The sequence below is a fragment of the Capricornis sumatraensis genome, chromosome 13, assembly GCF_032405125.1.
Source record: "Capricornis sumatraensis isolate serow.1 chromosome 13, serow.2, whole genome shotgun sequence".
NCBI classification, from domain to species: Eukaryota; Metazoa; Chordata; class Mammalia; order Artiodactyla; family Bovidae; genus Capricornis; species Capricornis sumatraensis.
In genome coordinates, this window is record NC_091081.1 from 65971302 (window position 1) to 66043390 (window position 72089).

The following is a 72089-nucleotide window of genomic DNA, read 5'->3' on the forward strand; positions in this document are numbered from 1 at the left end:
TGGACTATATAGCCTACCAGGCTCCTCAGTCCATGAGATTTTCCAGGCAAGGGTCCTGGAGTGGGTTGCCATTTCCTTCTCCAGGGTATCTTCCCAACCCAGGTATTGAACCCGGGTCTCCCGCATTGTAGGCAGACGCTTTACCATCTGAGCTACCAGGGAAGCCCTATTTGGGAGAGAATGACAGTATTTTAATTATTTCCTAGAAGGAAGATTTTGTTTCAGAGTCTCTAAAACTGTGTGAATTTAGAAGACTGACTCACAGGAAATTAGAAAATTCTTTAATAATGTAATTTCTAATCATGAAGTAATTGCATTAAATTATATTATATTGTGCAAGTTTATTATGTATAGTATATAAAAAATGACCACAATGATCACTTTCAATATTGTTGGGGGAGTGTGCAATTTCCTTGGTTCTGTCTTGTCACAACAAAATTCGAAGTGACAGATGGACCAGTGTTACAGCTCTTGGATGGGCCAGTGTTACAGCTCCATGTTACAGCTCAGTTTTGTTTACAAAGTAAAGGAAAATACATCCTTGGGGTATGAGGGAATGCCGACGCAAAAGACGTGAAAAGAGAGCCCCTGGCTCAATTTTTGCTCCTCTTTTTGTGTTTTTTTCCTCCTCCTGGGCCTGCCTCATGTAAATTGGGCTAGCCCGGAGTGCTGTTTGTTTTACCTGAGGTCCTCACTCCAGTCCTCAGACCTTCCTATGTTCTATTTTGGCAGGCTTTTCCCTCCTTTGTCTTTTAGCCACCGCCATTTTGGACTCCTTTTTCATATTCTAACTACCTATCATCCCCCCTCAAGAGATGGGAGGCCCAATTCTTTGGGTATAGGGGTCGAAGTCTCTCTGGCTACTTCCTGCTGAACTGGGATGGTGAGGGGCATTGGGCCTCCCCCTCTTGCTAGTCTCAAGCTCAGAGTACTTAGAGTGGTGTTCATCTAAGGGTTAGTGATGCTTTCTGTGGTTGGCTGTAGTTTTATATATCCTTGCTGAACTGACACTGCATGTGGTAGCTTATTGACCTGGGCAGAGACAAAACAGTTTAGATAATTGATAATACATAGAACAATCATAAGAAGCATCAATATGGTGATGACAGGGAATAGTAGGGGCATTAACCAACACCAAATTTTCCATCACCAAGAGTATCCCCCAAAGAGAGACTGTAGCCATCCTATGAACTCTCCAGTTTGTTCTTTGAGATGCTGTAGGGTCTGAATGTTTTTCTTGAGGACTGTGAGACTTTCTTTAACTTAGCTGGAGGTATTTACCCAGAAGCAATACATCTCATTCAAGATGGCTCAAGTCCCTCCTTGTTCAGGGATCAGGAGATTTATCTCCTGTGTGTTCTGGAGTACAACCCCTACCAAGCTGTGTTGGCTCTTTAGTACTGTCATGAGAAATCTTATCCCCAGAAATTGAATTTTGGAGGTGTTCATTAGAATGGCACTCATTTGTAGTTCTGAATAGATATCTGAGATCTCCCAGGGCCTCATGGGTGTATTGAGTGTCCTCTTCTGTTTTCTTCCATAGCTTGTCTCATGACTAGTGAATCCAGGAGTCATGTCCTGATACCTTGACTGCTGTGGGGGTAGAAAGTATTACAGGGTAGGGGTCCTTCCATGTGGGCTGGAGTTGAGCCTTTGGGGGCCCACCTTTCCAGACTTTAATTAGGACTTGTGTCCCTGGAGCATGTCAGTTCAGTTCAGTTCAGTTCAGTCGCTCAGTCATGTCTGACTCTTTGCGGCCCCATGAATCGCAGCACGCCAGGCCTCCCTGTTCATCACCATCTCCCAGAGTTCACTCAGATTCACATCCATCGAGCATATAGTGGTGACTTTTTAGAATCTTTTGGGTCCTGGTTGACACCCTACAAGCGTATATCCTGTTGAAATTGCCCAATGGCCATGGTATAAGACTGGAGGGTCTGAGCCTCTGGATCTAGGACGAGGTAATTGACATAAACAAAAGATCTCCTATATAGCATCTCATAAAGACTAAGACCAACCTGTTCCTTAGGAGCAAATACAGGTGCAGAGGAGAGCTATTGGTAAAGCTTCCTTCCATCCCAGGTAGGTCTCCTGGGTTATCTTTTTTATCGCTGATTTTAAGAATTGTTTGGCTCTTTCTTCTTTTCCTAAAGGCTGAGGCCTCCAGGCACAATGGAGATAATAAGTAATGCTCAATTTAGAGACCCCTTGGGTGACCTTAGAAGAAAATGATGTCCAATTGTCACTTTGTAATGACCTGGGCAGACCAAATTTCAGAATGATTTCATGGACCAGTTTTTTTACTACCTCCTCAGCCTTCTCAATCCAGGTGGGAAAATTTTCAATCCATCCTGTGAATGTATCTATCATGACTATTAGGTATTTATACCCTTGAGAAATTGGCATATGGGTGAAATCCATCTGCCAGTCCTCTCCTGGGTAGGTCCCATGTTGTTGGACAAGGCTGGGTCAGCTGGGGTCTTCAAGCTCCTTGGGGGTTGTTTAATTGGCAAGTGGGACAAGAGGAGACCACTTGTTTTATAGTTGTTTGGAGGCCTGTTCCTCTGAAGGACCTTTCTAGTAATCTTTGGAGGGCCTTTTCCCCTAAATTAGTGATGGCATGTAAGAAGTTAGCCAACTTCCATTGGAGGTTCCCAGGCAAAAAAAGGAGTCCCTCCTTTTGGAACCACCCCATATGATCTTGAAATCTTTAAGAGTCTCAACCTCAGGATATGAAGGAGTTTCTGGCAAATTAGTCTGTGGAATTAAGGTGACAACCTCTGTTAGGTCATTTTTCTGTAATGCCACTCTCTTAGCTGCCTGAGCGGCTGTTTGGTTCCCTTGTGCCACTTCCATGCTCTCTTTTTGGTGGCCCTTACAGTGGGAGACTGAAACCTCAGTGGGCAGACAAAGAGCCTCCAAGAGCCTAAGGATTTGATCACCATATTTGATTGTGGACCCTTGGGTGGTCAAGTGGCCTCTTTCTTTCCAAATAGCAGCATGTGCTATTGTAGTACCAGAAAGGCATACTTGGAGTCAGTGTAAATGGCTTTTCCCAGCTCTAAAGCTTGAGTCAGGGCTATGAGCCAATTGGGCTGAAGTACCTGGTGGCAAAGGTTTAGCCTCTATGGTCTCAAAATTGGAGACTACTGCATATCCAGCTCTTCTTTTTCCATCCAAGACAAAGCTGCTTCCATCAGTGTACCAGACTTCCTCAGAATTTGTCAGAGAATCTTCCAACAATCCCTCTCAGGGTTTTGTCCAGTGGACCAAGGTTTCTAGGCAAGAGTGAAAGGAGAGAGAGCCCTTGGAGGTAGGCAGGAGAGTGACTGGGTTAAGAATCTCACAAGGGGATATAGTGAAGCCTGGATTTTCCTTCAGCACTACTTGATATCTGCAGATCCTTTGGTCAGACATCCATAAATGGCCTCTCCCATTCAGGAGTTGTTTCACTTGATGGCTGGCAAAAATAGCTAGTTTGCCCCCAAAAGAGAGTTTTAAAGTGTCTTCTATTAGGATTGCAATAGCAGCAAGATTTCAAAGGCAGAAAAGATCTCTTCCATTAACAGACACTCAGGGACCACCAGAAACTGGTGGGAAAATATCTGTCCATCCCAGAAACGAAGTGCTTGGGTGAATCTTTCTGTAATCATTGTTCTTGTCACATCCAAAATGTTACAGGTTTGGAAGAAGGCTCTGGAGTAGGAGGTCAGGACGGTAGAGGTAGCCCCTGTGTCAACCAAGAAATTCTTGGACTTACCTGCCACATACAGTTGTACCCTTGGCTCCAGCTCCATGATGGTTGTCTGTGACAGGAGGGCTGGCTGGAATGGGCCCGCTTCAGTCTTTTTGAACCATGAGGGAAGGTGTGGCACTTGACCTTGAGGCTCTTTGGTTCCAAGGGGAGAGTGCCTCCCAATGTCCCAACTGATAGCATTTGTGGCAAGCTGTTTTAGGAAACTTGTCATGGTTTGGACACTCTGTGGCCCAATGCCACGCCTGTCTACAGATTAGGCATTTGCCTCATGCCTTGTCCTTCAAGGGACTTCCCTCGTGGCTCAGAGGGTAAAGCATCTGCCTGCAATGTGGGAGACCAGGATTCAATTCATAGGTTAGGAAAATCCCCTGGAGAAGGCAATGGCAACCCACTCCAGTACCCTTGTGGGGAAAATCCCATGGACAGAGACGCCTGGTAGGCTGAAATCCATGGGGTCTCAAAGAGTCAGACACGACTGAGCGACTTCACTTTCACTTTGTCCTTCAAGGACTCAGGGTTTGCCATAGGGCTTCCCTGGAGGGCGGCCAAAATCTGGGCATGCCTTGTCTCTTTCCTTTTCTCCCTTTCCTGGGCCTTGGCTTCCTCCTCCTGTCCCCTTTTATAAAAGGTGTTGGTGGCTGTCTGGACCATCTCATCTAAAGAGGCAGCAGGGTCCTGTTGCTGTAGATGTTGTAAATTTATCCTGATGTCTGATGCACATTGGGAAAGGAATTTGTCATTTAAAATCACCTGTTCCTCGTAAGAGTCGAAGTCCATATTGGTAAACTTTTAGAGGGCTTCTTTTAGCCATTCCAGAAAAGCAATGGGGCTCTCATTGGGTTCTTGAGTTATTGCTGAGACTGGGCACAGTCCCACAAGTAATAGGCTTCCTTCTATTTCCATGGGTGGACTTCCTTAGGGATGAGTCTTTCTGAAGCTTATCCTATCCAGTACTGTTGCAACCTGAGAGCCAGGTGTCCCCAGGTCAGAGTGTAGATATCCAGGCAAGCTAAGGCATGACAGTCTCCTGGAGATCAAATCTCCGGGCAGGTCGAGACAGGTCAGCCTCCTGAGAATTGGGTATCTGGGCAGGTCGAGGCATGTTGACCTCCTGGGTGCCCCCAGACTGGAGGGCTCCTGCGCAAGTTGAGGTGTGACACCCTCCCAGGGACCAGATCCCTAGGCAGGTCAAGGCAGGTCGACCTCCTGGGACCCCCAAGCTGGAGTTGGGCATCCCCAAGGTCTCCAGTGTGAACAGTGCTGGGTAGGATTAAGGGAGGGGTTGTAATTTTAACTTACTGCCAGTTTGTTCACTGCAGATGGGAATAGATATCATGATGTAAAGGAATCCCAGCCTGTGCCCTGAGACTGGGAATCTGGTGAAGCAGCCGTAAGACTTATTCTCTTATTGATCTGAGAGAATGTAAGTCACTGATTTCCTCCCCTAGTCCTTCACAAGAGCAGTTTAGGGTGTTTCCAATGGTAAATATTATATTGTGATAGATCCACTTTAGGTAATAACAGAAGTAATGACAAAGGAGTGGGTTATCTATTCCTATTAGGGGCATTAAAGTATTTTAATAATAGGCTGGGTGGATCCATCAGGGGTCAGGGTCCTGTTTGGAGGAGTTAGTAAGTGGCTAAAGAACAAATTGATAAGAGGCAACAGACTGGATGTTCCATAAAAGTGGAGTGGAATTTGATCCGGGGGTATGTTTGTAACTTTAGGAGAAGGGTGGTAAGGGTTTGGGCCCAAACATCCTGCAAGGTTAACTCCCAAAGTGGCAAACATTATCCCTGGAAGCCCAACTGCCTTTGAAGGGATACCAACAGATGGACTTCTAGCATGCATTGTGTGTCTTTCTTCTGCCCTAGCAGGTTCACTGAGAGATGCTGATGTTGCACATGTTGTAGGAAATATGGAAGATGAAGGCCTGAATATCTAGAGAGATTGGATATTATACAGTATTTCCCTCCCAAGGGCCAGCCATTTTCTGATTGTTGCTCCAGGATACTGCAGAGGCAACATTGTGAGTCTGGTTGGGGCTCAGGAAAAGAGCATGACAGGAAGGAAGTGGGCAGGGCACAACTTTTGAAAGAATGACATAGCCCAAGGGCATAACATAAACTGATTAAAATCAAATGGATCCAAGATGGCAAGTCAAATTCAACTAAACCTTGAACACCAATCTGCAAGCTAAATGACACATCCAGAGGTGGCAGGACAGTTCCAAAGTGAGTGAAGTCGCTCAGTCATGTCCGACTCTTGGCGACCCCATGGACTGTAGACTACCAGGCTGCTCCCTCCATGGGATCCTCCAGGCAAGAGTACTGGAGTGGGTTGCCATTTCCTTCTCCAGGGGATCTTCCCGACCCAGGGATCGAAACCAGGACAGTTTCAAGGCACTATCAAATGACTGGGTGGTTTCCCAATGGTTGGGATGATCCTCCCACTCATTAGCATATGAATTCACCCAGCTTGAAAAAACTAGCCACACAACATTCCATGGCCAGTGAACTTACCTTCTGTGGTGGCCCTCACCCTGTGGAGTGTGCTTCTCTCTGAATCCGAACATACACCTCTTACCTATCACTGTGTCTCACACTGAATTTTTGCAATGAGACATCAGACCCTGAGATTCATTAGGTTCTGAAGCCAGGCACCATGGGTTTTGGCCAGGCTCAAGTCCCAGGAGAGAGGAGCTGAAGGACAGGAGGAAAGTTCAGTTCAGTTCAATCACTCAGTCGTGTCCGACTCTTTGCGACCCCATGAATTGCAGCACGCCAGGACTCCCTGTCCAACACCAACTACCGGAGTTCACTCAAACTCACGTCCATCGAGTCAGTGATGCCATCCAGCCATCTCATTCTCTGTCGTCCCCTTCTTCTCCGCATCCCCTTGCCCCCAGTACCTCCCAGCATCAGAGTCTTTTCCGATGAGTCAACTCTTCCCATGAGGTGGCCAAAGTATGGAGTTTCAGCTTTAGCATCAGTCCTTCTAAAGAACACCCAAGACTGATTTCCTTTAGAATGGACTGGTTGGATCTCCTTGCAGTCAAAGAGACTCTCAAGAGCCTTCTCCAACACCACAGTTCAAAAGCATCAATTCTTCAGCGCTCAGCTTTCTTCACAGTCCAACTCTCACATCCATACATGACCACAGGAAAAACCATAGCCTTGACTAGACGGACCTTAGTAGGCAAAGTAATGTCTCTGCTTTTCAATATGCTATCTAGGTTGGTCATAACTTTTCTTCCAAGGAGTAAGTGTCTTTTAATTTCATGGCTGCAATCACCATCTGAAGTGATTTTGGAGCCCCAAATAATAAAGTCTAACACTGTTTCTGCTGTTTCCCCATCTATTTCCCATGAAGGGATGGGACCAGATGCCATGATCTTTGTTTTCTGAATGTTGAGCTTTAAGCCAACTTTTTCACTCTCCACTTTCCCTTTCATCAAGAGGCTTTTTAGTGTCTCTTCACTTTCTGCCATAAGGGTGGTGTCATCTGCATATCTGAGGTTATTGATATTTCTCCCAGCAATCTTGATTCTAACTTGTGCTTCATCCAGCCCAGCATTTCTCATGATGTACTCTGCATAGAAGTTAAATAAGCAGAGTGACAATATACAGCCTTGACATACTCCTTTTCCTATTTGGAACCAGTCTGCTCTTCCATGTCCAGTTCTAACTGTTGCTTCCTGACCTGCATACAGATTTCTCAAGAGGCAGGTCAGGTGGCCTGGTATTCCCATCTCTTTCAGAATTTTCCACAGTTTATTGTGATCCACACAGACAAAGGCTTTGGCACAGTCAATAAAGCAGAAATAGATGTTTTTCTGGAACTCTCTTGCTTTTTCAATGATCCAGTGGATGTTGCCAATTTGATCTCTGGTTCCTCTGCCTTTTCCAAAACCAGCTTCAACATCTGGAAGTTCATGATTCATGTATTGCTGAAGCCTGACTTGGAGAATTTTGAGCGTTACTTTATTAGCATGGGAGATTAGTGCCATTGTGCGGTACTTTGAGCATTCTTTGGCATTGCCTTTCTTTGGGATTGGAATGAAAACTGACCTTTTCCAGTCCTGTGGCCACTACTGAGTTTTCCAAATTTGCTGGCATATTGAGTGCAGCACTTTCACAGCATCACCTTTCAGGATTTGAAATAGCTCAACTGGAATTCCATCACCTCCACTCATTTTGTTCGTAGTGATGCTTTCTAAAGCCCACTTGACTTCACATTCCAGGATGTCTGGCTCTAGGTGAGTGATCACACCATTGTGATTATCTGGGTCTTGAAGATCTTTTTTGTACAGTCTCCTGTGTATTCTTGCCACCTCTTCTTAATAGCTTCTGCTTCTGTTAGGTCCATACCATTTCTGTCCTTTATCGAGCCCATCTTTGCATGAAATGTTCTCTTGGTATCTCTAACTTTCTTGAAGAGATCTCTAGTCTTTCCCTTTCTGTTATTTTCCTCTATTTCTTTGCATTGATCACTGTGGAAAGTTTTCTTATCTCTTCTTGCTATTCTTTGGAACTCTGCATTCAGATGCTTATATCTTTCCTTTTCTCCGTTGCTTTTCCCTTCTCTTCTTTTTGCAACTGTTTGTAAGGCCTCCTCAGACATTCAATTTGCTTTTTTTTTTTTTCATTTCTTTTCCATGGGGATGGTCCTGATCCCTGACTCCTGTACAATGTTCACAAACCTCCATCCATAGTTCATCAGGTACTCTATCAGATCTAGTCCCTTAAATCTATTTCTCACTCCCAGTGTTTAATCATAAGGGATTTGATTTAGGTCATACCTGAATGGTCTAGTGGTTTTCCCTACTTTCTTCAATTTAAGTCTGAATTTGGCAAAAAAAGAGTTCTTGATCTGAGCCACAGTGAGCTCCCAGTTTTGTTTTTGTTGACTGTATAGTGCTTCTCCATCTTTGGCTGCAAAGAATATAATCAATCTGATTTTGGTGTGGAGCATCTGGTGATATCCATGTGTAGAATTTTCTCTTGTGTTGTTGGAAAAGGGTGTTTGCTATGACCAGTGTGTTCTCTAGGCAAAACTCTATTAGCCTTTGCTCTGCTTCATTCTGCATTCCAAGGCCAAATTTGCCTGTTACTCCAGGTGTTTCTTGACTTCCTACTTTTGCATTCCAGTCCCCTATAATGAAAAAGGTATCTTTTTTGGGTGTTAGTTCTAAAAGGTTTTGTAGGTCTTCATAGAACCGTTCAACTTCAGCTTCTTCAGTGTTACTGGTTGGTTCATAGGCTTGGATTACTGTGATATTGAATGGTTTGCCTTGAAAACGAGCAGAGATCATCCTCTCCTTTTTGAGACTGTATCCAAGTACTGCATTTCGGACTTTTTTGTTGACCATCATGGCTACTCCATTTCTTCTAAGAGATTCTTGTCCGCAGTAGTGGATATAATGGTCATCTGAGTTGAATTCGCCCGTTCCAGTCCATTTTAGTTCGCTGATTCCTAGAATGTCGATGTTCACTCTTGCCATCTCCTGTTTGACCACTTCCAATTTGCCTTGATTCATGGACCTAACATTCCATGTTCCTATGCAATATTGTTCTTTACAGCATCAGACCTTGCTTCTATCACCAGTCATATCCACAGCTGTGTATTGTTTGTGCTTTGGCTCCATCCCTTCATACTTTCTGGAGTTATTTCTCCATTGATCTCCAGTAGCATATTCGGCACCTACTGACCTGGGGAGTTCCTCTTTTGGTATCCTATCATTTTGCCTTTCCATACTGTTCATGGGGTTCTCAAAGCAAGAATATTGAAGTGGTTTGCCATTGCCTTCTCCAGCGGACCACATCCTGTCAGACCTCTCCACCATGACCCGCCTTTCTTGAGTGGCCCCACAGGGCATGGCTTAGTTTCATTGAGTTAGACAAGGCTTGGTCCATGTGATTAGATTGACTAGTTTTCTGTGATTATGGTTTCAGTGTGTCTGCTCTCTGATGCCCTCTCACAACACCTACCATCTTACTTGGGTTTCTCTTGCCTTGGACGTGGGGTATCTCTTACCTTGGATATGGGGTATCTCTTACCTTGGACGTGGGGTATCTCTTCACGGTTGCTCCAGCAAAGCACAGCCGCTGCTCCTTATCTTGGACTAGGGGTATGTCCTCACCACCGCCCCTCCCGACCTTGAACGTGAAATAGCTCCTCTCAGCCCTCCTGTGCCTGCACAGCCACCGCTCTTTGGACATGGGGTTGCTCCTCCCAGCTGCTGCCCCTGGCCTAGGGCGTGGAGTAGCTTCTCTCGGCTGCCACCCGTGACCTCGGATGTGGGTAGCTCCTCTAGGCCACGCTTCTGCAAGGTCTGTCGCAGCCGGTGCACTTCACAGCAATCTATTCTTCCCTTCTGTGATCTGACCCCTTGTGGTTTGAGGTTTGAGGTGACTGACACTTCAAGATGGATGCAAATGAGCCCAGTAAGAAGACCTCCACTCCCAAAGATGCCAGCCCAGCCCGGCACTTCAAGCTGGAAGGGATATATCTGCTGCCTCAACCACCAGCTCTGCGACCCTCGCTCGTAAGGAATCTGCTTCAGCCCCTGGAGGGAAAGGGCAAAGGACAGTGTGTTCCACCTCGCCCCTCTCCACTTGAGCCCTCAGAGGCCAATGCTAGAAGGAAAAAGCAGTGGGAAAAACGTGTCAAGGAATCCTCTATATAACCTGCCAGAAAATCTGCTAAATACCTGACCTGTGCTCAGTTTTCATTGGCCTGATCCTTGGCATAAAGAAGATTAAGGACAGAAGAACCCCCACCAGCTTGGGCAACAGCTACTGGGGCCCAGCAGATAGTGATGCCTTTGGGACAAACTGAGGAGTAGCCCCTGCCAAGGTCCCTCAATTGTACCCACTGCCGCTTGCCTGTTTGTGGGGGTTTTGAGGAAACAAGAAATGAGAGATTGCAAAGGAATTAAGATTTTGTTAGGCATATGTCCTTCCAGCCACAGAAGCAAGGACTTCCTACTTTAATCAGAGGTCTTCTGGAATCTGAGACTGAGCCGCATGAGCTTTCTGCTGAGTTTATTTTTCACTGTCCTGGTTTCCAGGATGCTGGGCTTCTTGTCACTTCCCCTGCACTGGGTTTTCTTTATGATCGGCTTCCACCATAGGAGCTTTCACCGAGTTGGGTTCCTGCTGTGCTTGGCCTCCTCCTCGCGGGGGCCATCCTGAGGCTATTTCAGCCAGGTTAAATCTGAGAAATGGCACCATAGATGTTGGGGGAGTGTGTAATTTCCTCGGTTCTGTCTCATGATAACAAAATTTTGAAATGATAGACGGATCTGTGCTACAGCCCTCAGATGGATCAGTGTTACAGCTCTGTGTTACAGCTGAGTTTTATTTAGAAAGTAAAGGAAAATACATCCTCAAGGCGTGAAGGAATGCCGACCCAAAAGACATGAAGAGAAGAAAGGCCCTGGCCTAATTTGGCTCCTCTTTTCATGTTTTTTCTCCTCCCCCTGGGCCTGCTCTATGTAAATTGGCATAGCCAGGAGTGCTGTTTATTTCACTTGAGGTCCTCACTCCAGTCCTGGGACCTTCCTTTGTTCTATTTTTGCAGGCTTTTCCCTTCTTTGTCTTTTAGCCACTGCCATTTTGGAGTCCTTTTTCCTATTCTAACTACCTAACAATGAAGATTATGGCAACTGGTCCTATCACTTCATGGGAAATAGATGGGGAAACAGTGGTAACAGTGTCAGACTTTATTTTTGGGGGCTCCAAAATCACTGCAGATGGTGATTGCAGCCATGAAATTAAAAGACGCTTACTCCTTGGAAGAAAAGTTAGATATCATATTGAAAAGCAGAGACATTACTTTGCCAACTAAGGTCCATCTAGTCAAGGCTATGGTTTTTCCTATGATCATGTATGGATGTGAGAGTTGGACTGTGAAGAAGGCTAAGTGCCGAAGAACTGATGCTTTTGAACTGTGGTGTTGGAGAAGATTCTTGAGAGTCCCTTGGACTGCAAGGAGATCCAGCCAGTCCATTCTGAAGGAGATCAGACCTGGGTGTTCTTTGGAAGGAATGATGCTAAAGCTGAAATTCCAGTACTTTGGCCACCTCATGGGAAGAGTTGACTCATTGGAAAAGACTCTGATGCTGGGAGAGATTGGGGGCAGGAGGAGAAGAGGATGACAGAGGATGAGATGGCTGGATGGCATCACTGACTTGATGGACGTGAGTCTGAGTGAACTCCGGTAGTTGGTGATGGACAGGAAGGCCTGGTATGCTGCAATTCATGGGGTTGCAAAGAGTTGGACACGACTGAGTGACTGAACTGACTGACCATCACCCTACTAAAATTCTTCATGAAAATTGCAGAGGAAGGTAAATGGCCAAACACATTTTATGAAGCCACCATCACCCTAATACCAAAACCAGACAAAGATGCCACAAAAAATATAACTACAGGCCAATATCACTGATAAACATAGATGCAAAAATCCTCAAAACAATTCTAGCCAACAGAATCCAACAACATATTAAAAAGATCATGCATCATGAGCAAGTGGCCTTTACCCCAGGGATGCAAGGATTCTTCAATATTCGCAAATCAATGAATGTGATACACTACGCTAACAAATTGAAAAGTGAAAACCATATGATTATCTCAGTAGATGCAGAAAAAGCCTTTGACAAAATTCAACACCAATTTATGATAAAAAGAAAAAACCCTCCAGAAAGCAGGCATTGAACAAACATACCTCAAGATAATAAAAGCCATATATGATAAACCCACAGCAAACATTATCCTCAATAGTGAAAAATTGAAAGTGTTTCCCCTAAAGTCAGGAGGAAGACAAGGGTGCCCATGCTCACCTCTACTATTCAACATAGTTTTGGAAGTTTTAGCCACAGCAATCAGAGAATAAAAAGAAATAAAAGGAATCCAGATTGGAAAAGTAAAACTCTATTTGTGGATGACATGATCCTCTGAATAAAAACCCTAAAGATACCACCAGAAAGTTACTAGAGCTAATCAATGAATATAGTAAAGTTGCTGCTAAGTCACTTCAGTCGTGTCTGACTCTGTGTGACCCCATAGATGGCAGCCCACCAGGCTCCCCTGTCTCTGGGATTCTCCAGGCAAGAACACTGGAGTGGGTTGCGATTTCCTTCCCCAATGCATGCAAGTGAAAAGTGAAAGTGAAGTCGCTTAGTTGTGTCCTACCCTCAACGGCCCCATGGACTGCAGCCTTCCAGGTTCCTCCATGGGATTTTCCAGGCAAGAGTACTGGAGTGGGGTGCCATTCCCTTCTCCATAGTAAAGTTACAGGGTATAAAATTAATACACAGAAATCCTTTGCATTCCTCTAAACTAACAATGAGAAAACTGAAAGAGAAATTAAGGAAACAATTCCATTCACCGTTGTGATGAAAATAATAAAATATTTAGGAATAAATCTACCTAAAGAAACAAAAGATCTATATATAGAAAACAATATTACCCATTTTTAATAGGACTGAAGTTCCCTCTATGCAGTCAGTAATTAATTAACCATATCTTAAAGATAAATATTAACAATAACCTTTAACTATTGTGAATATACATATTTAGGAAACCTAAAGTGGCGAGTTCAGTTCAGTTCAGTCGATCAGTCGTGTCCGACTCTTTGCGACTCCATGAACTGCAGCATGCCAGGCCTCCCTGTCCATCACCAACTCCGAGAGTTCACTCAGACTCACGTCCATCAAGTCAGTGATGCCAGCCATCTCATCCTCTGTCGTCCCCTTCTCCTCCTGCCCCCAATCCCTCCCAGCATCAGAGTCTTTTCCAATGAGTCACCTCTTCGCATGAGGTGGCCAAAGTACTGGAGTTTCAGCTTTAGCATCATTCCTTCCAAAGAAATCCCAGGGCTAATCTCCTTCAGAAATGACTGGTTGGATCTCCTTGCAGTCCAAGGGACTCTCAAGAGTCTTCTCCAACACCACAGTTCAAAAGCATCAATTCTTTGGTGTTCAGCCTTCTTCACAGTCCAACTCTCGCATCCATACATGACCACTGGAAAAACCATAGCCTTGACTGGACGGACCTTAGTCGGACCTTAGTCGGCAAAGTAATGTCTTGCTTTTGAATATGCTATCTAGGTTGGTCATAACTTTTCTTCCAAGGAGTAAGCGTCTTTTAATTTCATGGCTGCAGTCACCATCTGCAGTGATTTTGGAGCCCCCAAAAATAAAGTCTGACACTGTTTCCACTGTTTCCCCATCTGTTTCCCATGAAGTGATGGGACTGGATGCCATAGTCTTCATTTTCTGAATGTTAAGCTTTAAGCCAACTTTTTCACTCTCCTCTTTCACTTTCATCAACAGGCTTTTTAGTTCCTCTTCACTTTCTGCCATAAGGGTGGTGTCATTTGCATATCTCAGGTTATTGATATTTCTCCCAGCAATCTTGATTCCAGCTTGTGTTTCTTCCAGTCCAGAGTTTCTCATGATGTACACTGCATATAAGTTAAATAAGCAGGGTGATAATATACAGCCTTGACGTACTCCTTTTCCTATTAGGAACCAGTCTGCTGTTCCGTGTCCAGTTCTAACTGTTGCTTCCTGACCTGCATACAGATTTCTCAAGAGGCTGGTCAGGTGATCTGGTATTCCCATCTCTCTCAGAATTTTCCACAGTTTATTGTGATCCACATAGTCCAAGGCTTTGGCATAGTCAATAAAGAAGAAATAGATGTTTTTCTGGAACTCTCTTGCTTTTTCCATGATCCAATGGATGTTGGCAACTCGATCTCTGGTTCCTCTGCCTTTTCTAAAACCAGCTTGAACATCAGGAAGTTCACAGTTCACATATTGCTGAAGCCTGGCTTGGAGAATTTTGAGCATTACTTTGCTAGCATGTGAGATGAGTGCAATTGTGCAGTAGTTTGAGCATTCTTTGGCATTGCCTTTCTTTGGGATTGGAATGAAAACTGACCTTTTCCAGTCCTGTGGCCACTGCTGATTTTTCTAAATTTGCTGGCATATTGAATGCAGCACTTTCACAGCATCATCTTTCAGGATTTAAAATAGCTCAACTGGAATTCCATCACCTCCACTAGCTTTGTTCATAATGATGCTTTCTAAGGCCCACTTGACTTCACATTCCAGGATGTGTGGCTCTAGGTGAGTGATCACACCATCGTGATTATCTGGGTCATGAAGATATTTTTGTACAGTTCTTCTGTGTATTCTTGCCACCTCTTGTTAATATCTTCTGCTTCTGTTAGGTCCATACCATTTCTGTCCTTTATCGAGCCCATCTTTGCATGAAATGTTCCCTTGGTATCTCTAATTTTCCTGACAAGATCTCTAGTCTTTCCTATCATTTAAATGGAAGAAGAATAAACAATTCAAAACTCTGCTTATCTTTTTGAGTGCAGGGAATAAACGGTATCAAAAACATTTTTAAAACCCTTCTAGTTTTTGACATTTGACTGAAATTTATCTTAAATACTGTCATGGCTAAATCTAGCTAGATAATATACAGTGACATGAAGAAAGAAAAATAAACAAGTTTTGTGAATCTATTACTTAACTGATTGGTTAAAATAAGGGAAGAAAGAAATATTAGCAGACAATTTAAATAATTTCATTCAAAATACAAGCAGAATACAAAGCAGTATATATCATTATCAGCCTTAACAGAGTTGGGAAATAAACCCCAGAGGAAACAGGTGTTTTCTACAGCCTTCACCAAAATATGTAATTGTGTTTCTTTTTGTTCTTTGACCCGTTCCTTGTTAATACTGTTTGTGGTGCTTTTTAAGAAAATGACAGAAAGTCAGATTATATTTTCTTTTTTTTCTTGTTTTCTTTTTTTCTTTTTTTAAAATTTAAATTTATTTACTTTAATTGGAGGCTAATTACTTTAAAATATTGTATTGGTTTCGCTATACATAAACATGAATCCGCCACAGGGATACACGTGTTTCCCATCCTGTACCCCCGTCCCACCCTCCTCCCTGTACCATCCCTCTGGGTCATCCCAGTGCACCAGCCCCAAGTATCCTGTATCCTGCATTGAACCCGGACTGGCAATTCAATTCTTACATAATATTATACGTTTCAAAGTCATTCTCCCAAATCATCCCACTCTATCCCTCTCCCACTGAGTCCAAAAGACTGCTTTATACATCTGTGTCTCTTTTGCTGTCTCACATACAGGGTTATTATTACCATCTTTCTAAATTCCATATATATGTGTTAGTATACTGTATTGGTGTTTTTCTTTCTGGCTTACTTCACTCTGTATAATAGGCTCCAGTTTCATCCACCTCGTTAGAACTGATTCAAATTTATTCTCTTTAATGCCTGAGTAATACTCCATTGTGTATATGTACCACAGCTTTCTTATCCATTCATCTGCTGATGGACATCTAGGTTGTTTCCATGTCCTGGCTATTATAAACAGTGCTGCAATGAACATTAGGGTACATATGTCTCTTTCAATTCTGGTTTCCTTGGTGTGTATGCCCAGCAGTGAGATTGCTGGTACATAAAGCAGTTCTATTTCCAGTTTTTTAAGGAATCTCCACACTGTTCTCCATAGTGGCTGTACTAGTTTGCATTCCCATCAACAATGTAAGAGGGTTGCCTTTTCTCCACACCCTCTCCAGCATTTATTGCATGTGGACTTTTGGGTTGCAGGCTTTCTGACTGGTGTGAAATGGTACCTCATTGTGGTTTTGATTTGCATTTCTCTGGTAATGAGTGATGTTAGCCATCTGTATGTCTTCTTTGGAGAAATGTCTGTTTAGTTCTTTGGCCCATTTTTTAATTGGGTCATTTATTTTTCTGGGATTGAGCTGCAGGAGTTGCTTGTATATTTTTGAGATTACTTCTTTGTCAGTTGCTTCATTTGCTGTTATTTTCTCCCATTCTGAAGGCTGTCTTTTCACCTTGCTTATAGTTTCCTTTGTTGTGCAGAAGCTTTTAAGTTTAATTAGGTCCCATTTGTTTACTTTTGCTTTTATTTCCAATATTCTTGGAGGTGGGTCATAGAGGATCCTGCTGTGATGTATGTCAGAGAGTGTTTTGCCTATGTTCTCCTCTAGGAGTTTTATAGTTTCTGGTCTTACGTTTAGATCTTTAATCCATTTTGAGTTTATTTTTGTGTATGGTGTTAGAAAGTGTTCTAGTTTCATTCTTTTACAAGTGGTTGACCAGTTTTCCCAGTACCACTTGTTAAAGAGATTGGCTTTTCTCCATTGTATATTCTTGCCTCCTTTGTCAAAGATAAGGTGTCCACAGGTGTGTGGATTTATCTCTGGGCTTTCCATTGATCTATATTTCTGTCTTTGTGCCAGTACCATACTGTCTTGACGTAACACAGGCTAAATTCCATTGTAATATGCTTCAAAATAATGACCACACACTTTAATGGTATTTAAACTGTTTTCCTTCATTCCTCTCTCCCTTCTTTCCCTCTATCATTTATCGAATATTTAACACCAACTAATTCAAATCGAAAAAGGAAGAGAGTTCCAGAAAAACATCTATTTCTGCTTTATTGACTATGCCAAAGCCTTGGTCTATGTGGATCACAATAAACTGTGGAAAATTCTGAGAGAGATGGGAATACCAGACCACCTGACCTGCCTCTTGAAAAATCTGTATGCAGGTCAGGAAGCAATAGTTAGAACTGGACATGGAACAGCAGACTGGTTCTAAATAGGAAAAGGAGTACGTCAAGGCTGCATATTGTCATCCTGCTTATTTAACTTATATGCAGAGTACATCAGAAGAAACGCTGGACTGGAAGAAACACAAGCTGGAATCAAGATTGCTGGGAGAAATATCAATAACCTGATAAATGCAAATGACACCACCCTTATGGCAGAAAGTGAAGAGGAACTAAAAAGCCTGTTGATGAAAGTGAAAGAGGAGAGTGAAAAAGTTGGCTTAAAGCTTAACATTCAGAAAACGAAGACTATGGCATCCGGTCCCATCACTTCATGGGAAACAGATGGGGAAACAGTGGAAACAGTGTCAGACTTTATTTTTGGGGGCTCCAAAATCACTGCAGATGGTGACTGCAGCCATGAAATTAAAAGACGCTTACTCCTTGGAAGAAAAGTTATGACCAACCTAGATAGTATATTCAAAAGCAAGACATTACTTCCAACTAAGGTCCATCTAGTCAAGGCTATGGTTTTTCCTGTGGTCATGCACGGATGTGAGAGTTGGACTGTGAAGAAGGCTGAGCGCTGAAGAATTGATGCTTTTGAACTGTGGTGTTGGAGAAGACTCTTGAGAGTCCCTTGGACTGCAAGGAGATCCAACCAGTCCATTCTGAAGGAGGTTAGCCCTGGGATTTCTTTGGAAGGAATGATGCTAAAGCTGAAGCTTCAGTACTTTGGCCACCTCATGTGAAGAGGTGACTCATTGGAAAAGACTCTGATGCTGGGAGGGATTGGGGGCAGGAGGAGAAGAGGACGACAGAGGATGAGATGGCTGGATGGCATCACTGACTCGATAGGCGTGAGTCTGAGTGAACTCTGGGAGTTGGTGATGGACAGGGAGGCCTGGCATGCTGCGATTCATGGGGTCGCAAAGAGTTGGACACAACTGAGCAACTGAACTGAACTGAATTCAAATATAACTTCCCAGGTGACTCTGGGAATATGCCTGCCAACGCAGGAGACACGGGTTTAATCCCTGGGTTGGGAAGATACCCTGTAGAAGGAAATGGCAACCCACTCCAGTATTCTTGCCTGGGAAATTCCACGGACAGAGGAGCTTGGGGGGCTTTAGCCCGTGGGTTCTCAATGCAGTCCGACATGACTTAGTAACTAAACAACAACAATTCAAATATTGTGTTAAGCGTTGAAAAATATAGAACGTTTACCATGCTCATTATTCTTTATTATAAATATCAGTTTCTTACACACTTTCAAATCCAAGAGTCAACTTTTTGTAACATATTTTGGAAGGGAAAGTTTTATCAGCATCACAGTTTCTCTTTACTTTGGGTCTTAATTTGTCGAAGAGAGAAATAAATGGCATCACTTCCCCACCTGTAACTCTTATCCCTGTGTTATTCAGTTTAAAGTAACAGCAAAGCATAATCCAACATGTGCTCTGCCATTCCAGGTCCTGTCTCCTTCCAGTGTTTCCTGGTAGTTTGAGAAGATAAACATATTAATTACTGTTGTTGGCTAATAAGCAACACTTCCATCAAACACAACAACAACTACACACACACAACACACACTCTAAGGACAATGGCAAGTTAGACAACAGAGTCTAAACCTAGTTTTTAGATGAGAAATTGTGATCTAACTGCATCAAAATCAGCACTGCTGTCCTGGCAGGGGAGGGTGTGACATCACCATGCACAGGAGGAGCCAGTGATGGTAATCTTTTGTTTTTATTTTTTAAATTAGTTTTTGCTGGAGTATAGTTGATTTAAAATGTTGTGTTAGTTTCTGCTGTACAGCAAAGTGAATCAACTACACATATACATATATCCACAACTTTTTTTAGATTCTTTTCCCATATAGATCATTATAGAGTATTGAGTAGTGTTCCCTGTGCTATACTGTAGGTTTTTATTATTTATCTATTATTTATTTATATATGTGTGTGTGTGTATGTATATATTATATGCTTTGCTGGTGACTCAGTGGTAAAGAATCTGTCTGCCAATACTGGAGATGTGGGCTCAATCCTTGGGTCAGGAAGATGCCTTGGAGAAGGAAGTGGCACTTATGCTTGCCTGGGAAATCCCATGAACAGAGGAGCCTGGTGAGTTACAGTCCATGGGATTACAAAACAGTTGGACACACCATTGTGGCTCAGCTGGTAAGGAATCCACCTGCAATGTGGGAGACTTGGGTTAGATCACTGGGTTGGGAAGATCCCCTGGAGAAGGGAATGGCTATCCACCCCAGTATTCTGGCCTGGAGAATTCCATCAACTGTATAGTCCATTGGGTCACAAAGAGTTGGACATGCCTGAGCAGCATTCACTTTCACTAGTGATTAAACAACAACAACAACAAATTTTATATATAATAATGTGTATATGTCGATCTTAATCTCCCAATTTATCCCTACCCTTCTTTCCTCCTTGGTAAACTTGTGCTTCTTTCCTACATCTGTAATTCTATTTCATGAGCTTCCCTGGTGGCTCATATGTTGAAGAATCCACCTGCAATGCAGGAGACCTGGGTTTGATCCCTGGGTTGGGAAGAATCTCAGGAGGAGGGCATGGCAATCAACTCCTATATACTTGCCTGGAGAATCCCCATGGACAGAGGTGCTTGGTAGGCCAAGGGATCACAAAGAATCGCTCATGACTGAGCAACTAAACACACATACCATTTTTTTTAGATTCCACATATGAGCAATATATGATATTTGTCTTTCTCTGTCTGACTTACTTCACTCAGTGTGATAATCTCCAGGTCCACTCATGTCACTGAAATGTTATTTTGTTCTTTATGGCTGAGTCATAGATGACCTTTCAATGTTTTCACATTCTGTTCTTCTATTATGAACTCATAGAAAGTCCCACATACCTGGATGATTACTTTCTAACTTAGAGGCAAGAGAAGATTTAAAAGTAAAGCATCTTTATTTTTCATGCCAGATAGTTCATATATCCTAATCATATAGATAGATAAATAGATGGATAGGTAGATAGATATGAGTATATAAATTCATATACACTAATTATATATGCAGTGATGTAAAAGTAAAGACCATTGTTCTTTCCTTCCCAGAGGAGAGAATGATGTATTCTAAGCAAGACAGATTTTTCAGATATTACAAATAGACCTTGAAAGAAGAGTAGTATTTAGTATTTAAATGTTTTTAAAATAGGAGATAAGTGCATATGACAATGAAGAGAGAAGTATGAGATAGCATCTGTGGGGATAAGCAATGAGTCTGGAGTGGCTGGGATTTCAGTGCAGAGCCAAGGAGTAGTAACAGCAGTAAGAAAAGATGAAGTTGGAAAGATAGGGACAAACCTCTTTCAAGTGATGAGTTTTCTCTTTCAATCATTAGATTTAGCATTGCTTACTTCCTCAGTTACAGCTTTCAAATGCTAGTCATAGAGGGCTTGATATTTCTGCAAATGACTTGATGTAAAAATATAACTAAAATTTTCTTACATTTAAAAAATGACTCATCATTAACAATAGTTTCACTTTTATTTATGTATTATACCTTCATATGCTCTCACCTTTTCGAAATTCTCATTTCCAAAGAAATAGAAAAACAATTTACTGAGCTGAAGTTAAATTCCATAACAGACTACCTCAAAGGAATTTCTCTTATTACACAAAATTGCTTTGGGTAAAATGATGCAAAAATCTCATTCATTTCAATGAGCTTTTGCTTATTAAAAATAATAAGCATTTATAATATGAGCTTGTGGCTTTTTAACATGGGAACACTTTTAACTTTAAAAATTCCAGAAATCTTAACATTTACTCGCAAATTACATTTATTATTCTTAAACAATCTCCTCTTTAAAGTCAAATGTTATTGTGAATTTTGTTGACTATATTTGTTCTAGCAATAAGGTGTAATGAAGACGGTTGATAAACTATGTGGATATTATGTCACAGCTTTTTCAGAAACACATTGTCCTGATCAGTGTCAAATCAAGGGTATATGAACAGGACCAAGGGAACAGTTCCATCTTATCTGTAGGCAATAAGGGGATGTATTTTAGAAATAAAAATTTTTAAATGGTAATAGAACTTATTAAAAATCAGTCTGCTTTATATTAACACACTGAGCTGCCAATACTAATTATTATAAGTCATAGAAGTACTACTCTCAAAAAAAAAAAAACCACACATACTCTTTGCTTTAAGTTAATATATTTGTTGTGATTACTGTAAGTTTACACACGTGTACATGAATTTCAAGAATGGTAAGATAGGAAATATTTGGAGAAATAATTATTGAGGATTTATAAAAGCTGGAAAAATATATTCAGCATTAGGTTGTAAGTAAGGCCCTGTAAGATTCTAAACAGAAAAGGTTGGTGAGGAATTAACAGATTTAGACAGCACAGTGAAATTTAAGAACATCAAAGGCACATAGAAGTTTCTGACTCTCTAGAGAAACAAAAGCAGAATATCTTCAAAAATATCTGATAGAACAAAATTTGGATACTCAATTACAAAATATATTCAAGAAGACATTAACAAATTTATATATTTTACATTTCATGGAGTAAATTATAAATTTTATATCTAGAATAATACTTAAGTACAAAATGAAAATATTTTAGCTATATTATCATCCACTGACCCTTCTCTAAAAACTATCTGAATGATTAACTCCAGGAAAAATAGCATTAAAGAAGTGATATTTATCGTATGTGTCTGTGTGTGTGTGTGTGTATGTGTGTGTGCTTAGTCTCTCGGTTATGTCTGCCTCTTTGTGACCCCATGGACTGTAGTCCACCATCCTCCTGTGTCCATGGGATTCTCCAGGCAAGAATACCAGAGTGGATTGCCATGCTCTCTTCCAGGGGATCTTTCCAAGCGAGGGATCCAAGTGGGGTCTCCTGCATTGCAGATAGATTCTGACTGAGCCTCCAGGGAAGCCCAATAATACCAGAGTGGGTAGCCGATCCCTTATCCAGGTAAACTTCCTGACCCAGGAATCAAACTGTGGTCTCCTCCAAAGCAGGTGGATTCTTTACCATTTGAGCTCCTGGGAAGCCCAGTTTATCATTTAACTAAGAATAAATAAGACAGAAAAAAGGTTACCCATACTAATGATATTATTCATTGCTAATATTGAGTGTTTATTATGTTTAAGTCACAGGTAGCAATAATGAATATAACAATAAGTAATATTCAAATTTTACAAAACCCTTGTGAAATAAGTACAATTATTTTTCCCAATTCCAAAGCTCTTAATTTGGAACTGAAATTCCCACTTACATCAATACAAATTGAATTGAAGTGATGAGGAGGAATGAACCAAGATTTGGCATTTTACAAAAGTATGTGTTTGACAGTAGACTATAAACATTGTTCAATTTCAAATATCAATGAGAAAAATATGCATAAAATAGATTAAAAGTTTAAAAAAGAAGTACAAAAAAGAACAGAATTATAACTTTAAAAAAAATAGGAAAAATTTGATCTTTCACTGAAAGTTAGCAGAGCATAAATTCAAGATTGAAAAAACGACAGACAAATATTTGTAAGTTAGGAGAGAGATGTCTTGATAGAAAAGTGATTGTGATCATTTGATCATTTTAAATGAGTTATACACACTACACTAACTAGAAGGCTGAAATGTTCACATCAGCAACTTCTCTCTGAAAATAGCTCAGCTATATATTTTCTACAAGGTACACTTAGAAATAATGATGCAGAAATATTGAAAATGAAAGAGTAGAAAAAGTTATATAATGGATGGACACACTAACATATGCTAGACCAACAAACACAACATCAGAGAAAAGTATTTTAAAGTAAAAAAAATCAATAAGAATTATTTTCATACCGCCAGTTGAACAATAACTTGACTCATTATAATAGTAATAAAATATGGTCATCATAGAGACTTATAACTGGCAAAGAAATAAGAAATGATAAAAAGAAATAGATAAATCAATAATGGGAGTCATAAGTTTTAATAAATCATTCTTAAAAATGAATAGAGAAAATTTATAGACAATAAAAGTATAAAAGTATTCATAAACTTGAAGTATTTTACTTTACATGTCCCTGAGGACATTCTTTTTAAGCATACATGTGATACTTATTTAAAAATCACATCTTATTCTTTCTCCCAAGAGAATCATCAGTACATTTCAAAAAGTTCATTGCTTAAAGACTATGTTTTTTGACCAAATAACAGAAGTCAGAAATAACCAAAATGATGCTAAGATCCTCCTTTGTCCCCAAACTACAAAACGCACCAGTGAATACATAAGAAGTGGGTAGATGGAAAGGCTTTGCCCATGGGTGAGAGCTATGAGGCAGAATCTATCTTTGGAGAATAGGATGGGCAAATTATAAGCAGAGCATCAATCATAAATAATTGGGCTGGGGTGCAGGGTGAAAATGCTGTCCCTGGTGAAGGAAAGTAAGGGAACTGGTCAGGTCTGGTGGCCTTGGCACTGGGTAAACACATGCAGAGATGAGTGCTGTAGCCACAGTCACATGGCAACCTCAGTAGTCTAGAGCCTTCTCAAGAGGCTATATACTCTGGGTCTCATTAGCTGCAAAATCACTTATGGAGACATGCTAGAGAACAGGTCAGTCAACAGGTCTTGAATTTTGAAGAGTCAAAATCTGTCCCTCTCTGAATTGATCTGAGAATCATAGTACAGTCTGTGAAAATCCCTCACTGGTTTCACTTGAGATGAGTTGGGTATAGCAAAGTCCCAGGATGCAGCATTGATGCAGTATCTAACCAACAGCCACAAAAACAAAATTCCACATAAATAATAATGAATCAGTGATTACTAAGGCATATCAACTCTTCATTCCAAGCATTAGTAAAGAAAATAAAAAGGAAATACCAACTTCAACAAAAGTCTTTTCTATTATTTATTTGTTTTACAATCTCAGTGTGCTTTCAGGCTTCACAGTGATCAATGAAATGACTCCTTGATTCAGTAATATTATCAAACCAAAGGTGTAGCCCTCCTGTAACCTATATACAGATTCTCTTCTTAAATTCTGCACTTTTCAGACAAAAGGACTCTTTTTTACTTCAATCAAGGGCTCAAATATACAAGAGTAGAAGATACTAAGGAAAGTCTTAGTTGTGGTATCTACATAGGGTTGCTTCATGCCAGACAGAGAATAATGTACAGAGAAACTGTAGATTTCAAACCACTAAACTATCTACTACTCTGAAAATGTCCAATAGCCAAAGATGGTATTTGCTTTTAATGGGTAATTTTTGATACATTTTTAAACAGACATAAAACCAAGAGAAAGTTCTGATGAAAATATTTCATTAAAGAAAAACCACATACTAAAATTTGTTGTTTTCCTATTTAAATATCAAATTTAAACACTGTCAGAGAATTAGTCATGTAATTACCTGCTACGTGGATCCAGTTTAAAATAAATCTTGACCTTTACTTAAATGATCAATATACTGCCATTAAGGAATAAATTACCTAGTCAATGCTTAAAAACGACTCTTTCTATGAAAATGTCTAGGTATTTTATTTCATTCAACTCCTAGAGTAATTAAAATAGAAACAAAAATAAACAAATGGGACCTAATTGAACTAAAAAGCTTTTGTACAGCAAAGGAAAGCATGAACAAAACTGAAAGACAATATGCAGAATGGGAGGAAATATTTGCAAATGATGTGACTGACAAGGGATTAATCTCCAAAACATACAAACAGCTCATGCAGCTCAGTATTTTAAAAAAAAAAATTCAATCAAAAAATGGGCAGAAGATCTAAGATTCTCCAAAGTACATATACAGAGGCACAGGAAAAGATGCTCAACATCACTAATTATGAGAGAAATGAAAATCAAAACTGCAATGAAGTATCACCTCACACTAGTCAAAATGGCAATCATCAAAAAATCTACAAACAATAAATGCTAGAGAAGGGGTGGAGAAAACTACACTGTTAGTGGGAATGTAAATTGGCACACTCACTACAGAAAATACTATGGTGGCTCCTTGAAGAGACTAGAAATAGAGCTATCAGAGGATCCAACAATCCCACTCCAGGACAAATGAGGGCTTCCCTGGTAGCTCAGTTGGTAAAGAATCTGCCTGCAATGAGGGAGACCTGGGTTCGATCCCTGAATTGGGAAGATCCCCTGGAGGAAAGTATGGCAACCCACTCCAAGGATTCTTGCCTTCAGAATCCCCATGGACAGAGGAGCCTGTCCTATAAATCCACATGGGACATATATGGAGAAAACCATAGTTCCAAAGATACACCTACCCAAGTGTTCATTGCAGCACTATTTACAGTAGCCAGGACATGGAAGCAACCTAAATGTCCATCAACAGAGGAAAGGATAAAGAAACAGATACAGAAGATATATATGGAGATATATATAATACATACTTATATATATATGATATAGATATTGCAGTGGAATATTAATTAACCACAATAAGGAAATAAAATAATGCTAAATGCAACAACATGGATGGACCGAGGGATTGTCATACCGAGTGAAGGATGTCAGATGGAGAAAGACAAATATATATCACCTATATGTGGAAACTAATATGAATAAAGTACAGATGTAGAAAACAAAGTAATGGTTGCCAAAGGGAAGGGGGAAAGGGATAAACTGGAAGACTGGGTTTGACATATACACACTACTATGTGTAAAATAGACAACCAGTAAGAACCTACTGCATAGCTGGGAACCCTACCTGATAATCTGTAAAGTCCTACATGTGAATAGAATCTAAAAAAGACAGGATACGTATATACATATAGCTGATTCAGCTTGCTGTACAGTAGAAACTAATACAACACTGTATATCAATGGTGCAGTTCAATTCAGTCACTCAGGCGTGTCTGACTCATTGCGACCCCATGAACTGCAACACTCCAGGCCTCCCTGTCCAGCACCAACTCCTGGAGTCTACCCAAACTCATGTTTATTGAGTCGGTGATGCCATCCAACCATCTCATCCTCTGTCATCCCTTTCTTCTGCCCTCAGTCTTTCCCAGCATCAGAGTCTTTTCAAAAGAGTCCACACTTCGCATGAGGTGATCAAAGTATTAGAGTTTCAGCTTCAAAATCAGTCCTACCAATGAACACCCAGGACTGATCGTCCTTAGGATGGACTGGTTGGAACTCCTTGCAGTCCAAGGGACTCTCAAGAGTCTTCTCCAACATAACAATTCAAAAGTATCAATTCTTCGGACTCAGCTTTCTTTATAGTCCAACTCTCACATCAATACATGACTACTGGAAAAACCATAGCCTTAACTAGATGGACTTTTGTTGGCAAAGTAATGTCTCTGCTTTTGAACATGCTGTCTAGGTTGGTCATAACTTTCTTTCCAAGGAGTAAGCATCTTTTAAATTCATGGCTGCAATCACTATCTGCAGTGATTCTGGAGCCCCCAAAAATAAAGTCAGCCACTGTTTCCACTGTTTCCCCATGTATTTTCCATAAACTGATGGGACCAGATGCCATGAACTTAGTTTTCTTAATATTGGCTTTAAGCTAACTTTTTCACTCTCCTCTTTCACTTTCAAGAGGCTCTTTAGTTCTTTACTTTCTGCAATAAGGGTGATGTTATCTGCATATCTGAGGTTATTGATATTTCTCCCATTAATCTTGATTCCAGCTTGTGCTTCATCCAGCCCAGCGTTTCTCATGATGTACTCTGCATATGAGTTAAATAAGCAGGATGACAATATATAGCCTTGACGTACTCCTATTCCTATTTGAAACCTGTATGTTGTTGCATGTGCAGTTTTGACTGTTGCTTCCTGACCTGCATACATGTTTCTCGAGAGGCAGGTCAGTTGGTCTGGTATTCCCTTCTCTTCATAGTCAAAGGCTTTGGCATAGTCAATAAAGCAGAAATAGATGTTTTTCTGAAACTGTCTTGCTTTCTTGATGATCCAGTGGATGTTGGCAATTTGATCTCTGGTTCCTCTGTCTTTTCTAAAACAGGTTTGAACATCTGGAAGTTCGTGGTTCACGTTTTCTGAAGCCTGGGTTGGAGAATTTTGAGCATTACTTTACTAGCATGGGAGATTAGTGCAACTGCGCGGTAGTCTGAGCATTCTTTGGCATTGCCTTTCATTGGGATTAGAATGAAAACTGACCTTTTCCAGTCCTGTGGCCACTGCTGAGTTTTCCAAATTTGCTGGCATATTGACTGCAGCACTTTCACAACATCATATTTTAGGATTTGAAATAGCTCAACTGGAATTCCATCACCTCTGCTAGCTTTGTTCACAGTGATGCTTTCTAAGGTCCACTTGACTTCACATTCCAGGATGTCTGGCTCTTGGTGAGTGATCACATCATTGTGATTAATGGGTCATGAAGATCTTTTTTGTACAGTTCTTCTGTGTATTCTTGCAACCACTTCTTCATATCTTCTGCTTCAGTTAGGTCCCACCATTTCTGTCCTTTATTGAGCCCATCTTTGCATGAAATATTCCCTTGATATCTCTAATTTTCTTGAAGAGATCTCTCGTTTTTCCCATTCTGTTGTTTTCCTTTGTTTCTTTGCATTGATCGCTTAGGAAGGCTTTCTTATCTCTTCTTGTTATTCCTTGGAATTCTGCATTCAAATGGGTATATCTTGATTTTTCTCCTTGACTTTTTGTTTCTCTTCTTTTCACAGCTATTTGTAAGGCCTCCTTAGACAGCCATTTTGCCTTTTTTGCATTTCTTTTTCTTGGCGATGGTCTTGATCCCTGTCTTCTGTACAATGTCATGAACCTCTGTCCATAGTTCATCAGGCACTCTGTCTATCAGATATAGTCCCTTAAATCTATTTGCCACTTCCACTGTATAATTGTAAGGGATGTGATTAAGGTCATACCTGAATGGTCTAGTGGTTTTCCCCACTTTCTTCAATTTAAGTCTGAATTTGGCAATAAGGAGTTCATGATCTGAGCCACAGTCAGCTCCTGGTCTTGATTTGCTGACTGTATAGTGCTTCTCCATCTTTGGCTGCAAAGAATATAATCAGTCTGATTTTGGTGTTGACCATCTGGTGATGTCCATGTATAGAGTCTTCTCTCATGTTGTTGGAAGAGTATGTTTGCTATGACCAGTGCATTTTTTGACAAAATTCTATTAGCCTCTGCCCTGTTTCATTCCACATTCCAAGGTAAAATTTGCCTGTTACCCCAGGTGTTTCTTGACTTCCTACTTTTGCATTCCAGTCCCCTATAATAAGAAGGACATCTTCTCTAGGTGTTAGTTCTATACGGTCTTGTAATTCTTCATAGAACCTTTCAACTTCAGCTTCTTCAGCATTACTGGTCAGGGCAGACCTGGATTACCCTGATATTGTATGGTTTTCCTTGGAAATGAAGAGAGATCATTCTATCATTTTTGAGATTGCATCCAAGTACTGCATTTTGGAATCTTTTGTTGACTATGATGGCTACTCCATTTCTTCTAAGCTATTCTTGCCCACAGTAGTAGATATAATGGTCATCTGAGTTAAATTCACCCATTCCAGTCCATCTTAGTTTGGTGATTCCTGCAATGTTGACGTTCACTCTTGCCATCTCCTGTTTGATCAGTTTCAATTTGCCTTGATTCATGAACCTAACATTGCAGGTTCCTACGCAATATTGCTCTTTACAGCATCGAACCTTGTTTTTAATCACCAGACATATCCACAACTGGTTGTTGTTTCTGCTTTGGCTCCTTCAAGGTACTCTAACACAAATTAAAGAAGGAAAACATGTCTAAAATAGTAATAGGAATTATGAAAAGTTTTTCTCTGAAGTCAGCGAAAAACAATGGAAGAAAATATTATATTTGAGTTACTTTTTAAATGAGATATTTAGAATATCACTGACTAAATAATTGAGGGTGAATGTAAGAAATCTGTAGCTACTGCAAAAATCACTGAACATCTCCTACTCGTTGTGTTGCAAGTGGAAGTAACATGGCCTTAGTCTTTGTTCCTTCCTCTGTTCTTAAAAACCAATAAGAAAAAACACCATGTGATTGTTTTTCAGTTAAAAAAAAAGTCTACATTAGTCATTGTTTACAAACTGTATTAGAAATATTATTACAGATTCATATAATTAGATTGTATGTGCTGCACAGACTTATGTTTTTATGAAATGCTTTATGAACACATAGAACTTTCTTTTCATTCATAATTGCTTAAATTTGTTATTTGGAAACAAATTATTTCTGAAGTCATTACTGGCATTTTATAAAGCTCCAAAGGAGATTTCACATTTCTTTTAAAAACTTGATATTTCATGTGAGGTCAGTCTTTAAAGGGAAATATAAGGGATTCAAGCTTTACTATTTCTTGCTTATTTGTCTGAAGACTCCTAGTCATATAAGAAAATGAATAGGGTTATAAAACATATCTTTTCCTTAGTTCTCACCCCACCTTCCCTCTTCCAGTGAAAATGCTGCTTCTGCAAACAGAATATGGAATTCATTTGTGAATAGTGTTTTTGCTATGTGTAATACTAGTGATGGAAACATTTGGTTTGAAGCCAAAAGATACTATTTTCAGCTTGGTATAATTTTCCAGCTGTTGTTGGGGAAAGTATGTTACATTTCCCAACCCATTACACTGACATGCTCGTCTATACATTTATATTTTGCTGCTTTTTCCAATCAGTGATGCAGCTGCCACAGTAAGCCTCCTCCTTCTAGCAGGTGGTAAATTATTCTCTGCATAAAATGACATCATTCCCTATCTTGCAGATAACATGCCCTCTGAGTTGAAGAAAGGGCAGAACCACTATGGGAAACAAAATTTAGAGAAATTTGTCATACGGTACATCATATATTTTAGAGAAGTAACAACTAAAGCAACATAATCAAGTTATTAATAATGTTTGCAAAATAATCAGTAACAGAAATAATTAAATATTTCAATAATTAAAATTGTGGTCAGATTTTGCTTTCTTCGGAATGAATGCCAGAATTAATGTAGTGCTTGTTTGTGTTGCCCTACTCTTAGCCTACTTCTTCCTCAAAGGGAAAAAAAAAAAAAAAACATTTGTATTATATTGACACATAAGTTAATTCCTTAGAGCATGAGCACACATTTAAATAATTATTTGGTGATGTGTTTTATGAAGCAAAACCGTAATAAAAATTTCCATTATAGTTAGACTGGCTCAAAACATTTTTTCTTCTCAAACAGAAACCTTTTCAAGAGTAAATAAGAATGGCTTCAGGCTGAATTCAATTTTGAAATGATAAGAACCTTTTTTTAAAATATACTAAGATAGACTAGGAAATTATGTCACAAAATCAGAACTAATTGGACTATCCAGTAATTTGCTGTAGAGATATGAACTTATAAATAAGCATGGTGGTGTTGGAGAAGACTCTTGAGTGTCCCTTGGACTGCAAGGAGATCCAACCAGTCCATTCTGACGGAGATCAGCCCTGGGATTTCTTTGGAGGGAATGATGCTGAAACTGAAACTCCAGTACTTTGGCCACCTCATGGGAAGAGTTGACTCATTGGAAAAGACTCTGATGCTGGGAAGGATTGAGCGCAGGAGGAGAAGGGGTTGACAGAGGATGAGATGGCTGGATGGCATCACTGACTCGATGGACATGAGTCTGAGTGAACTATGGGAGTTGGTGATGGACAGGGAGGCCTGGCGTGCTGCGATTCATGGGGTCACAAAGAGTTGGACACGACTGAGTGACTGAACTGAGCTGAACTGAACTGAACTGAATATCATAATTCTTAACATTAATTAATAGTTCACCTGATTGTTGCTGTTGTTGTTTAGTCACTCTGTTGTGTCTGACTCGGTGACCCCATGGACTACAGCACACCAGACTCCTCTGTTCTTCACCAACTCCCAGAGCTTGCTAAAACTCATGTCAGTTGAGTCAGTGATGACATTCAACCATCTCATCCTCTCTGATCCCTTTCTCCTCCTGCCTTCAATCTTTCCCAGCATATTTTAAATGATCTGACATAGATCAATCAGCATACTTATGCATTTTATACATATTTATACCAAAATACCTATGAGTACATTTATGTTGATATATATTTATCAGTATTTTATTTTGTAAATATGTTCATCTCTCTTTGTAATCTTTAAGTGTCATAAAAAAAAAAAAAAAAGAGACCAATAGTTCTAGTCTCACAACACTTAAGTGGGTTTTAGGAGCTGGACTTTCAAGGGTAATGATGGTATGTATGCATTATGTTATGTAAAATAAAATTATATCTGTGATAGGAAGAAAATAATCTTTTCAGGGATGAAAGAGATCAATTTCAAATTAATACTAACTTTAGGACAAACCAAATTTCCCTGGTAATTATCAGCATTGGAAATGATTGTCAAGGCCACAAAAGCTATGAAATATATTTCTGTTGAAGTTCTGCTAATTACCAGAGTAGAAGGAAAAAAGAGTTGATGGTATAGTTTTATTGGAAAGCTGTTGACTTATTTATTATATTCTGTCTAAAATATGATATAACACATCATAAGGAAAATGTTTCTAATGTCTAATAGTTTTCTGTTCTAACAAAATGGGCCCAAGAAGATGAGAGATAATAAGCGGCAGTTATCTACTACTAGGAAAATCTCTCTCTAATTAGTCTTAGCACAAAGTTGTCCTGATGAATCTTTGCTGAATAGCTGGAAGAATGAAGTAGCTATGCACTACGTTTTTAGAAAAATTTGAAAGCAATGCCTCTCTCTGCTAAGCAAATTATTAGCAAATATAGCCAGTGTTGTCAATGCTTTAAAGTTTCCAGAAATTCTGAGTAAAGTTTAAAATCAGAGACAAAATATATTAGATATAAGATTGATAATACATGTTATTAGGAGTGGTGTTTATATTGTATATAGAAAAAAAATAGTACTATAGAATTTAAAAATAACATGTATATTCTAGCAGCAAATTTAAAACATTCACAAAAAAATAGGAGAATAAGACTTTTCCATGTGTCCAACAACCAGATACAAGCATCATTATCACAGCAGTGTGTATTTTTCCAATCATTTATATGTATGTAATTATAATCTACAATTACTGAAGTCATAACATTAAGTGGCATTATTTTTCCTAATGGTTGCAGCAATCATTTAAACCAACCCTCACCCTCTCCCCTACTTACATACAACACATTCATCACTAGCATCCTGCTCTGATTCCATAACTTTCAAGTACCATTAGCCACTTGGATAGTGTGTTTGGAAATTATTATCTAAAAATTGATCCAAAGTTTTGGTCCTTGTCCTTCAATAGTCAGATTAATGACTCTACTTCCTTCATGTGGAAGGGAAAGGTCATGGTCTTGTTTTGTTATGCTCTTTTATTTTTCCTCTTCTACTATTCCTGAGGCTTTATCATCTCTAAGTGATAAAGGAGTCAGATTCCAACAATTGTCAGTTCTTTGTTAGCTATGTGAATTTAGAGTGTGATCTGGTACTCAGTAACTTTCCAAACTCAGTTTTGTTGTTTAGACAAAGTTTTGGAATAACAGATACAATTTTACTTAGGCATACACACACACACACACACACACACACACACACATACACACACATCAACATCCTTAATTATTTTTAAAATGGGAATTACTATACAGATTGCTCTGTGATCTGTTTTTAACGTGCATGATAAACATTGTTTCATATTAAACTTTATCAAAAATGTATCTTTTTATATTACTAGGATAATACATGCTTCTTTAAATAAGTGAAACAATGCATTACAAAATATATAAAGGCAAAACTAATTATCTTCCTTTGCTTCTCTTTAACATTTCATTGAGATAGCCAGTGCTAATGCCCTCATATATATGTTTTCATTCCCTTTCTCTTGTCAATAAATAACAGTTATACAAACATACATTCACATACAGGATATGCAGTAATTTTCTTTGTTATTAAGGTAGGATTATGTGAGATATATAATACTCAGCAACTTTCTTATTCACTAAAAATGGATTTCCCATAAACTAGAAGAGAAATGCTTAACATCTCTTGTAAAAAATCTGTTTTAAAACCAACATATACATATAGACAAATACCATTTTATATAAAGTGATTTTATTCACAGGCACACCATTTTCTCTCCTCTTCCCCCAGGAAGTCTGTGTTATAAACCTAAAGTATAACATTCTGGTCTTTTTTTTTTTGGTAATCTTCTGTATATTTCTTCACACACACATACATACACATGCAAGTATGCATGTGTATGTAAAATACAGTAATTGAGATATTCAAATATTCTTTCCCTGCATATAATCTTTTAAAAAAAAATCAACAGTAAGGCCTAAAATGATGACTGAAAATGTCAATTCAAATATACAGCTCCTTTTCAGGTTCTGGAATGCATACAAAGACAGGGTATTAAAGGTATCGATGTAAATCTTTCTCTGTCATGTCCAATAACCCATCGATCTCTGAAGAGTAAGTCATCTCTAGGAGTTGCAATATTCACACTCTTACTCCTCAAGTCTCCTGTTGTCCCTCAGGCTTCCAGGCTACTTAGATCTTAGATCTTGTATTTCTAAGGCAGTGATTTGAAATCATTTTGTTTGGAATCTGTTAATATTCTTAAGTTATTTGGTACCCAAATTGCTTTTGTTCCAGGGGCTTCCCTGGTGGATCAGACGGTAAAGAATCTTGCCTGCAACAGAGGAAACTAAGTTTCAATCACTGGGCTGGGAAGATCCCCTAGAGAAGAGAAGGAAATGGCAACCCACTCTGGTATTCTTGCCTGGAGAAGTCCATGGATAGAAGAACTTGGCAGGCTACAGTCCATGGGATCACAAAGAGTCAGACACCACTGAGCAACAAACACTGTCATTTTCTTTCAGGCTGTAACTCTGAATTTTTACATTAGATAGTAAAACTGAAAATTTTGAAAAAATATTTACTTATATTTAAAATAATAAATTAATTACATACAAACATATTTTCTAAAAGTTACCATGTTGAAAAATATTAAGATATTAATGCATAATAAGACTAATAATAATATATAGATGTTGAAATTAACTATTTAAAATTTTATAAAAATCACATGTATGAATAAAATTATCTTCTTATATTCATAAGCCTATATTAATTTTTTCAATTTGATAATTTAAAGGTAGGTTCTCTACAAAAGTTTCCAGATAGAAAATGCTAGCCTTGGCTGTTACGGAAAGAAACAGAAATGACTAAAACCCCAATATTTGATAAGCTACTTACTGTTACCAAAACTTCCCGAGAGAAGTACAAAGTTGATCCATCACAAGAAAATCCACACTACACTTTGCAATAGAACCTTAGTTCCAAACCTTCATGGAATATCCTTAGACATGAAGCTGGAGTAAAATAGCTAGTTCTGGCTCCCTCAACTTTTGTTTCACATACAAAAGTTGACACCTTTCCTGGAAAAGAAGATATATCTAAAGTCCACAGAAGCAAGAACCCCAGTACAGGTCCATCTCTACTGTCACTGGGAGCTACTGCTTGTTATAAAAAAGATGGTTTGTTTCCTTATGTTTGACTCATATTAGCTCTGTGACTGAGGCAGCCTTGCTGGCAATGAGTGCCTTTACAGGTTATAGACTGCATCTCCTAAATTACTAAGTTATAATTGCTAAGATACCAAGCACAGCATCAGGTTTATGTACAATCAAACCAGTCAATCCTAAAGGAAATGAACACTGAATATTCACTGGAAAGACTGACGTTGAAGTTCTAATACTTTGCCCACCTGAAGCGAAGAGCCAACTCATGGGAAAAGACACTGATGCTGGCAAGGATTGAAGGTAAAAGAAGAAGAGAGCAGCAGAGGATGAGATGGTTGGATAGCATCACCTACTTAATGGAAACAAATCTGAGCAAAGTTTGGGAGATACTAAAGGACAGGGAAGTCTGTCATGCTGCAGTCCCTGGGATCCCAGAGTTGGAGACGACTTAGCGACTGAACAACTATTTGTATAACTGTCTTCAAAAGTCAGCTCCTCAAATTTTGGGATCTGTTATAAAGTCAGAGTAGATTAGAGCCATAAGGGAAAATAAAAGTCATCATGGTCAATAATGTTCTAGAAATAAAATAATACTGATCATAGGATATATGGATTTGAAATGTATTCGCTGTCAGAATTAAAAATGTAGATATGTATCTCACAAATATGACGTTCTGTCTTTTCACTTTAATCTTCATATGTTTTTGAATTAAAATGCTTTAATTAGAATTATTAATTAAATGTTTTAAAATAAATACTTTTATTAAATGTTTTTAGACTTACAGAACTGTTATAAAGACAGCACAGAGAGCTCCAATATTTCCTGCACACAGTTTTCCCTGTTACTGACATCTCACATTTATATAGTACATTTTTTATAATTAATGAACCGTATTTATACATTATTATTTACAAAGTCTATACTTCATTAAAATTTCCTCAAATTTTTAAAATATCCTTTCTCTGTCCTATTCAGGACGTTACATTAAATTATCGTATCTGCTTAGTTTATGCTTGTTTTTGACAATTCCTCAGACTTTCATTGTTTTTGATGATTTGGCAGTTTTTAGGCTTATTGCTTAGATATTTTGTAGAATGCCCCTTGTTGGGATTTTTTTTTTTTAAGTTTCTCTCATATTAGAATAGGGTATTATATTTTGGGTAGTGTTTGGTTTGGCCTTAACGATTACACTAGAATTTGTTGCTTATCACCAAGTTTCCTGAGAGATGGTCTTCAGGGAGAAAAACCCATAGCAAAATGTGACCAAGAAGTTTCATGTATATAAGTGCTCAATAGTACTTTGACCTTTACTTTCAGGAAGTTGTTATACTCATCTAAATATTGCATTAGTTCATAGTAGACTGTCCAATACTGTACATATGAAAGGACAATTATCATGAAAGCTAACGTAATTCCTAACGAAGTTATACAATGGCCTCATAGGCAAGGTAAACATTCATCTCAATTTGACATGGACATTCCTTATTTCTAGCTGTTGTCGCATTGTCATAATCAACAGCCCCTCCTCTTACTCTCGAAAAAGTTGCAAATTGTATGATAAATCATTTGGACATAGATCCGTTTCCTATTGTTATTGCAACAAATTATCAAAACCAAGTACCTTAAAACAACACAAATTTATTATTCTACAGTTTGGGAGGTTGGAAGTTCAAAATTAGGTTCACTGGGTTAAAATCTGTTGGATTTACTCACTCTTCCAGCAATGACATCATGTTGACCTCTGCTCTGTCTTCACTTTTCTTGTCTAACATAACCCTCTCACCTTCCTTTGATAGGAACCCTTGTGAATACATTGGGCCCATGTGGATAATTCAGGATAATCTCCCAGTTTCAAGACACTTAATCACATCCTCAGTTTCTTTACCATGTAAGGTAATATATTCACAGGTTTTGGAAATCAGGGTATGAACAGCTTTGGGAGGTCATTATTCTGCCTATGATATATCCTAGTAATAGAGAGAAATGTAAAAAAAAAAAAATTAACAATTCAGTTTAAGATGGAAAAGTGAAGGTGTTAGGTACAAGACTTAGGTCTGTGAATCCATTTCAATGTAACCCTGTCAACTCACCTCTGCATGAATTTCTACGATTCATTTGCTGTTAAGATATAGGAAGAGGAGTTATGGAAATTATGATAATATTTGATGATAATATAGGATAAGAAAAAATGCAACATGAATTTATCATTATACTTTGTTTCTTAAAAGACTAGACTCTTAGCTTAACTGGAATATGGACCTAAGTAAAAGCACAAAGCAGGTGAGTTTTTGTGGACAAATAATAAACTTCTTGACCTAAATTTTTTTGAGTTCTAGTGTCTAGTTCTCATATCACTTTATCAGTTTTCTGCTTTACCAAACTTGCGATATCCTAATAAAGTAAGTAACATATATTCCCAAAGTTTTAGTAAGAGGTTACTTGGAGGAATGGTGGTGGATTTCCTTGTACTAAATTAAGCAAAGTAACAGTCACCAAAGAGATATTTTTATTTTTTTAATTTAGGACTTCTAAAATTTCTTTAAGCTTTGCTTTATAGAGTATATTATCAGGCTATTTAACTAAAAAAACAAACAAAAAAGTTTTGAATTTCTATTATTTTCAAATATTAGAGGACATCTAACTAACAGCTGAAAAAAAACAAAAAACAAAGGTGTAGGTCATTTTCCAATCACTTGGATTATAATAGTGAACAAAAAACAAAGACCCTACTCTTATCAAACATAAACCCTGATGGTAAGAAATAGAAAACATAAACAAATAAATACATGATATGTCAGACTGTGCTGCATTTTATGGTGGCCTCTGATAATGCATGGCTATTTAAATTTAAAATGTATTAAAATTAAAAAATAAAATTCAGTTCACCAGTCTCACAAGCGACATTTCAAGTGCTCAAGAGCCTAAAGGGGCCAGTGTCTACCATATTGTGCAGTGCAGACTAGAGAACTTTTCTATCTTCCCATGAATTTCTATTGGCTGGCATAAAAAATTAATGCAAGGTAAGGGTGCATGAGGGGTCAGTCGCTCAGTTATGTCCAACTCTTTGCAACCCATGGACTGTAGCCCACCAGGTTTTACTGTCCCTGTGATTCTCCAGACAAAAATACTGGAGTGGGTAGCCATATCCTACCCTAGAGATCTTTCCAACCCAACAATTGAACCTGCATATCCCTAGTCTCCTATGCTTGCAGGCAAATTCTTTACCACTAAACCACCTGGAAAGCTAAAATAACAGTACCCGCGCACAATAATTTGAAAACTGAAAGGAGCAAAAACCTTCCATAGTGTGTTTTTTAGAGCATTACATGTATCTCTTTATTAGGCAGAGGAATCAGAGGAAAAATTGCCAGCATCTGCTGGATCATCGAAAAAGCAAGAGAGTTCCAGGAAAACATCTATTTCTGCCTTATTGACTATGCCAAAGCCTTTGACTATGTGGATCACAATAAACTGTGGAAAGTTCTTCAACAGATGGGAATACCAGACCACCTGACCTGCCTCTTGAGAAACTGATATTCAGGTCAGGAAGCAACAGTTAGAACTGGACATGGAACAACAGACTGGTTCCAAATAGGAAAAGGAGTACGTCAAGGCTGTATATTGTCACCCTGCTTATTTAACTTACATCATGAGAAACAATGGGCTGGAAGAAGCACAAGCTGGAATCAAGATTGCTGGGAGAAATATCAATAACCTCAGATATGCAGATGACATCACCCTTATGGCAGAAAGTGAAGAGGAGCTAAAAAGCCTCTTGATGAAGGTGAAAAAGAAGAGTGAAAAGTTGGCTTAAAGCTTAACATTCAGAAAACAAAGAATATGGCATCTGGTCCCATCACTTCATGGAAAATAGATAGGGAAACAGTGGAAACAGTGTCAGACTTTATATTTTTGGGCTCCAAAATCACTGCAGATGGTGACTGCAGCCATGAAATTAAAAGATGCTTACTTCTTGGAAAAAAAAGGTATGACCAACCTAGATAGCATATTCAAAAGCAGAGACATTACTTTGCCGACTAAGGTCTGTCTAGTCAAAGCTGTGGTTTTTCCAGTAGTCATGTATGGATGTGAGAGTTGGCCTGTGAAGACGGCTGAGTACTGAAGAATTGATGCTTTTGAATTGTGGTGTTGGAGAAGACTCTTGAGAGTCCCTTGGACTGCAAGGAGATCCAACCAGTCCATTCTGAAAGAGATCAGCCCTGGGTGTTCATTGGAAGGACTGATGCTAAAGCTGAAACTCCAGTACTTGGCCACCTCATGGGAAGAGTTGACTCATTGGAAAAGACTCTGATGCTGGGAGAGACTGGGGGCAGGAGGAGAAGGGGATGACAGAGAATGAGATGGCTGGATGGCATCACTGACTCAATAGATGTGGGCTTGAGTGAACTCCAGGAGTTGGTGATGGACAGGGAGGCCTGGTGTGCTGCGATTCATGGGGTTGCAAAGAGTTGGACATGACTGAATGACTGAACTAACTGAACTGAACTGGAAGTCCAGAAAACTCGAGGGCTGATTAACTTATCTTAGAGTTAAAAGAAGGTGGCTTTGTTTTTCTGCAGGATTCATTAAGAGCACAGTTTAGAATTTTGTTAGTTATCTTCTTAAAAATCTCTCTATAATAAACAAAAAGAAATTTGTTAATAATAGTTTTCCTTTTTATGGTATGAATTGCACAAAAAATTTAAAGATGCAATTAATATAAAAGAAACTTTCTTGCCTCTTTTTAGGTTTCCCAGGTGGCACAGTGGTACAGAATCTGACTGCCAGTAGAGGAGATGCAAGAGATGTGAGTTCAATATCTGGGTCAGGAAAATCCCCTGAAGAAGGAAATGGCAACCCAGTATTCTTGCCTGGAAAATTCCAAGGACTGAGGAGCCTGGCAGACTACAGTTCATGGGGTGACAAAGAGTTGGACATGGAAGAGCAATTGAACATGCATGGCTGGTTTTTTAAAATTGAGAATATTATCATAAAAAGTAATAAAATATTATTATTAAACTAAATCTTAGCCATAATTTGATTCAAATTTGAATTTCTAGGGGAAAATATAACTCATAAAATATTTCAAGAAGATAGAATTTTAATTTATTCAATTATTGAATAAGATAAATCACACATCCCTTTGGCTGGTCTCATTTTAATTCATTTTCCATTATCATCTTTTGTCTTGTTTCATCAAGAAGATCTATACCTACACTCAAATTTCTGTGACATTGTTATTACTTGGATATAAATATTTCTAAATTATGATCATGATGTGTTGTTATTTAAATGTATTTTAGGTGAAATGCTAATGAAGTACAAAGTTACCACTGCGACATGAATTAAAAAAAAAAAAGCTAAAATATGAATTGCTACATTAGGAATTAGACAGGACAAAAATATAATTCATAAAATTTAGGAAATACTTAGGCCAGAAATTCACATCAAACCTGGAAAAAAAGAAGCTCCTTTTATCTGCAGAAAACTCTCAGTAAATTTTCTGATATTAAATCAGAAACAATATAGTAATATTCAGTTTTATGACACATTATACATATTATGAGAGATCATAGCGTTTATATTTACACAAAGTAAAGAAGAGCTATAATGATTAGAAAGAAAAAAATTACAATATTCATGAATAATGTGATTATCTTCAAGAAGCTTCAACAAAATTCATTTAGATTTCTATGCAATGGCAAAATCATAATTCGAAGGTTCTCATTTATGATAGAAAAGTATTAAATTTGATTATGAATATATGTTTAAAAAAGATGCATGCATATTTTATGTAAAACTATTATTTAGCTATGTTGAAATATAGGGCTTCCCTGGTGGCTCAGATGGTAAAGAATCTGCCTACAATTCAGGAGACCTGTGTTCAAACCCTGGGCCGGGAAGATTTGGAGAAGGAAATGGCAATCCACTCTGGTATTTCCACTGCCTGGAAAATTTCATGAACAGAGAGGCCTGGAAGGCTACAGTCCTTGGAGTTGCAAAGAGTCAGACACAATTGAGTGACTAAATTCATTTATTCATTCACTCATGGTGAATGATACTAGTTCAGTTCAGTCGCTCAGTCAAGTCCGACTCTTTGCGACCCCATGAATCGCAGCACGCCAGGCCTCCCTGTCCATCACCATCTCCCGGAGTTCACTCAGACTCATGTCCATCGAGTCTGTGATGCCATCCAGCCATCTCATCCTTGGTCATCCCCTTCTTCTCCTGCCTCCAAACCCTCCCAGCATCAGAGTCTTTTCCAATGAGTCACCTCTTTGCATGAGGTGGCCAAAGTACTGGAGTTTCAGCTTTAGCATCATTCCTTCCAAAGAAATCCCAGGGTTGATTTCCTTCAGAATGGACTCGTTGGATCTCCTTACAGTCCAAGGGACTCTCAAGAGTCTTCTCCAAGACCACAGTTCAAAAGCATCAATTCTTTGGTGCTCAGTCTTCTTCACAGTCCAACTCTCACATCCATACATGACCCCTGGAAAAACCATGGCCTTGATTGGACCGACCTTAGTCGACAAAGTAATGTCCCTGCTTTTGAATATGCTATCTAGGTTGGTCATAACTTTTCTTCCAAAGAGTAAGGGTCTTTTAATTTCATGGCTGTAATCACCATCTGCAGTGATTTTGGAGCCCCAAAAAATAAAGTCTGACACAGTTTCCACTGTTTCCCCATCTATTTCCCATTAAGTGATGGGAAGGGATGCCATATTCTTCGTTTTCTGAACTTTGAGCTTTAAGCCAACTTTTTCACTCTCCTCTTTCACTTTCATCAAGAGGCTTTTTAGTTCCTCTTCACTTTCTGCCATAAGGGTGGTGTCATCTGCATATCTGAGGTTATCAATGTTTCTCCCGGCAATTTTGATTCCAGCTTGTGCTTCTTCCAGTCCAGTGTTTCTCATGATGTACTCTGCATAGAAGTTAAATAAGCAGGGTGACAATATACAGCCTTGACGTACTCCTTTTCCTATTTGGAACCAGTCTGTTGTTTCATGTTCAGTCCTAACTGTTGCTTCCTGACCTGCATATTGGTTTCTCAAGAGGCAGGTCAGGTGGTCTGGCATTCCCACGTCTTTCAGAATTTTCCACAGTTTATTGTGATCCACACAGTCAAAGGCTTTGGCATAGTCAATAAGGCAGAAATAGATGTTTTTCTGGAACTCTTTGCTTTTTTCATGATCTGGCGGATGTTGCCCATTTGATCTCTGGTTCCTCTGCCTTTTCGAAAACCAGCTTGAACATCAGGGAGTTCATGATTCATGTATTGCTGAAGCCTGGCTTGGAGAATTTTGAGCATTACTTTACTAGCATGTGAGATGAGTGCAATTGTGTGGTAGTTTGAGCATTCTTTGGCATTGCCTTTCTTTGGGATTGGAATGAAAACTGACCTTTTCCAGTCCTGTGGCCACTGCTGAGTTTTCCAAATTTGCTAGCATAGTGAGTGCAGCACTTTCACAGCATCATCTTTCAGGATTTGAAACAGCTCAACTGGAATTCCATCACCTCCCTAGCTTTGTTCATAGTGATACTTTCTAAGGCCCACTTGACTTCACATTCCAAGATGTCTGGCTCTAGGTGAGTGATCACATCATCATGATTATCTGGGTCGTGAAGATCTTTTTTGTACAGTTCTTCTGTGTATTTTTGCCACCTCTTCTTAATATTCTGCTTCTGTTAGGTCCAGACCATTTCTGTCCTTTATCAAGCCCATCTTTGCATGAAATGTTCCCTTGGTATCTCTAATGTTCTTGAAAAGATCTCTAGTCTTTCCCATTCTGTTTTTTTCCTCTATTTCTTTGCATTGATCGCTGAAGAAGGCTTTCTTATCTCTTCTTGCTATTCTTTGGAACTCTGCATTCAGATGCTTATATCTTTCCTTTTTTCCTTTGCTTTTCACCTCTCTTCTTTTCACAGCTATTTGTAAGCCTCCCCAGACAGCCATTTTGCTTTTTGGCATTTCTTTTCCATGGGTATGATCTTGATCCCTGTCTCCTGTACAATGTCACGAACCTCATTCCATAGTTCATCAGGCACTCTATCTGTCAGATAGAATGTGGTCCGCTGGAGAAGGAAATGGCTAGCCACTTCAGTATTCTTGCCTTGAGAACCCCATGAACAGTATGAATGATACTAAGAAAATTAGTATTAGTATACTAAGAAAATTCTGTGTACACAAAATATGGTACTTTTATCAGGGATAAAAGTTCATTTCATTCATAACCATATTCCTTTCAATTAATCTATAGGTTCAATAGAATTCCAACTAAAATACCAAAAATTACAAATGGACTAACAGATTTTAAAATAAAGAAGAAAAGAGCCAAGAACAGTTAAGAAAAATGAGATTGTGGTGGGGAATATCTTCTATGTGGAGACTTCTTACAGAATCATAATAATTAAGAGGATTGGCTCAGGAAATAGTATATAGAGCAATAAAAAGAATAGAGAGAGGATAAACCCAACCATAGAGGTATTTGATAAATAATCAATATGATGTTGTTTATTAGTCAGAATATGTTGAATGTCTCAACAAATTTCCTGTAAATTCTAATCTTCCACATTTCTATGAAGGGAAATTTTGTATGCATGATGCCTAGAATCAAGTCCAGAGTAATCTTAGGATAAACTATAGAGGAATATATATCTGCCTTCTCTCATATATGAATTTCTCAAATGAGATACAAAAAGCTTGTTTTAAAGAAGTTTTATAAATTCGTCAACTAAAATTAATGTATTTATATAAATAGTAATTGAGTAAAAGACAAACTACACACTAGCAGAAGATATCTGTAACATATAGTAGAAGAAAAAGATAAATATTTCCTATAAACCATTAAGAAAAAAAATGGCTGTGGAAATAGCTAGGGGTAAAAAAGGACAAATATGTAAATGGCAAGAGGGAACATGCAGATTTGTTTTTTCTTGGTTCTTCTCTTCTGAGCTCGTAATGAGATATCAGATAAAAGAACCAGAATGAAAAAGTTAAAATAAGCTGATGTTACAAAATGTTATCAGGAAAACAAGCAGAAACTCTAATAAATTGCTGGTTGGTTTGTAAATTATTATAAATATTCTGGAAAATCATTTTGCAATATCTAATAAAAGTGAAAATGGGCATATTTTAAGACAAAATAAATTTATTTCTTTGAAATATAGTATAGATAAAACCCTTCATATATAGTACAGAATCTACCTTCACAGAGTACCTCTTTTAAAACTAGGAACAATATGAATATCTATTAATAATATAATGAACAGACCTACATTGATATATTCATACAATAAAGTATTATATGTGAAAATAAATGAAATGCAGTAACACATATCAAAATAGATGCTTTCCAACAAAATAAAACATTAAAAAATCATGTCCAGAAGAATACACATAGTATGACTTCATCTGTGTAATTTTAAGAAAAAAAACAGTTGACCAATATATTATTATATAAAATGTATAACATGTATACTTTTTATTTAAGGGAAAAATAATCTTGAGATAAATTCCACATTTGTCATGTGCTTGCTTAATAACTGGTACAGATATTTTTCATAATTAAAACATATATATTATATTAAAAAATAATTTCCCTGAAAGATTGAAGGCAGGAGAAGGGAATGACAGGATGAGGTGGTTGGATGGCATCACCAACTTAATAGACATGGGTTTGAGTAAACTCTGGGAGTTCATGATGGACAGGGAAGCCTGATGTGCTGCAGCCCATGGGGTCGCAGACTTGGACACAACTGAGCAACTGAACTGAAGTGAACTGAGAAGAATTGACATTTAATACACATCACAGGACAAAGGAGCAGTAGGTGAGGTTGTTCTAAAACTGATGAAGGGAATCAGATTCAAGAAAGCCACCAAAAAAAGGGGGACCAAAAATATTATATAGCTTGTCATACTGTACAGAAAATCTTAAAGTAGCTATAGTGAAGTTTAAACGTGCTTTAAAGAGCTAACTAGGCCAAAGGCTGACTTATTAACAATGGAACTGAAATCTTGCAACTCAGATTGGGACTTAAAACCAAGTGCTTGGACTCAGACCTGGTCAAAACCCAGAATGAGACTTCTAATTGAGATCATATACCTGGTTTCAGGACTCAATGAAACTCAGGTTTTTGATGTCTCCTCACAGAATTCAATAAGAGACACAGAGACAGGTAAAAAATAGATTGATTTAGGCACCAGGGTTTAGGGTTCTCAGTTTCTTATGGGGTTGGATAATTACATAGACTAATGAATGGGAGGATTATTGAAGCTATTTGGGAGAAGAAGTAGGGATTTCCAGGAATTGGACCACCACCCACTTTTTGATCTTTGATGGTTAGCTTTGTAATTGTTATGGTGCCAGAGGGGTGTGACACTTAGCTTATAGTGATGTATTACAATGAGCATATAATGAGACTTAAGGTCCACTGGAAGTCAAATCTTTCACCATCTTGGGCTTAGTTGGTTCTAGCCAGATTTGTAATGTCCTGTGTTGTTTCAGAATAGTGTAAACCAGTTACAAGGGAAAGCAGGAAATAATGTTTTCACTTGTAGTGGAAAAAAATCACAAATCATACTGAGATACTGAAACTGGGGAGGATTCTGGACTCGTGGGCAAAGAGGTCTTTCTATACCCCATTTCTTGTTGGCAAGACTTCACAGTCCATGACCTTCCCTGGGTTCCAAAGGGTAGATCAGAACTGCTGTTAATCAAGGAAGAAGAAGCCAAAAAACCACCTGAGGCAAGGTTAAAGGGACCAGAGACGCTCATAAGACTGACTGCTGAGAGTCTGCACATAAGTCTAATCGTGTCACCAACCCGACTCTTAAACCATTGCTATAAAACTCCTCATCAAATCCTCCTATATTGGGACACATAGGTTTTGGGGGCAGGAGTCCAATGTATACATCTTCCTTTGCAGGCAAAGCAATAAAGCTATCCTTTTCTACTTCACTCAAAACTGTTTCTGAGATTTGATTCAGCATCAGTGTACAGAGAAGCTGAGCATTCAGCATAATGCCACTACAACTTTACTAAATAACCAAGTTTTAGAAAGGGAGGTATAGAGAAACTGGAACTCTCACACATTGTTCATGGGGCTATAAAAAGGTATAACCACTTTGGAAAACTTTCATGTAAAATGCTGTGCTGGATGAATCACAAGCTTGAATCAAGATTGCCCAGAGGAATATCAACAACCACAGATATGTAGATGATACCACTCTAATGGCAGAAAGTGAAGAGGAATAAAAGAGCTTCTTGATGAACGTGAAAGAGGACAGTGAGAAAGCTGGCTGGAAACTCAACACTAAAAAAACTAAGATCATGTCACCCAGTACTATCACTTTATGGCAAATAGAAGGGGAGACATGGAAGCTATGACAGGTTTTGATACCTGGGCTCCAAAATTACTGCAGATAGTTACTGCAGCCATGAAATTAAAAGACATTTGCTCTTTGGAAGAGAAGCTATCGCAAACCTAGACAACGTATTAAAAAGCAGAGACATCACTTTGCTGATAAAGGCCTGAATAGTTAAAGCTGTTTTTTTTTCCAGTAGTCATTTACAGATGTGAGAGTTGGACCTAAAGAAGGCTGAGAGCCAAAGAATTGATGCTTTCAAATAGTGGTGCTTGGGAAGACTCTTGAGAGTCCCTTGAACAACAAGGAGATCAAACCAGTCAATCCTAAAGGAAACAGCCCTGAATATTCATTAGAAAGACTGATGCTGGTGTCATTGACTCAATGGACATGAGTTTGAGTAAGCTACAGGAGTTGGTGATGGACAGGGAAGCCTGGCATGCTGCAATCCATGGGGTCACAAAGAATGGACACAGCTGAGCAACTGAACAGAACTGGAACTGAACTGATGTTGGAGCTGAAGCTCTGATACTTTGGTCACCTGATGTGAAATCTGACTCATTGAGAAAGACCTTAATCTTAGGAAATATTGAAGGCAAAATGAGAAAGGTGTGGCAGAGGATGAGATGATTAGACAGAATCACCAATGGACAGGAACTTCAGCAAACTCCAGCACACAGTGAAGGACAGGGAAGCTTGCTGTGCTATAGTCCATGGTGTTAAAAAGAGTGAGACACGACTTGATGACTGAACAACAAACAAATTTGGAAAACAGTTTAGCAGCTTCTTATAAAGTTAAACATATCTGTCTCTCTCTCTCTCTCTATATATATATATATATATATATATAATTTCTCAAAATTAAACATGGGTTTCTCCCTGAAAAAAAACTCTAGCCTCTTTCACAGACATGTGCATGATATAAAGTTCAGTTTAGTTCAGTCACTTAGTCGGGTCTGACTCTGTAACCCCATGGACTGCAGCACGCCAATCTTCCCTGTCCATCACCAACTCCCAGAGTTTACTCAAACTCATGTCCATCGATACAGTGATGCCATCCAACCATCTCATCCTCCGTCATCCCCTTTTCCTCCCACCTTCAATCTTTCCCAGCATCAGGGTATTTTCCTATGAGTCAGTTCCTCTCATCATTGTGGCCAAAGTATTGGGGTTTCAGCTTCAGCATCAGTCCTTCCAGTGAATATTCAAGACCGATTTATTTTAGGATGGACTAGTTGAATCTCCTCGCAGTCCAAGGGACTCTCAAGAGTCTTTGATGTTGGAAGCCGCATTAGGCATTACTGACAAAATGGAAGCATGGCCCCAACCCCCTCTCCTCATCCTGCAGGCACGGTCCCAGGATGAAGGATTTAGGTCTTGTGATTCTGACTTGTTCTTTCCTCTCTTTGGTTGAGTTGGCTGGAAAGAATGTTAAGGTGCTTATTGTTATTGAGAGAAGCATGAGAAAGCACAAAGCCTTCTGCAGTTGTGCCCAGAAAATAATCTATAAAGTAACTATTGACATTTATTCAAGGATCTTTACAAAGAATGTCCCGGGATGAGCATGTAGGCCGCAGCTTGAGGCCATGGGAAGGATTGTTATCTCAAACCTGTTTGTTAGGGGAATGTTTATGGCAAAGGAAGTTTGATGAGCTTAGGGTTTAGGAATAATTAAAAATAGCTAGAAGCAAGATACTAGGGGCAAACAGGATTAAAAAAAATAAGAAATAAACTGAGGAATGTAGCATGAGTTACAGTGTAATCACAAGTTAGGTATAGGACACATAAGAGAAAGTAGAGAGTAGATAGTAAAGCCAGTTCTGAGAGAATCGCTGAAGCAGGAACTCTGTTTGAAGGACAATGATTTCTGGAGACAGTAACTCTGGGTGGGGGAAACTAAAAATGTCAAACCTCTGACCTAATGCTTTTGTCAAAGTATAAAAGAACCTGAAGGTTGAAATAAACATGTAGTCCCGTACTATGAGTCAGACGCTACATCATCATCCGCCAACACCGCCCTCCCCTTCAGGCTGATTCCCTGGCTGCCAGAGCTAGACTCCAACACTTCTCCAACACCACAGTTCAAAATCATCAATTCTTCAGCATTCAGCTTTCTTTATAGTCCAGCTCTCACATCCATACATGACTACTGGAAAAACCATAGCTTTGACTAGATGGACCTTTGCTGGCAAAGTAATGTCTCTGCTTTTTAAAATGTTGTCTAGGTTGATCATAACTTTTCTTCCAAGGAGCAAGCGTCTTTTAATTTCATGGCTGCAGTCACCATCTGCAGTGATTTTGGGGCCCAAGAAAATAAAGTCTGTCACTATGTCCATTGTTTTCCCATCTATTTGCCATGAAGTGATGGGACCAGAGCCGTGATTTTTGTTTTCTGAATGTTGAGTTTTAAGCCAATTTTTCCACTCTCCATTTTCACTTTCATCAAGAGGCTTTTGAATTCTTCTTCACTTGCTGCTGTAAGGGTAGTGTTATCTGCATATCTGAGGTTATTGGTATTTCTCCCAACAATATTGATTCCAGCTTTTGCTTTATCCAGCATTTCACATGATGTACTCTGCATATAGGGCTTCCCAGGTGGCTCAAACAGTAAAGTGTCTGCCTGCAGTGCAGGAGACCTGGGTTCAATCCCTGGCTTGGGAAGATCCCCTGGAAATTGAAATGGCAACCCACGGTACTCTTGCCTGAAAAATTCCGTGGACTGAGGAGACTGGTAGGCTACAGTCCATGGGGTCACAGAGTTGGACATGACTGAGTGACTTCACGTTCACGTTCACTCTGCATATAAGTTAAGTAAGTGGCTTATCAATATACAGCCTTGACATATTCTTTTCCCTATTTGGAACCAGTGTGTTTTCCATGTACAGTTCTACCTGTTGTTTCTTGACCTGCATACAGATTTCTCAAGAGGCAGGTCAGGTGGTCTGGTATTCCTATCTCTTGAAGAATTTTCCATAGATTATTGTGATCCACACAGTCAAAGGCTTTGTCATAGCCAATAAATCAGAAGTAGATATTTTTCTGGAACTCTCTTGCTTTTTTGATGATCAATCTGATGTTGGTAATTTGATCTCTGATTCCTCTGCCTTTTCTAAATCCAGCTTGAACATCTGGAAGCTCATGATTCACATATTATTAAAGAGTGCTTGGAAAATTTTGAGCATTACTTTGCTAGCATGTGAGATGAGTGCATTGTGTGGTAATTTGGGCATTCTTTGGCATTGCCTTTCCTTGGGATTGGAATGAAAACTGACATTTTCCAGTCCTGTGGCCACTGCTGAGTTTTCCAGATTTGCTGGAGTATCAAGTGCAAAACTTCAGCACCAGCATCTTTTAGGATTTGAAATAGCTCAACTGAAATTTCATCACCTTCACTAGCCTTTTTTGCAGTGATGCTTCCAAAGTCCCACTTGACTTCGCATTCCAGGATGTCTGGGTCTAGGTGAGTGATCACACCATTGTGGTTGACCTTTTTTGTATAATTCTTCTGTGTATTCTTGCCACCTCTTCTTAACATGTTCTGCTTTTGTTAGGTCCATACAATTTCTGTCCTTTATTGTGCCCATCTTTGCAGGAAAATTTCCCTTGATATCTCTTATTTTCTTGAAGAGATCTGAGGTCTTTTCCATTCTACTATTTTCCTCTCTTTCTTTGCTTTGCTCATTGAGAAAGGCTTTCTTATCTCTCCTTGCTATTCTTTGAAGCTCTGCATTCAAATGGGTATATCTTTCCTTTTTCCTTTGCCTTTTACTTCTCTTCTAGGCTATTTGTAAGGCCTCCACAGACAACCATTATGCCCTTTTGAATTTCTTTATCTTGGGGATGGTCTTGATCACCACCTCTTGTACAACGTCATGAACCTTCGTCTATATTTCTTCAGGCCCTCTTTCTATCAGATCCGATCCCTTGAATCTATTTGTCACTTCCACTGTATAATCGCAAGGGATTTGATTTAAGTCATACCTGAATGGTCCACTGGTTTTCCCTACTTTCTTCAATTTAAGTCGAATTTGGCAACAAAGAGTTTATGATCTGAGCCACAGTCAGCTCTCAGTCTTGTTTTGGTGACTTTATAGAGCTTTTCCATTTTTGACTGCATAGACTATAATCAGTCTAATTTTGGTATTAACCATTTGACGGTGTCCATGTATAGAGTCTTCTCTTGTGTTGTTGGAAGTGTTTGGTATGACCAGTGCATTCTCTTGGTAAAACTCTTTTTAGCCTTTGACCTGCTTCATTTTGTATTCCAAGGTCAAATTTGTCTGTTACTCCAGGTATCTCTTGACTTCTTACTTTTGCATTCCAGTCCCCTATAATGAAAAGGACATCCCTTTGGGTGTTAGTTCTAGAAGATCTTGTAGGTCTTCATAGAACCATTCAACTACACCTTTTTCAGCATTACTGATATAAAGTTAGAGATTGTTTACTTTCACTTCTCATAGAATAACTTTTGCATATTATAAGGATTAGATCTGTTGCCATTTGTTTTCCTAATGACAGAACTAATTTACCTGATTCAAAAACATGATAAAACCTTCTCTTATCTCTTCCAATCAATGGTTACATCCAGGGAAAGACCTCTAAGTTAACTCTTGACAAGTCATGATGACTGGAATCTTATCTTCCACCTTATTTACATTTATAGGAGGAATTTGGCCCCTGACCTTGAAGATATCTCTAGTTCTTACAGTGTGAGACTCTTAGGATTATCTGGTTCTAGAATAGATCTTATTTACATACCAAGAAATTGAAGTAATGAGAAGACCTTTTCAGAAGTCAGAAGGCTAACTGCCTCTTTCTCTTCTAGCAGAGACAAATCACTTTTTTCTCAAGTGTACCTAAGAACTGTCTGATTATTTGTGTAGTAAATATTTCCATGGGTTCTCATGTTACCTCAGGGATAAGGCTAAAATAATGAAAGTAGGGGCAACACACTTTTGAATCACTATGTGAAATCAAAGAGAAATCTTTGATTCAGAATACTTCCTATATACAATGGTAATAAAATTAATGAAAGTGAATATTAAAAATCCAAAACTCATACAAGAAGAAAGAGGAGACATATGTAAGCAAAAAGCTGATTCATTTTATTTTATAGCAGAAACCAACACAACATTGTAAAGCAACTATAATCCCAATTTTAAAAAATGGATTCTACACATATTTTCTTAAAATAAGTGAAAATGTATATCTACAAGGACATCTAAATAATGATTTATAGCTGTTTCATTCATAATTGTCAAAAACATTTAATGATTCAAATGTCCATCAGCAGGTGGTTGGATAAATAAATTATATCTTTATGAAGGTACACTCAGTATAGATGGAGAAGGAAATGGCAACCCACTCTGGCACTCTTTCCTGGAAAATCCCATGTATGGAGAAGCCTGGTAGGCTACAGTCAATGGGGTCACAAAGAGACAGACACGACTGAGTGACTTCACTTCACTTAGTATAGAAAGGCATGAACTGGTGATATGCATTATAATGTGGACAGACATCACAGACATTAAACTGAGCATAAAAAGCCTTACAGAATAGAGTGCATTTTGTATACTTCCTTTTAGAAGATGTTTCAAAAATTCTAATAGACTTACTTCACTCTGTATAATCGGCTCCAGTTTCATCCATCTCATCAGAATTGATTCAAATGTATTTGTAATGGCTGAGTAATACTCCATTGTGTATATGTACCACAGCTTTCTTATCCATTCATCTGCTGATGGACATCTAGGTTGTTGTAAGCCAGAAAGAAAAACACCAATACAGTATACTAACACATATATATGGAATTTAGAAAGATGGCAATGATGACCCTGTATGCAAGACAGCAAAAAAGACACAGATGTGTATAGTGGACTTTTGGACTCAGAGGGAGAGGGAGAGGGTGGGATGATTTGGGAGAATGGCATTCTATCATGGATACTATCATGTAAGAATCAAATCGCCAGTCTATGTCCGATGCAGGATACAGCATGCTTGGGGCTGGTGCACGGGGATGACCCAGAGGGATGTTGTGGGGAGGGAGGTGGGAGGGGGGTTCATGTTTGGGATCGCATGTACACCCGTGGTGGATTCATGTCAATGTATGGCAAAACCAATACAGTATTGTAAGGTAAAATAAAGTAAAAATTAAAATAAAAAAAATTCTAATAGATAAATAAATCAACAATTACCCAGAGACAGAAGTGGAAAGTGAGGATTCCCTGGCAAGGTGTACTGAAAACTTTAGGAGGTAACAGAAATAATTTATATCTTGATTGTGATGGTGGTTAAATGGATATACACACTGAGTAAAATCCATTGAAATTTACATCTAAAATATATGTAAATTTTGCCTCAATACAGTTGGCTTAAAATTTTTTCAAGGGTTGCCATAGAGGAGAAGTGTTGGCCAAGATCCTTACTATTCTGGAAGGAGGGTACTGCTGAATAGTAGGTTTTTTTGGCTTTTATCACTAGACTTTGCTTTTCAGAAAAGTTTTAGCATTTCAAAAAAATTGAAGCCCTAAATACAGAGAGTATCTTTCATCCTCCTCCCCATAGTTTCCTCCTTATTATTAATATCTTGTATTAGTATGGTACATGTATTACAACAGTGAACCAATCTTGACCAATTATTAGTAACTAAAGCCTGTAGCTCACATTTGGGTTATTCTTTGCATTGTACAGTTTTAGTGGTTTTGAAAAATGTAGAATGTCATGTATCCACTATTACAGTAGCCTAGACAGCTTCACTGCCCTATAAGACCCCTATGCTTTATATATTCATGTCTCTGTCCCACCCCCCAATTCTATGGCAACCTCTGATCATCTTGTCTCTAAGAGTGCTAAGTCACTTCAATCCTGTCCAATTCTTTGTGATCCTATGGACTGTAGCCTGCCAGGCTTCTCAGTCTTCCCTGGGATTCCCCAGGCAAGAATGCCATTTCCTTCTCCAGGGGATCTTCTCAACCCAAGAATCAAACCTGAGTCTCTTATGTCTCCTGCATTGGCAGGCGGGTTCTTTACCACTAGTGCCACCTAGGAAGCACTCCTGTCTCTGTAGTTTAACCTTTCCCAGAAAGATATATAGCCGGAATCACATGATATGTAGACATGTCAGACTGCTTTTCTTCATTTGGCAATATGCATTTAAGTTTCTTCCATGTGTTTTCATAGCTGTATGGATCATTACTTCATTTCTTTTCAGTGCTAAATAATACTCCACAGTACAAATGTATCACTTTTGCTTATCCATTCACTTATTAAAGGACATTTTATTTTTTTCAAAGTTTGGCAATTATAGATGAAACTGCTATAAATTTCAAGAGCAGGTTTTTTGTGTGGAAGCAAGTTTTCTCACTTTAGTTAGATAAATCTCAAGGAGTACTACTGCTGGATCATATGGTAGGAGTGTTTAGTTTTGTAAGAAAGTTTTCCAAACTGCCTCCTAAAATGGCCGTACTATTTTGCACTCCTATCTTGCAAAAGGTAAGTATTATTTGATGTTCTTGCTGGCATTTGGTTTTTTCAGTATTTTGGACTCTGGCCATTCTAATAAATGTGTAGTGATATCTTTTTGTTGTTTAATTTGCAATTTCATAATAACATGATTTTGACCACCTTTTCATATGTGTTTATTCTATGTACCTTTTTTAGTATGGTGTCTGAACAGTAGCTTTTGACCATTCAGTGTTGGAGTTATAATTTCAAGTTTAACAATAAAGTAAAAAAGAGGGCAAATGATAGACAAAAAAAAAAAAAAGAGAATGATTAAACAATACTCACTTATTCCAAAATAAGGCAACAAAAGGTAACAAAAGGAAAAAAAAAAAGATTGTTGAATCAAGTAGGAAAAGATTAGATTAAACTTAAACCCAAAGATATCAATAAGCAAAATTAATCCAAAGGTATAATTACTCCAATTACAAGGGAAAAAAAAACCCAAAACACCAAAGTCAGCATTATCCTTTTAGTAAGAGACACTATAAAATAAAAGATTAGAGGTAACATGAAAATAGATGATGGAGAAATACCAACCTAAATAAATATATTTCAACCATGTTAGTACCAAAAAGTACTGAAATCAAAATTCCCTTTACTGCAAAGAATTATAGATCTACATACTCTTAGTAACAGTTTCAGACTATATAAAGGAAATGATAAAAGAACTAAAAAGAGAACAAATCTGTAACCATATGGGAAAAATTAAAATATCACATGAATTATAGAAAAAATACACAAAAATCAGTAAGGCTATATAATGTTAAACAAACAAGAAATACATAACTAACTTGTCCCAATGGACAATTCTTGAAATAGAAAACAAAACAAAAATGCCTGTTAGGACTGTCCAGTATTGTACTGAGGATACTAGTCAGTAAAATAAATCAACAACAACAAAAAACATATAGGGAATAAGAAAGATCTAAATAAGTACAGGATATGTTATGTGCATGTATGTATTGAAAGATTTAAATTTGCAAGTTTGAGCAGGTGTATGCATGCCAATTTCTCTCTAAATTGTTTGCAATTCAATACAAACACAAATTTCCAACAGGTATGTTGTCATTTTTAAGCTGATTTGGAAGTTTAAAGATATGCATCAAAGTCGCTGAGTCCTGTCTGACTCTTTGTGACCCCATGGACTGCAGTGCACAAGTTGCTCTGTCCATGGGATCATCTGTGCAAGAGTACTGGAGTGGGTTGCCATTTCCGTCTCCAATGCAGGGTAGGGTCTCCCAAAATGGACAGGTCATGGTGGAGAGTTCTGACAAAACATGGTCCACTGGAGAAGGGAATGGCAAACCAATATTCTTGACTTGAGAACCCCATGAACAGTAAGAAAAGGCAAAAAGATATTGAAAACATTAGATATGAGAAAAAAGATTAATATGAGCAATACAAAAAGGGCTCATGTTCAGAGTGTGTGTTTACATTTGTGTATTTGTGTATTCTACTCTTGTGGTAAAGAACCTGCCTGCCAGGTTCATCTCCTGGGTCAGGAAGATCCCCTGAAACGGGGCATGGCAATCCACTCCAGCATTCTTGCCTGGAAAATGCTGTGGACACAGGAGCTTGGCAGGCTACGGTCCGTAGGATCGCAGAGTTGGACAAGGCTGAAGCAACGTAGTACATACATACTTATTCTACTCTATAATCCAGTAGGCAAAAATATAGAAAACCATAGCTCATACATCTGTGTACAGAAGATATTTACAATATTTTTAAACAGTATCCTTGTTTGAAAGAGTCAAAACTACACAATAGAAGAGATGAAAAATTTATGGCATATTCAAATATTAGACTATCTTAACAGCAACCAAATTGAAAGATCTACAGTTAGAGACAAACTACCTGGTAAATTCTTAAATGATAGTATTGTGTGAAAGAAGCCAGTTGACACAAAGCATGAATATCTTTGAAGGAATATTTTTAGTAAATCTAGACAGAAATTCAAGAAGCTATATAAGACATCCCGAGTTATATTTGTCAAGCTCGGTGGTGGGTTCACCGATGTTTACTTTATAATTTTTATTACTATTATTAAACCTCTGCATTAGTACTATATACTCCTGTATGTCAGAAATATTTTAGAGAAAAATTTTGTTTTTTAAAAATCAATCAAGTTGTTTTGTTCTAATGTATAAACAGCTTAAAAAGAAGTAGCCAGAGATTTAAATTAACAAGAGTAAAAATTAAGTTACAGTTTGTATCCTGATTATTAATTTTTTTGCTTTACATTTTTCATATACTCTAATAGAAACCATAATTGGAAATAAAATTTTACACCAGTTTGGTATTCATTGCTAATGAAATAAATGTCCCTAGTATGTTCATCTATTACTGCCACAAAGAAAGTGACAACTAGCCCCAGCTAATTCTATGAGATGGGAATACTAACTCTCAAAGATAAATTTATAATTTGATACTGAGCAAAACTAAGTCTGACATTGAGGAATCTCATCTTCCCATGAGACATCTTTAAAAAATGAATAACATGATTAGAGTCATATTATGGAAAACACTTGTTCAACATATTCTGTTTTGCTTTGTTTTATGGCAGAACCAGCCCAGGCCACAGTGCTTTTGTTCTTTTATTGTAACATTTATTTCTGTATTTTCTGTACTATATTTCTATGTCTTTTGTAAGGCTTTCTTTCCAATTATTATTCCTATTTTATTACAGGAATAATCTAATATAATAAAAGTTATGATTGGGGTTTAAATTATGGATATGATTTCATTCCTATGTGTTTAAATTCGCTGTGATACTTATTCATTAGTTCTCATGCTTAAAAATGTGAAAGCTTTCTAGATTATGTGTTAGTTTAGGAACTTCTTTTAGAAAAGATGAATGATTTTTCAATTCCTTTTAGAAGAAGGTAGTATATAAATGTAGGTTTCGCTGGTGGCTGAGCAGTAGAGAATCTGCCTGGCAATGTAGGAGATGCAGATTCAATCTCTGGGTTGGGAACATCCCCTGGAGAAGGAAATGGCAACCCAACTCCAGTATTCTTGCCTGAGAAATGCCAAGGACAGAGGAGCCTGATGGGCTAAAGTCCATGGGGTCACAAAAGAGTCCAACACAAATTAGGAACCAAACAAGTATATAAATAAAAATATACATACGTAATAAAGTAGTGGAAAGTTAACTTGATTGAAAGAACCAAATCAAAAGGCTATATCAGATAATATCCCATGCTATTAATTTTGTATTTGTGATCTATTTTTAAAATATTTTTTCCACCCTATTAACTTGACTGACAGAAGTTGCCAATGGACAATTTCCTTTCTGGTTTCTTATTAGAAACCTTGGATTTATGGAGCAGAGTTTGCCTGGGAAAAGAAAAAAACGTAAGTTATTGATTGGGATTGCTGAGGTCGAGATAATGGTAGAGATTTGCACAAGGCCAGCAGGCAGTCTATTTTGGAGTTAAAGAGTGATGATGATCTACAACCCACCTCCTGAATCCTGGAACTTGAGTTAAGATTTCAAAGGAGAATGATTATATTGTCAAATAGAAAGTCAGACTCTTGGGTACCAAGGCTTTCAGCCTGCAAAGAGGATGCAAAACCTGACCATTGAATGGATGCCTTGGCTTTTCCTGCCTTTATGGAGCCACAGGGTTAGGATAATATGGGTACTTACGGTTACCCACCTGGGTGGAAGATCAAGCCTCCCTGAAAAGCCCTTCTTTGAGTTGGAGCTTTTCCACTCTGCACCCCAAACTTGAGACCCTGCTCAACTTCTAGTCTATGTGAAAGAAATCACAGTAATGGTAAAATTGACTTTCTTTCCAAACTAACAGGGAAATAGGATTTCAAATATAAATTTATTTATGAAAAATAATGAACTATTTCTTGTACAACAGAATTTGAGCATGGGTACCTGGAATTATATTTGTGTATTTAGAATGATGTTTATTTACTAAATCACAGTCCTCTCTTTGCATATTATAAATATTTTAACATTTTTAAAATGAATTATGTATTTTATTTTCCTTCTTCTGAGTTCACTTAACTGAAATTCCACTTGATACTCATATAACATTAAAACTGTTAGAAAGAGTAATTTGGCATTGTGGACATAATTATTGGACTAACTTCAATGTTCCTCCCCTGTTTTACTAAATTCATTGATTTTAGTCTGTTTTAAACACTGCTCACAGTTTTTTGGAAAGAAGATACATGTTCTCATATGTTTTATATAATTTTCATTCAGCAAAGATTAAAAAACTAATTAAATACAGGTTTATGAAAAAAGTATATATGGAAAAAGAGTAGTCAGGGAAAGTGGCTTCCTGCTAGTAATTTAGAGAAAAAATCATGTGAATTATGCTTTCAGAAACAAATTTAATGAAACTGTTGGGATGTGTTTTATCTAAAGTATTCTGCATAATTTTAAGCCCATGAATACATAAACACAATTATGATTCCAAGTTAAAATGTTCTAGTGTCAAACTTGGTGGTACTGCCAAAATATTAACGAAAAACAGAATATCTGGCACAGAGAACCTATCAGTATTTCTGAATAATGCTAAAAATGATGGGAAATAGACAATATTTTTCATCATGTAGCAATGTTGATATTCAGTTGTTAAAATAACAGAGAAATATAAAGTGAAAATGAGTTATAAGCTTTCTTTGCTGGAATTTTAGTGAAAATAACAGAATTCCTCATATTAAAAATACTCCCCAAACCTCAGTTCTTTAACACTCTGGTTAAGTCAGAACTGAAATGGCTGGTTCAAAGACTGACTTTTAGGAGAGTTCTTGGTTCCTTTTATGAATTCTACTGCTGCTGCTACTGAGTCACATTTAAAACATTAAACTCATACATTTAATTTTTTGTTTATCCAGAACCAAGCCTATAATTATGGTAGAAGAAGCAGCTTAGAAGGTAGAATTGACAGACTTTTTGTTATAAATGTGGACTCTAACTTAAGATTTCAGTAAGGAAAGATAAATAACAAATGCTATAGAGGATAAAAAAGATTAATAGGAAAACACTGATATAGAATTACAAATGCATAATAACAAGCATGATTTAAATTTAAAAGTATTTCACACATTAACACCACGTCTTATACTAAAACAAAATAATCTTCATAACCCTAATTTATGTCATACAGAAAATTTTAGGAAAAGTTGACATTTCCAAGGAAAATAACATGAAATTCCAAAATGACAATCAAAGAACATATACATTCTTTAAAATTATGTTTTTTTCAGAGTCACATATGTTGTATTTATTTACACTATGAAAAGGGATTTGAACTTAATTTATTTCTTATATATCTCATTATAGGAACTTTACCAAATGTTAAATATTTTGGATTTTGTTTTTAAAGACTATGAACAACAAAGCTTTATAGAGTGGCTAATACTGGAGAAGGGTCTAGGCTCATTCACCAGATAACTGATCTCGCCTCACCTATATGACTATTTCCTTAAATGCACGTGCACACACACACACACACACACACACACGCACACACACACACATATAATGGAATATTATTTAAAAATCACTATATGGAAATGTCACTAAACTTTGAAGGATATTAAACAAAAGGCATATGGTAGTCAGAATATCCTCCTAGCACTGTTCACACCAAACTTTATATTTTTTTCAACTTTCAATTATATAGAACTTCTTAGTCATCATGAAGATATATTTGTAAGGAAGGAAATAGCAACTTATTTAATTTTAGCTTGTTAATTGATATGAAAGTCTAAACATTTAGATACATAGAATGTGGATCTCCATTTTTAATCCCTATACTATGCCTGTATAGGTTTGAGACTAGCCTACCGGAGGAATTAAATTGTTGTTTTTCTGTCAGGATACCAGAGAGAATGAGCTGGAAATCTGAGAATTCCAGAAGCATGCTAAGAGATTATTAGTAGATTACAGTTTGGGGTGACGTAGGGTATGTCTGGGGTATGATTATATAATAAAATTTTGAGATAGGGTGAAGGAAAAGGTCACTTAGAGTAGTTACAGAATATGATGTGCTGAGTTACTAGGACTATCATTCATCAGAATATTGAAATTTAAGGTGTGAATACTGAGGAAGAGGTTTATACTGAGATAGAGCAAAAGAAAAGTAAATGGACGAGGGGAAAAAGGAACCTGATTTGAAGGCCAATAGGTCATAGCAAAAATACAGGATCCTCTGTGATATATATTTATAATAGATTTAAACTTAGAGAATATTACTATAGGACTCAAGACTTACCCACAAGGTTAACACTACTTCCAATCATATTTTAACATGATTTCCCACATACTTTAAACAAAGGATGAGATAATTTTTCAGTTCAAGTTTCTAAAATACATTAATTTTGCTGTTTTAACCAGCTAAAACATTAGGAGAGGCTTTTTTTGTTTCAAGTTGGAGGATAAATTTAGTAAATAATAATTGCAATGTTGGAAAGAATATGAAAAGCGTTTTGATGAAAAATGAATTTTTTTAATACAAGGTAATAAACAGAAGGAAATGTTATCTATTATCTTATCTGAGTGTTGAAAGAAATATAAAATTTCGGAATGTTGAGATGAGAAAAGAGAACACGTTGAGAAAATAGTAAGTAAAAGTTCAAGAGTGGGGAAGCATGATCTGTTCATGGAATATTTACAATCTGGCTGAAGCATTTGTTGGAAAGAAGTAGGATATAAAATTAGAATTGTAGGTTGGGATCTGTGAGGGACTTGCATGTCAAGGTGATTCATTGTGTAATGTTCTTCCAAGCACCAATGGGCAAAGTAAATATATTTGGAGCCCTTTAATCAAAATTTGTATTTGCTTAAAATGTACATGGAAAAAAAATGCTATTCTTTATACTGATATATGCAGACCAGTGTGTGTGTATGTATGTATGTATATATATATATATATATATATATATATATATATATATATATATTCCTTATTTTTATTGCATAATGTGTCTTAATGTGTTATTTTATAGACTTATTTTATTTATAGGTTCAGAAATATTTATTTTCTAAAAAAAACATTTTGTCTCCTGATGTTGAGATAGCATTTTGATCACAAGCTTCTTTTTTCTTTTGCTTTTTTTTTGCCTATATCATAGATTTTACTCATTAAGCCTTTTCTCCCAAAGGAAGGAATGTTACAGTAACTAGGGTAAAACAAATTACAACTAAAACCAGCTCTCAAAAATTTCTACAAAACTGGTATACCATAAAAATCATGACACTTGAGAGTTCTTCTTTTTGAAGCATATATATTAACGTAGCGTTTCTGCTGCTATCTTACAACATCAGTTTCATCTACTACAGTCCTCATAAATACCAAGATCTGAAATACTGTAGGCTTAGTTATCCTTCAAGCTAAGGAAAACATTTTTTTTCTTTAAATTTATAGAGCACTCTACTGAAATCTATACATTTCCCCCTAACCCCCTCTGGTGCAGAACTCCAAATAGAAGGAAGAAAATATATCCCCTATGCTTTCCACAAGAGAATGATTCAGATTCAAAACTGTCTTCTAAGTTTTTTTTTTTTTTTAAGAACTATATAATAAACTCTACTATCTGATGGAAATTTTAGAGATAATTTTCAAATAAAATTAATGTTCCATAAAAATCTTACATGCAAAATCAAACCAGTGTTGGAATGGAATAATAAAATAATATCTCAAAATAAATCAGTAATCTGAAGGACTACTTAATTCTCACTTCCTCAAATATTACTAGACAATATAGATTTTTCAGGTTAGTTTTACTTGTGTTTAAGAAGTTCCCTGGTTGTTCAGTGGTAAAAAATCCACTTGCCTATGCAGGAGATGAGGGTTTGATCCTTGGCTTGAGAAGATCCCCTGTTGAAGGAAATATCAACCCACTCCAGTATTCTTGCCAGGGAAATCTCATGGACAGAGGAGCCTGGTGGGCTACATTTCATGAGGTCACAAAAGAGTCAGGCGCAACTTAGTGACTAAACAACCACAAAGAAGTAGACCATCTGAATTTTATACAAGGAGCCTCAAAGAATAGAAACAAAGAAACCTCTTCATATTATTTTTAAACAGCTTTATTAAAGTATCAATGATATAAAATTAACTACGCATATTTAAAGAATGTGATAGAGTACATTTCAACTTTGTTTATAACCCTGAGAGAGTCACCATAGTCAAAATAATAAACAAATCTATCAGTCCTAAGGCATATTCTGCTATTTTGTAATTCTTCCTTGCAGCCACCTTCTGTCTGTTCTCTAGGCAACCACTAATCTGCTTGCTGACAATATGGATAAGGTTTTGTTTTATAGAGTTTTAAGTAAATGGAGTCATATCTAACTTTTGAAACTTTGGATAATTATTTTTCAGATTCATAGACACTGGCAATAGTTGTCTCTTGGGTGACTTGCTTTTGATGTAGGATCTATGAACTACTTATGTATTAGAGATATTAAACCCTGTCAGTCATATCATTTGCAAACATTTTCTCCTAGTCTATGGTTTTTTTGTTGGTGGTGGTGGTGGTGTTTTCTTTTGTTTTGTTGATCTTTTCATTGATGTGCAGAACTTTTAGGTTTAATTAGGTTCCAACTGCTTATTTTTGCTTTTGCGTTATTGATTTCTAAAATATTTCCCATTGTATTTAAAGCACACACTTTGTATGATTCTATCCTTCCAAGTTTTCTGAGACTTGTTTTATGGCCTAGGATTTGCTCTACCTTAATAAACATTCTGTGTTTATATGAAAAAAAAGAAGTACATTCTAATGTTGTGTAGAGTATTTCATAAATGCCAACTAGGTGACATTGGTTGATAGTGTTCAAATTTGTACCCCTTCTGTATTTTTGCTACTTATATTAATTATAAGAGTGTGTTTTGATATATCCTAGTATAATTGTAGGTCTCTTTATTCTGAAACTTCTATCAGTTTTACTTCCTGAGGTTTTAATTTACGTCTTCAGGCACATAAACTTTCAAGATAGTTATGTCCTATTCATGAACTGACTCCATCATCATTACGAAACAAACTTCTTTATTAGTAATTTTTGCTATAAAAATTACTTTTTTTAATCAATATAGTCAATCCAGTATATATTTTTTAACATTATTTTATCCTAATTTTGTGTTTTCATAAAGTGTGTTTCTTTTAAGACAATATATAGTTGGTTATTTTTTATCCAACCCCATATTGATATGTTTACTTCTGTTATTATCAGTTATATTTTTCTGCTTCATTGCATAGCTAATAATTTTGTACTAAACACCAGGTACTTTTAATTTTAACTTACTGAATGCTGGAACTCTGCATAATTGTACAATATTCCTGAGCTTTGTTCTGGGGTATAAGCTACTCACTTGGAAACAGATACCTTCTGATTTTGCTTTTAAGATTTTTAAGGGGCCTGAAGCAGTCTCTTCTTAGGGCTAAATATTCACCCCCCTAAAAGCATTTGTTATTATGGACTGAAGTGTGTTTCCCCCAAATTCAAATATTTAATTCCTTAGCCCCAATAGGACTATATTTAAAGGTAAGACATTTAAAGAGGTAATAAAGGTTACAGGAGGCCATAACAGTCTACTTCTCATTCAATAGGGCTAGTTTCTTTATAAAAAGAGGAAGTTATAGGAGGATCCTATACATAGAGAAAGGTTATGTAAGCACAGGACAAGAAGGTGGTCACTTGTAAGCCAGGAAGAGATACAGATAACAATACTGCTGCTACCCTGATCTTGGACATCTAACCTCCAGAAAAATGTTGGTTAAGCCACTTAACATAGTATTAGCTCAAAGAGACTAATACCTCGATCAAGTGTAAGTAAGAAGTTTTCTGGTCTGAGTGGTGGGAATAGGTATTATTAGCAACCTTGAGTATAAGCCCCAGGTATTGTTACCTCTGATATTTCCAGGAGTTTCCTCCCACACCCCCAACCCCTAGTGCCAAGCATGAGTATTTTCCTTATGTGCGTGAACTAATCTGTACTCAACTGAATACTCATGAGAACTTCTGCAACTATCTGAAATATTCCATGCAGCTCTCAGTTTTCAGGTATTCTATTATCCTGTGAACTCTAGCTGCTTTGGCCTTTTGGACCTCAATTCCCTTTCAACTGAGGTGGTAAGTGAGACTATACTCTTTGCCTCTTCCTGTACCACAGAATGGGGATTTTCTCAAGGCAGGAAGCTGAGTCTATCATGGAGATCTCATTTGTCATTTAGGGGCCTTTCTATTTCATTGCCTGATATCCAATGACTTGAAAGCAATTTTTATATGGTTTGTCCATTTTTCAGTTTTACTAGTCTGGAGAGTAACTATACTGCCTTAAAAAGGAATATTTACCACATAAAAGAGTGGGTAACAATGTTTTGAGAGATATTGTGTTTAAACAAAACAACATTAATACTCTAAAAAAACAGAGAAGTAAAATGGATTTAAACTATTTTAAGAGTCTTGTATCATTTGGAATTCCTACATTATTTGACATACATTGAAATTATTAATAGTCATATTGCAATATCAAAGATAATCTTACAAAGAATACACAAAAATTAAAATTAAAAAATATGTGAACCATGAACTTTGAGATGTCCAAGGTCATTTTAGAAAAAGCAGAGGGACCAGAGATCAAATTGCCAACATCCACTGGATAATTGAAAAAGCAAGAGAGTTCCAGGAAAACATCTATTTCTGCTTTATTGACTATGCCAAAGCCTTTGACTGTATGGATCACAATAAACTGTGGAAAGTTCTGAAAGAGATGGGAATACCAGACCACCTACCTGCCTCCTTAGAAATCTGTATGCAGGTCAGGAAGCAACAGTTAAAACTAGACATGGAACAACAGACTGGTTCCAAATGGAAAAAGGAGTACATCAAGGCTGTATATTGTCACCCTACTTATTTAACTTATATGCAGAGTACATCATGAAAAATGTTGGGCTGGAAGAAGCACAAGCTAGAATCAGGATTGCTGGGAGAAATATCAATAACCTCAGATATGCAGATGACACCAAACTTATGGCAGAAAGTGAAGAAGAACTAAAGCGCCTCTTGATGAAAGTGAAAGAGGAGAGTGAAAAAGTTGGCTTAAAGCTCAACATTCAGAAAATGAAGATCATGGCATCCAGTCCCATCACTTCATGGAAAATAAATGGGGAAACAGTGGAAACAATGGCTGACTTTGTTTTTTGGGCTCCAGAATCACTGCAGATGGTGATTGCATCCATGAAATTAAAAGACACTTACTCCTTGGAAGGAAAGTTACAACCAATCTAGATAGCATGTTAAAAAGCAGAGATATTACTTTGCCAACAAAAGTCCATCTAGTCAAGGCTATGGTTCTTCCAGTAGTCATAAAAAAGGCTGAGCACTGAAGAACTGATGCTTTTGAACTACGGTGTTGGAGAAGACTCTTGAGAGTCCCTTGGACTGAAAGGAGATCCAACCAGTCCATCCTAAAGGACATCAGTCCTGGGTGTTCATTGGAAGGACTGATGTTGAAGCTGAAACTCCAATACTTTTGCCACCTGATGTGAAGAGCTGACTCTTTTGACTGAGAGAGCTGACTCACAGACACGACTGAGCAACTGAACTGAACTAAACTGAAACAAGAGAAAAACAACAACAAAAAATAATGGTATTGATTATGAAAATTAATCAGAATTATGGCCTGAGGAATTCTTTAAACTCATTCTCCCCAGAATAACCACTTAACTATTGAAAATTATCTTAAAATTATTATTTAAAGCCTTTTGAAAGACCAAACATTATATGGAGAAATGTGCTATGCTAAGTCACTTCAATCATGTTCAAATCTGTGTGACCCTGATGACTGTAGGCAGCCAGGCTCCTTTGTCCACGTGATTCTCCAGGCAAGAATATTGGAGGAGGTTGCCATTTCCTTCTACAAGAGAGCATCCCAACCCAGGGATCAAACCCGCATCTCTTAGCCTCCTGCATTACGAGCTGGGTTCTTTACCACTAGCACCACCTGGGAATAAATGCTTATGTCACCTACTGCTGTACACAAAAATGTCTTCAGAATTCATTTGTGGAAGCAAATTATCCAATTTCAGTCAAAATGAGAATGAAAATATATTGTGACATATTCATATAATAAACTTTCCTGGTGGCTCAGACGGTAAAGCGTCTGTTTACAATGCAGGAGACCAGGGTTCGATCCTTGGGCGGCAAGATGCCCTGGAGAAGGAAATGGCAATGCATTCCAGGACTATTGCCTGGAAAATCCCATGGACAGAGGAGCCTGGTAGGCTACAATCCACGGGGTCGCAAAGAGTTGGACACGACTGAGTGACTTCACTCACTCTCTCTCATATAATAGAATAATATACAATAGCAAAATATAAATTACTGCTGCATATCATAATATGAATGGGTCTCACAGAGATGTTGTTGAATGAAAGAAATTAGATACATAAGTATGAATCTATTTATATTTAGTTTAACAGCTGGCAAAATCAATTAGACTAGGGAAATTATTGATCAGAAATGGGAATGAAGGAGTCCTCTGGAATGCAGAAAATGTCCAAATCCTGATCGGGATTGTGGCTTGAGATTGTGGCTTACACTTAAGATATGAGAACCCTTCTGTGTATATGATTTTATATATCTCTCTATGGTCCTTACAAAGATATTTGGACTTATGCATTTGAATTTCATATGAGAATATAGAGTTTAAGTGTAAATATATATATATAAATTCACACACATATGCATATATGTTCAGTTGCTTCAGTCATGTCCAACCCTCTGCAACCCCATGGACTGTAGTCCGCCAGGCTCCTCTGTCCATGGGATTTCCCCAGCAAGAATACTAGAGTGTGTAGCCATTCACTCTGTATATATGTCTATGCAGGCTTCCCTGGTGGTTCAGATGGTAAAGAATTCACCAACAATGCAGGAGACGTGGGTTTGGTCCCTGGGTTAGGAAGATACCCTAGAGGGAATTGACTAACACTTTCATTTTTTTGTTTGTTTGTTTTTTTCACATGTGTATGAATGCATATGTTTGTGTGCATGCTTAGTGGAGAGCTTATACATATATATAGTGATGGAGAAGGCAATGGCACCCCACTCCAGTACTCTTGCCTGGAAAATCCCATGGATGGAGGAGCCTGGTAGGCTGCAGTCCACGGGTCGCGAAGAGTTGGACACGACTGAGCGACTTCACTTTGACTTTTCACTTTCCTGCATTGGAGAAGGAAATGGCAACCCACTCCAGTATTCTTGCCTAGAAAATCCCAGGGATGTGGGAGCCTGGTGGGCTGCCGTCTATGGGGTCGCACAGAGTCAGACACGACTGAAGTGACTTAGCAGCAGCATATATAGTGAGGGATTACTAAAACTGTCAAAAACCAAACTCAGAGAGAGGAGCTTACATAAGATGAAGAAAAGGAATTCACAAAGGGTATTGATAGAGAACAGTCAGAAGGGTAGTAAGAGAGAAATCAGGAATACTTGATATCATAGAGATCAAGGACAGAAAGGATAGTCTATTGAGAAAAGGTTAAAGTGAATTTAGGTACATGAAGGGCACATAAATCCTTATCAAGAAGTGTTTTAGTGGTGGTGTGGGGCAAGATAGGTTTGGAATTGAATACCTAATAGAAGTGAAAGAATGATGATAAAAAATGTTGAATAAACATTTTTTGAAATTTTTTCTTTGACATGCAGGAGAAATAGAAATGATAACTCAAGAAAAGTAAAATGTTATTGTTATTACTGTTGTTGTTCTATAGGGGATGGGTGTCTACAACATCTTTAAATATAGATAAACTATCCATTAACGACAGCATAGCTGATTGCAGAAGGTAATATAGTAGACAGTGTTTGTGTTCTTAAAACATGAGTGCACATGATAGCCAGGGTAGTTAGAAAGTGTGGTCATTGATAAGAAGGGTGAAACTTCCTCTTTCATAATATGAGAAAAGAAGAAAACGGTAGTTATGTGAGCCGGTATATTTTATGAAATTTAAAGGAATTCTCATCTTAGAAAATACTTATTTTTTAAGAGTAAGGCTAGTCCCTGAGTTGCTTGATTGTATTCAGCTGACGGGAATGAACAGTTTTGGTGGGATTTTCAGGCAAGAGAATGTATAGAAAGACACTACAGAGCTTAAAACTGAATCCTAAAAAATTCATTATGGAACAGAATAGCCACCTAGTTCCAAATGTCTTAGACATCTGGTAAAAAAAGGGCAGGTATGTCTCCATCAGATTTGGCAACATGAAAGTCATTGCTAAGAGCACTTTTGAGAGTTGAGGCAAAACCATATCAGACTGAATGGAACAGCAGCACACTTCTAGGGATACTTTATGCACATATATATATTATAGTTTATTAGAATAAAATTAGAAAGTCAATACACTCCTACTTTAAAAAGCATCTCTTTAGGAAGATTACACATTTAAAATATATAATAAATATTTACTAAAGATTATGTATTTTATAAAACTACCCTACTATGAATACTTTTTGGTATCTATAATTTATAAATGAGGAATTAAATTCTCAAATATGTAACCTAAAGCCATTCAATTAATAATGTTAGTGATAAGTGATTCAAACTCACTCTAACTCTAAGAAACATCCTTTAATATTCATATTCATTAAGCTAGTACAAAGGAATTATTCAATATATCTTATAATTTGAAAAGTTTAGTCAGGTCATGATTCTGCTAGGAATGGAAGGACATCATTTGAACCATGGTTATTCTTGACTTCTGAGGGAGCTTAATTTGTCACAGCTTCCAGGCTTTCAGTTATTAAAATAGCATGAAAAATATGTCAGCATTATATTTTAAACCAAATTTTAAAGTGCAAGGAGCTGTACCAAGTGAATATGTCACCAAGTTCGGTCATTTAGCCTGACAAACAATGGTGTATATTCAGGGTGAATTAGATAAAAATGACAAAGAGAAGTTTATATTATCAACATGTAGGGATAGATGAATAAAGGCAAAAGATATATTAGAAGGAACTATACACTTTATATGTTGTGTATAAAAAGTTCTCTATGATTTCAGGCTGGAGATTTTAATGTAATCATGATAGATATATTTTGCATATACATTTATCCAAGCAATATGTTACATTTCAGATATGCTTCTTATTTAGGAATGTGAAATATTATGTAATTATTGGAAGAATAAGAAAAGAGTGAATACGCACTTTGAGTCTTTACCTCTTTTTGTTTTACAATTTATTCTCTTTTTTTTTTATTATTATTTTTTATTTTATTTTTTTATTTTATTAAATTTTAAAATCTTTAATTCTTACATGTGTTCCCAAACATGAAACCCCCTCCCACCTCCCTCCCCATAACATCTCTGTGGGTGATCCCCATGCACCAGCCCCAAGTGTTTCCCAAGCAGCACTAGTAAAGAACCCACTTGCTAATGCAGGAGACAGAAGAGAAGCAGGTTTAATCCCTGAGGAGGGAAGACCCCCTGGAGGAGGGAATGGCAACCCACTCCAGTATTCTTGCCTGGTGAATCCTACAGACAGGGTAGCCTGGTGGGCTACAGTCCATATGATCACAAAGAGTCACACATGACTGAATCAACTTAGTACGCAAACAAAGAAGCATGTCCATATATATATATATATATATATATATATATATAAAGAAAGGTACAAAACATAATTTTTTCCCTGGGACTAAGTCATAGTAGAACCAAGTAAGTGCAGTTAACAAGTGTTTCCAACCAAGGTTCAGACTTTCTCTCTAAGAATGGGAGGGGGTTAGCAAACTGAAATTTGATGTGGTAGAATGAATAACATTGGATGAGTCTGACAGCAGGGATTAGAAATTAGACTTCAGATCATAAAAAGTTGTTTGGAGGATATGGCCAAAGTCAAACTTTGATACTGAGAAAAGAAAAAAAAGTGTAGGAAAAGAGGTCAAGTACCTGGGAAAACTGCCATGTGATTGACTAATTCCATTTCAGTGTATCCAAGGCATATGCGTGCATAGTATTTCCGACTCTTTGCAACTCCACAGACTTTAGCCCACCAGGCTACTCTGTCCATCAGATTGTCCTGGCAAGAATACTGGAATAGGTTTTCATTTGCTCTGCCTGGGAATCTTCCCGATTCAGGGATCAAACTTGTATCTCGTGTATTACAAGTGGATTATTTACTGTTGAGCCACCGGGGAAGCCCATATCCAAGATATAAGGAAGAAACTAAGTTCCAGGTATATTAGGAATGAGGCAACCATCCAAGACCTGGAGACTTGAGATCAGGGCAGGATGAGCAGTAACTGCTCTAACATCTAATGAAAGAATAAGTGACCCTGACTCATATTTTGTTGGGATGCAAAGAGAGACAATCCTTAGGGTTCAAGACAGCACTGAATTTCTAGGAAAAAATAATTCGGATGACTTCAAAATATAAACAGTACACAGACAAGAGCCCAATCTGTCCATTACATGCATGGTCTTATTTAAGAAAAAAGAAGTTTTAGATATCTCTGCTATCTCCGTGTTCAGTTGTTCACAGATTCATGTTGAAATAATGCAACTATACTGAGGTATTCACATAGACTCTGGTCTTGCATAAAATTATCTTGATCAATCTAGACACTCAGAAGTTCAATATTTGAAATTATATTGGCATGTCACCTCTCTAAGGATCACATTGCTTACACAAACAGAAATCTCCAAGAGAGATGCCTGCATTTTATAAGATAACTAAATAATGAAAAGAAATAGATGACAGCCTAGGCTAGGACATTTCCATTTTAGGTAATAAAATCACATCTGAAAGGATTTCAGATTTTTTTTTCTCATATGGAATACTCAAGAAAGAGAAAAATGGATTCAGAGGCCAATGTTTATTGTATGCATTTTATGAGCCATATAGTTCAGAGAAGTCTGGCGTGCTGCAGTCCGTGGGTCCCCGAAGACATGACTTGGCGACTGAGCAAAACAACAATATAGTTCAATATGCAATTACCTCATTTGTTTCTCACAAAAACCACAGTAAATTTACTACCATTTTACATAGGAATAGACGGAAAACAATATTAAATATCTCATCACCTAGGCAACAAAAGATATAGTTGAATTTTAAACTACATCTCTACCTTTCCAAAGTTTGCCATCTTTATATCAGACTTCTTGCCTAATTATAAAATTGAATCTAATAGGATCATTTGGCCATCATATCATTTAAATAATAGGACATAGAATAATGACTTTGAATATGTCTCTGAAAAATCAGATGGAGCATGTGGTTCTATATTTAGCTAATATGTTTATGCATCTTTCATTTAGTGCTAATAGTTTCCTTACTACTCAATTCTTTGCTTGGTTTCTTATTAGAGGTTTTAAATATGCTCTAATTTCCTTTGATTAAATATTAAGCTCTTTTATAGTAAGAATGTAGGCATTTTATTAATAGTTTACACAGCAAAGAAAATACATTTTCAATTATATTTTACTGAACACATTTCAATTTCCATTTTTCAGTATAGTTTCACCACTTTTCTGATTTGTGTTATGGAGTGTTATTTCCCTCAATTAATCTTTTTTAGATAGACTGAATAATTGGCCTTTTTCTTATATTGACAATGACAGTTTTATGAATATAATTATAATTAACATTAGCTCTGTGTTTCTATATCTTCTAACAACCTTTATTTCATTATTCCATATATATTTATAGACACAAGTTTAATGTCACACATTCTTATTTTGATAACAAAAATGATCAAGCTCCTGAATATGTCAAACAGTTGCATTTTACCCAAAAGATTCATTGTTTTTTCAATTATGTTTTTTGGACAATTTACATCAGAAAACCTAAAGGACATGTTAAAAGTACATATTCCTTAGTTTCTACTCCAGACATTAAATTAGAATAACTGGGAGTAGATTGTGCCAGTTGCTGAGGACAGACCCCATTTAACAAAATGGAACCTTCAGTTCTACAGTCACAAGTAATGACTTTTTCCAACAACCTGATGGAGTTTGAAAGTGAATTTTTCCCAACTCAAGTTTCTGAAGAGGCCACAGATCCCTCTGACACTTGGATTTGCCTCTGCTGAGATCCTGAAGCAAAAAACGTAGGCAAGCCATACTCAACTTCTGACCTACAAACAGTGAAAAATAATAAATATTGTTTTAGGCCACTAAATTTGTGGTAAGTTGTTATATAATGATAAAATGCTAATAGAAACCTATAGCTAGCCTTACAGGGTATCCTATTTAATACTACATCCTATGAGTTAGACTATGACTATCTCCACTGTACTGCAGAGAAAGTAAGAATTAGAAAACTAAATATATTCATGGTCACATAAACAATAAGTAGGAGAAGTGGTA